The sequence below is a fragment of the Somniosus microcephalus genome, chromosome 6, assembly GCF_052327205.1.
Source record: "Somniosus microcephalus isolate GS21.2 chromosome 6, FLI_Smic_1.0, whole genome shotgun sequence".
Lineage (NCBI taxonomy): Eukaryota > Metazoa > Chordata > Chondrichthyes > Squaliformes > Somniosidae > Somniosus > Somniosus microcephalus.
In genome coordinates this window covers 22,279,611-22,344,320 of record NC_140992.1, presented here as the reverse complement: position 1 = coordinate 22,344,320, position 64,710 = coordinate 22,279,611, and the positions used below count along the sequence as shown (strand labels likewise).

General features: G+C 48.7%; 1 protein-coding gene across 1 annotated transcript; it reads right to left on the bottom strand.

Annotated features, from left to right (window-relative positions):
* Window positions 1-20,854: 20,854 nt before the first annotated feature.
* LOC147115536 (carboxypeptidase B-like) lies at window positions 20,855-54,175 on the bottom strand. The gene is made up of 11 exons (XM_085989845.1): window positions 54,068-54,175; window positions 53,897-53,972; window positions 53,688-53,812; window positions 53,488-53,590; window positions 38,860-38,961; window positions 38,589-38,693; window positions 38,362-38,472; window positions 35,278-35,368; window positions 32,540-32,742; window positions 27,937-28,021; window positions 20,855-21,113 (listed from the first exon to the last, which is right to left on the bottom strand). The coding sequence occupies exons 1-11, from the start codon at window positions 54,136-54,138 to the stop codon at window positions 20,926-20,928; spliced, it is 1,260 nt and encodes a 419-aa protein (XP_085845971.1). The 5' UTR covers window positions 54,139-54,175; the 3' UTR covers window positions 20,855-20,925.
* Window positions 54,176-64,710: the final 10,535 nt, after the last annotated feature.

Sequence of the window (64,710 nt, the reverse complement as noted above, 5' to 3'; positions counted from 1 at the left end):
TGTTCCCCTTGCTTCTCTGTCAGTCAACCAGCCTTCCATCCACGAAGCTGGGTGATGAGAGGCTGGATGCTTCCTAACCCACTGCCTGTTTCCATCCTCCCAACCTCCCTTCCAACCTCCCTTCCTATCCTTTTCCCTCAGAGGTTTGCCTCGCTTTCAAATTTCAACTTAAAAAAAACAGAAATCAAATTAGAAGGCAGAAAGACACTCTGTCTATCTTTCTCCCTTTCTATTTCTCTGGGGGGGGGGGGAAATTTAACTTCAGCAGGGGTGCAAAACGATGGTAGCATAGTTAATGAAAGAAAATGGGGTGGAGTGCATAACGGATGACCGATTCACTAGCACCCCCGCTTAAGTTGAATTTCACCCCCTCTGTCTGTCTCACAGATGTTAGCAATCCTGATATTTACTTTTCCATGTCAACAAAACACTGGTGTGCTTCAGATAGCTTCAAAAGCCAACTTGTTTTTGAAAATGGAATTCATATTAGCATATGGAAATACGTCTGCGTTATAAAATACAAAACAAAAGCGACAACAGGTTTGTTAGCAGTACACTGTCATCTTTTTCTCATAGATGTACACACACACACACACACACACACACACACACACACAGAGCCTCTCTGTAGAAAAAAGCACACTCAATAAAAACTTCACCTGGATAGTTATTCAAATTATTCCTGTAGGGTCAAATAATTTGAAATAGAACTGAGCAGGAACTGCTAGAAGCTAAAGAAAAACATTCCTCCCATAGCTGACTGAATGGTACTTAACGCAGTTAGGGTTGATGGAAGCAGATTGAATAGTAACTTTCGAAAGGGAATTAGATCTCTAATTGAAAATGAAAAAAAAATGTTCAGGGCCATGGGGAAAAAGCAGGGGAGTGAGATTAATTGGTAGCTCTTTCAGAGAGCTGGCACAGGCGCAATGGGTTGACTGGCCTCCTTCTGTGCACTATGTTGCTATATACTCAGATTGCACAAACCAAGTTCAGCACATAGGGTCATAGCTCTGGTCCAAAATATCAGCCCCGGATTTCTGCAGGACTTGCAGCGCTCTCTCACCGTAAGTTAGATAGTGGTGTTTAGGAAGGCCCAGGAATTAGAGTAGGACCTAGAGACGCTGGGTCCTGGCCTTCTCTGGCAGTTCCCTGGGGGCTTTGTTTTGGACAGAATTTTGTTCACCAGCGGCCAGAGGTAGGGGACTCCCAAGCCAAGTGTTCCCCTGTCCCTAGTTTGGGATCTGCTGGGGGTGCTATTATTCCAGGGGAAAGAAGGTATACCGGCAGAAGTGAAGGTTCCACCTTACAGTCCAAGCCTGGCACTTTGGAGGTGATTTTGTCAATGGGGGCACATTGGAGGCGGGACTGCTGCTTGTCAGGTTTTAGTCCCGCCTCCATCGACTTGTGGCCAACCCACACTATTTTCCCTTGATTGACCTTGTTAAGCCCACCCAGCGGGCTTAGCAGGCCAATGAAGGGGAAGCTGGTTACAGGGAACGTCAGCGTATGACGTTTCATCTGTCAAAAATTTTTGACAGATGAATTGTCATCGTTTGACAGCTCTGTGAAGCTGTCAAACACTGACATTCTCTGCAGTTTTATGAGTCCTTGTATTCAAGACTCATCAAACCTCTTTTGTGAGCAGAAATTAGATGGTTGTTGCATCGGAGAATGCAGCAGCCATTCTGTCATCTCTGCCGGTGAGATGCGAGAGTCTCCGCAACCCCAACGGTTGAAGCCTGCAGGAAGAAACAAAGGTAAGGAAACTTTTCCCATCACTTTTCACTCACCTCACATACTCACCTCTCACCTCCACAGCGCACTTTTGGACCCCTCCGACCCCCGCAGACCCACTGCTCGCCTCGGTGACCCTGGCAGGGTTTCCCAATGTCGGTTAGCCCGCACCTCTGCTGGAAAAATGGGGATAATCCTCTTAACTGCCTGTTAACTACCTGTTAACAAGCAGTTAAGTGGCTGTAATCCCCTTCCCGCCTGCAGCAGACGGGACCCAGCGCGGGTCGGCTATTCGCCTCCTGGGAAGATGGCATGGAAGCGGGATGGGCACCCACTCCCAGATTCTGCCATTTTCCCGGCAGTCCCGCCTCCAAACCCACCTCCCCAGGGCTGGCAAGATCGCGCCCTTGGCTTTACACTCCCAAAGACTTTTGATACAAATTTGTGTAATTTTCAGCCCCCTTACATATAACTAGTGCACAGACGCTCGGCACCATGAGTGCTATCCAGTCAGGTTACAACACACCTGTACACAGGCCTCCGAGCCACTCTCGGGTTTCAGGACCCCACAATGCAAGGAATTGGCACCCAATGCCACATCACACAGACACACACAGACACACAGAAACCCCACAGTGCAGATAGAGGCCATTTCGGCCCATCGAGCCTGCACCGACACATATCCCACCCGATCCCCGTAACCCCTACACCAACACATATCCCACCCTATCCCCATAACCCCACGTATTTAAACCCCCTAACACTAAGGGTCAATTTTTATCATAGCCAATCAACCTAACCCGCACATCTTTGGACTGTGGGAGGAAACCGGAGCACCCGGAGGAAACCCACGCAAACACGGGGAGAATGTGCAAACTCCACACAGACAGTCGCCCGAGGCCGGATTCGAACCCGGGTCCCTGGCGCTGTGAGGCAACAGTGCTAACCACTATGCCACCGTGCTGCATGTGCCAAAGATCATATTATCTGGCCCATTGTTCGCTTTCATTGTTGCAAAAAAATGTTTTAATTAAGAATGATTTTGTTACCTTGTACATTGTGAAAGGCTTTATAATGTAAGTGTTGTGCTAAAATAAAACAACTCAACAAGAGTGCCATTGTTTCACGTCTTTCACCCAGCTGACCCACATTTAATGTTGAACTGTTCCCCAGGCACTGTTGACCTGTATTGCTGTTTCCATTGTTTGTTTCATTATTTTTTTTGTTCATATAATTATATTTCATGAGGCATTTTGCAGCTGTAATTGAAGAAAATTCAAAAAGAATTTTAGACGTTTGACGAAGAAATCCCCCCAGTACAAAAAGACGAAAGCAACTTTGGGCCAACCTGAACTTGGTGTTCTCGCTGTACGAGTGTTGACCCAGAAATATTCATAGGCCCAGAAATTCGGGTCGGGGGCTTCCCGCGGGTGCAAGCCCCCGACCTGCACTTACCTTGCGTGCCGGCCGTTGTGCTGTGGGCCCCCGTGGAATTCCGATCCGGGGCCTGGCCCAGCTCCGGCGTGCAGTGCCTGCGTATCCCAGGGGCGCAGTTAGTTCGATGTGTCCCCTGGGATCATGTGGGCCATGGGGAGCCAATCGGAGCAGGGAATGCTCCATTCATAAGATTGACAGGAAGAGCTGTCAAAACTTATAAATACTACGGCCCCAAAATAGCACTAAATCTTCAAATAATTTTTTTTTTTAATCACATTTTTAAAATAAACTATAAATTACATGAAATAACTATTTTAAACAATAATTTAAATTTTTGAAAAAAATAATTTTATTTTCTAACGGGGCTAAAAATAAACTTACCTTGCTTTAAAGTATTTAAAAATAATAAACCTGCGGAAAAAATGTTTTAATTTTAATTAATTCACCACTTATCTTGTAAAAAGCAGGTCTTACGCCTGCTTTTTACATGTCTAACTTCTGCAGACTTACCCTCCCGGGAAAACCTGTTTAAAAAAAACTAAGTTTGATGCGCACGCGCTGCCTCTCCCGTGCACACGTTCGACCTCTGAACCCCTTCGTTCAGGGGAACGGAAGTGCCGGTTTCCCACGCATGCGCAGTGCATGCAGGAAACCGGCACTTCCATTGGGGTTACGGGTGAGTACCCCGTTCGTATTCACCCGTGGAGACCTGAATTTCTGGGCCATTCATAGAAACATTGAAACATAGAAGATAGGAGCAGGAGTAGGCCATTCGGCCCCTTGAGCCCGCTCCGCCATTTAATGAGATCATGGCTGATCATCCAAATTCAGTATCCTGTCCCTGCTTTCTCCCCATATCCCTTGATCCCTTTAGCCTCAAGAAATATATCCAACTCCTTCTTGAATATATTTAATGAATTGGCCTCAACTGCCCTGTGTGGCAGAGAATTCCATAGGTTCACCACTCTCTGGGTAAAGAAATTCCTCCTAATCTCAGTCCTAAATGGCTTACCCCTTATCCTTAGACTGTGACCCCTGGTTCTGGACTTCCCCGCCATCGGGAACATCCTTCCTGCATCTAGTCTGTCTAGTCCTGTTAGAATTTTATAAGTTTCAATGAGATCCCCTCTCATTCTTCTAAACTCTAGCGAATATAAGCCCAGTCGACCCAATCTCTCCTCATATGTCATTCCTGCCATACCAGGTATCAGTCTGGTGAATCTTCGCTGCACTCTCTCCATGGCAAGAACATCCTTCAGATCTGGGCTTACACATTGCAAATGGACCATTCCACTTAGCCCATGTAAGCCTAGAAATGACTGCTGGTGGACGAAGATTTAACGCACTCATCATATAGCTTTCCCCTGTCCACTATTTTATGGAGGGGGCAATATGATTAAAATAAATAGGCTAATTCTTCCAATGAAATATTGGCCAGGGCAATGTCATATGAGCACAGATGGCTTAATTTTGACTGGGGGAATAGTGTAAAATGGACGATATGGGATCAGACACCCATCATACACCTCTTCCGATTTTTATTTCCATTCACACAAAGTCAAAATCCTCCCCACTAAAGTGTTTCTAAGCTCTAGTTTGTTGGCAAAATTGATTCATGTGTCATAATGATGGTTTTCGAGACCCAAGGTGGGGGAGGGGGTAATTTTCAACTTTGCCACCTGAGGCAGTGGACCTGAGGCAGTGGACCTGAGGCAATGGACCTGAGGCAGTGGACCTGAGGCAGTGACCTGAGGCAGTGGACCTGAGGCTGTGGACCTGAGGCAGTGACCTGAGGCTGTGACCTGAGGCAGTGGACCTGAGGCAGTGACCTGAGGCAGTGGACCGCCTGCCCTTCATCGAACCCATTTGATTTGTGTTGCATTGATTCAATGGTACTAAAATCGGGCAAGTTCTACAACTGGCGAACAATCCATTCCCTCAGGTCACTGTCCAGGTGGCGAATTTGAAAATTATCCCTATGGTGTTATCCCTTCAAAAAGAAAGGACCCGGACAAATATCCAATTACTAATAGAATTGAGAGGGTGTTTTATTGGAATCTCCCACACAGGCCAAATAAAAGCACTTGTGTTGAACACTTGAAAGGTCTGGACCATGAAGAAAATATATTTTATATACCAAAAACTTAATCTGTATTTGGACTTTGCTGTCATTAAAGACAAAAAAGAACAACCTATCCCTGTTCTTCACAGTGTGGTCTCTAAGGACTATGCCCATGCTAAAGTTGCCAGTCATCAGGAGCCCAGGTACTGATATGAATCAAGAGGGTTGGGTGGTGCCTCTTATACCTTCCAATTAATACTTTTGAGATTTCCTTTTAATCAAAGTTATAATACTACACCTGGGGAATACTCACCACCATATCCCCCTGGTTAACCCATTGTTCAAGGGGATTAATCACATTCACGAAAGGGTTAAATTATGACGACAGGTTGCATAGACTCGTAGTCCTTCAGAAGATTAAGGGATGATGTAATTGAGGTGCTTAAAATGATTAAAGGATTTGATAGCATAGATAAAGAGAAAGGCCTAGAAATTCAGTAAGGCGCTGCAAGCTTTGCGCCCAGTTACCGCCTAAAGAGGGCTTCTGCGTCAGTAGAGGAGGTTGCGCTGATATTGAGCTCGGCGGTAATGGCGGCGGTAGCCGGTAGCGCTGTGCCGGCACCGATGACGTCATCGGTGTGCGCAGTGCCCCGTTTCCGCCCCGATGCCGGCCCGACGCCCATATTCAGTTGCCGCCGCCTCCTCCGTGGCGGCCGCTACTAACATCCGGAGACCAGGGCCTTACTGCAGCCTTAGTGGGGCACATAAAGGTGGAGGTGCGGCCGGCCGCTTTTTCGGCTGCCGCCTGCCCGCACCTCCTTCCCCGGCCTCCTCCACCACCCCCCCGCGGCATTGCCGGCTGCTTTCCGCAAGCCCGGCACTTCTCCGTGGTGCCGGGCTCATTTGCCGGCACAATCCAGCGGCGATCTCCCCGTTGCAGGCACCTCCACCTTAAGAGAAGGAGGAGGCCTGCAGTACCGCAGCCTGCCGCACCGCATCGGGTGGCGCAGCGGCACTTAGAGCGCTGAAATTCAGTTTCAGCGCCCCAAGCGGGGGCGGGCACACCCTGGAATAGCAGCCGGTTCCGACTTGGGGCGCAAAAAGTGAATATCGGACGGTCGCACATGGCTCCGCGCCCAGCGCTAACTTTTGGCCGTTAGCCAGCTGGCGGGGCCATAGTGAATTTCTAGGCCAAACTATTTCCTCTGGTGGGTGGAGTCCAGAACAAGGGGGCATAACCTTTAAATTAGAGCTAGGTCGTTCAGGGGTGATGTCAGGAAACAATTCTTTACTTAAAAGGTAGTGGAAATCTGGAACTCTCTCTCTTAAAAGCCTGTTGAGGCTGGGGGTCAGTTGAATATTTCAAAACTGAGATTGGTCGATTTTTGATAGGCAAGGGCATTAAGGGTTATGGAACCAAGGCGGGTAAATGGAGTTAAGATACAGATCTGCCATGATCTAATTGAATGGCGGAACAGGCTTGAGGAGCTGAATGGCCTCCTCCTGTTCCTATGTTACTAAGAGAGGGCGAGCGCTATTCGGTCATGGAGCGTGAAGAAATGATCATGCTTGACTGAAGAGCCTGGAGATCCAGATCTCAGGGGCCCAGTCTATAAGAGCAATGATTAGGGATCACCAATCTCATTTGGAGGCAGAAGAGATGGTTGCCATGCATATGGTTGAGCTGATGGAGGAATGGGAGGAGCCCACTCTCCGCATCTGCAACACATTACAAGGAGTTTCTCACGACCTGCGGAATAGCCTGGAGCCTGTGGCAGCCCGGAAAATTACTGCAGCGCCAAGATGCCAGGAACAGCTTCTAAGATAAACTAATAGCTTCCGGACTGGCAGCTAACAGTGCTGGCATAGATGATTTGAACAGAATGCTTTTACAGGGCTTCCAAGACCTGCTTGAGTCTATTTGGTGTGTACTGACACCAGCCAATAGCTCTTCTGAGCCTGTGCCCCGCATCACTGGACTGCAAGGAGTGGGCGCAGTTTTCACTGTCTCTCCGAACAGTGACATTAAAGCCTGCTGCCTTAAGGCCCCTTCCAATCCCCACACATGAGGGAGTTTCAGAAATGGGCCCAGCTACCCTTGCCACAGCAAGAGAAAGGCTGCCAGAAGCTAGTCATTCTGGGACTGAAACTTCCCTGAGAAGATTCACCTAAAGCCTATAAGAACATAAAAAGTAGGAGCAGGAGTCGGCCATTCAGCCCCTCGAGCCTGCTCCGCCATTCAATAAGATCATGGCTGATCGTCGACCTCAACTCCACTTTCCCGCCCGATCTCCATAACCCTTGATTCCCCTAGAGTCCAAAAATCTATCGATCTCAGCCTTGAATATACTCAACGACTCAGCATTCACAGCCCTCTGGGGCAGAGAATTCCAAAGATTCACAACCCTCTGTGTGAAGAAATTCTTCTTCACCTCAGTCTTAAATGGCCTACCCCTTATCCTGAGACTATGCCCCCTAGTTCTAGACACTCCAGCCAGGGGGAAACAACCTCTCAGCATCTATCCTGTCAATCCCCTTCAGAATCTTGTATGTTTCAATGAGATCACCTCTCATTCTTCGAAACTGCAGAGAGTATAGGCCCATTCTACACAATCTCATCATAGGACAGCCCTCTCATCCCAGGAATCAATCTAGTGAACCTTCGATGCACTGCCTCCAAGACAATTATATCCTTCCTTAGATAAGAAGACCATAACTGTGCACAGTACTCCAGGTGTGGTCTCACCAAGGCCCTGTACAATTGTAGCAAGACTTCCTGGGGTACAAATTGGGTAGCACCCCCTTTTTGCCGGGGTGCTAATTTTAGCCCCCCGAAAAATTTAGCGCTCCTGCAGCCGATTTTCCCTGGTAACACCCCGAGAGGGAGGAGGGGCGCGACTGGAAGCGCCCCGCGTCCCTCTTGACGTGCTGCGAGCCAATATCGCGGCGCTATGTGCCGCGATACTGCAGGCCTTCCTCCCCTTATTAAAGGGGAGGGGCATGCCGCGGCGCGTCCCGGCGCCCAGCTGGGCCACCAGGGATCGGGAGTGCTGGCAAACGAGCCCGGCACTCAAGAGGAGTGCCGGGCTCACGGAGAGCAGCCGGCACCCCGCGGGGGGGGGGGGGCGGCTTCACGGGGGCCGGGGACAGGAATGGGGGCAGGTGCTGGCAGGTGGCCGGCAACAAAAATGGCCGCCCGCCACCTCCCCTTTAACAAGCGCTGCCCCAGCCGCAGGCAGGCCCCCCTGACCCCGGCAGACATAGCGTCCATCGGTAAGTCGGGGGGCGCCACCCAATATTACAGCCGGGGGGCTGCGCATGGCAATGACGCTGAGTTTCACAGGAGGTGTTAGCGGCGCCGTGCCCAGGCAGTAGTTGATTTGCGCCCCCGTTAGGCGGGAAGCGCAAATCAACTGAATTTAGCCCCCCTTTACTCTTATACTCCAACCCCCCTGCAATAATGGCCAACATGCCATTTGCCTTCCTTATTGCTTGCTGTACCTGCATGCTAGCTTTCTGTGTTTCTTGCACGAGGACACCCAAATCTCTCTGAACACCAACATTTGAAAGTTTCTCACCATTTAAAAAACATTCTGTTTTTCTATTCTTCCGACCAAAGTGAATAACCTCACATTTCTCTACATTATACTCCATCTGCCACCTTAGTCTGTCTATATCCCTTTGCAGACTCTTGTGTTCTCCTCACAGCTTACTGTCCCACCTAGTTTTGTATCATAAGGCTCAAGGGGGACCACCCCAGCTGCCCAACTCTCGATCTCATCTCATTGAAGGAGCACCTGATATGAGTAATAGACTAGGAGCACAAGAAAGTAAGTTAGCAGGTACAAAGGGTAACCATGATCTTGAGAATTAGTTGTGGTTAGAGTGGTTAGAATTGTTGGCACGTTTGGAGAATTGGACAATATGTTGTTCTCGGCAGTAAACAGCTTGTGTACAAGGCTTGAGTTCACTTCTGTCTATGCTTTAAACCTTTGGAGGTTGGCAAGGGTGTAGGCTTCTGTCTTATGAAAGAACTTGGCAGAAATGTTAAACTGTGATGGACTTTGTGAAAGTGTGGGGCACGAATAGGCAGGTGGGAGATGACCCTTTTTTTTGTGAGTGAACCACTATTGCATCCTCCTTTCTCTGGCTGCTGGCTGTCCTGTCTCACATCCTTTTCTTCCTGTGCACCCTGCTCATGCTGTTTTGCCTCTCTGTCAGTAGAAGCCTTGCTGGAGTCATCAGCCATGACCACAGGGGATAGCCCCGATCACCAACCAACCATCCGGATACATGGCTACAAGTCATCAGGGCTGACATGCTGGATTGTCACATGACGAGAGTGCTGTGGCTGCTTCTGGGGTAGCTGACATCGACATGCAGGATAAGGTCATTGGCGTTGTACGTTAGCTGGACATTAATAGAATGAAAGCCTTTCCTATTCATAAAATCAAGCAGGTTGTCGTAGGGTGCTTTGAGTACTACATGCATTCTGACAATAGCTCCTTGCACCTGTGAGAACTCTGTAGAAGTGGCCAGCTCTCCAAAAAGCATTGGGAAGGGTACAAATTGGACAGCACTCCCAATAAAGCAACGCTTTGATGCAGTGATAAACAGCTGTCTAACTAATGTGGCAGAGGACATGTGCTGCTGCCTGGAAGGATCCAGACGCAAAGATATTGAATGCATTGTTGGGATTGACTGGTATAGACAAGGCTGTTCCCCTGATGGAAATGGGCAGCTGGTGTCCAGTCGATAGTCGGCATATTTCCAGACTAACCTCTAGGGGAAAGAGCAGCCTCCTGAGGCACTGACTGTCAGAAAAGCCTAAGTAATATCTTTCTGGTCTGTAGACCTTGGTGAGTGGGTATGAGAGCATAGGGATAAAATACCTTCCATGATGCCTGATTGTAAGAGCCTCTAATCTAGCTTCTTCCATGTCCTCATCCTCCTCCTCCTCCCCTTCATAGCATAAGAATTGAGGTACTCCCATTGAAAAATCCATGTTCCAGGACTTTGAGCAGAGCTGAGTAAAACTAACAGCAACACTCCTGATCGAAGCTCCAAAGTACTAAAGAGATCAATTTGCAGGCAAAGTATCATCAGCTTTCAGCAGCTGCACATCAAATGGCCTCCTCAATGTGGTATCCCCCCCACCCCCCCTCGGCCCACCCCCAGGGATACCTTCTGGCAGCCCCTACCTGCACTTATATAGAGGCGCTAATTATTTGTCAGAGGTTTGGGATGTAGGCTGGGGAAAATGAGTCCAAGAGATTAGATGTAAACACATTGGCCTAGAAATTCAGTTGTGTTCACCAGCCGTTAACGCCATAAGAGGGGTAGATTTCCAGCGCTAGGCACTTAGCGCCCGGGCGCAGGCCGATCTGCACCTACGCCCAACTTCAGTTGACATTTAGCGCCAGCGCCCGCTCAGCTGCGCGCGCAGCTTATGACGTCATTTCGTCGTGCAACGCTGTTTGTGCGCCCCAAACCGGAAATTCAGTGGCGCCCGCCCAATGTGGGCGTGGCGCTGTTAAGAACTGTGAAGTGGAACGCAGCAGAGGCCCTGTGGGCCTCGGGGAGCGCTAATTAAAGGGCACTTACACTGAACTATAAAGGCCAGCCATTTTGCTGCAATGACTTTAGTGCTTTGGATTTCTGGACAGAGACCAAGGAACAGACCTTACTGATTTGGGACAACATAGGAGAGGTATTTTTGGCTTCTGGCCAGAGCTTTGAAATTTGACTCATTGTGATTTCACTGTTTGCAAGTTTATTATGGGGGCTGCATGGGGTTCCAACCCTCAGTTCCAGCATTATGTGCGAAGGGCTCACAGACGCTGTGTGAGAGGGCCAGCCATGCCTAGACGCAGAGGGGCCATCAGGCGTCGGCAACGTAGGCCTTACCCACTCAGGGAATACCGGCAGCAGGTGTCCTATCTCACCATGACTGCCGCGCATTGTGTTAAGAGGCTGCGCTTCAGAAGGGAGGTGGTTGCAGAGATCTGCCAGCTGCTTCACAGAGATCTGCGTCCACAGCTGATGTGCAGGACGTCTCTGTCGGTGGAAGTGAAGGTCACGGTGGCTCTGAATTTTTATGCAAGCGGCTCCTTCCAAGCCGCTGCTGGGGACATAGCGAACATCTCCCAGTTCGCCGCGCATCGCTGCATCCGGCAGGTCACCGATGCCCTTTTCGCAAGGAGACACCAATTCATCTCCTTCCCCATGACCCTAGAGAGGCAGGAGCAGCGTGCAGTCGGATTTGCCAGGATCGCCGACTTCCCCATGGTGCAGGGCGCCATTGACTGCACGCATGTGGCTATGCAGGCACCTATCGACAATGCCGAGGATTACCGCAACCGGAAGGGCTACCATTCCCTCAATGTACAGCTGGTGTGTGACCACAGGCAGCGCATCCTAGCTGTCAATGCCCGCTTTCCAGGAAGCAGCCACGATGCATTTATCCTGCGCCAGACTACTGTGGCTGACATGTTCGAGGCACAGCGTCCACCAAGGGGATGGCTTATTGGGGACAAGGGCTACCCTTTGTGTACATGGCTCATGACCCCGCTCCGCGCGCCCAGGACCCCTGCGGAGGAGGCATACAACGAAAGCCATCAAGCCACAAGGAACATCATAGAGCAAACGATTGGCGTCCTCAAGCAACGGTTCCACTGCCTGGATCGTTCCGGCGGATCTCTACAGTATTCGCCGGATAGAGTCTCCCAGTTCGTCGTCGTTTGCTGCATGCTGCACAATCTGGCTATCCGCAGGACTCAGGCACTGCCACCTCGCGTTGGACCACCACCTCAGGAGGACGAGCAGGAGGACCATGAGGAGGAGGAGGAGGAGGAGGAGGAGTACCAGCCCAGGAGGGAGCCACAAGGTCCAAGGGCCGTCCGCCGGCGGCTTATTGAACGACACTTCTAGGCCCCCTGTCAGGGAATGGCTTGTGGCAATGAACGCACCTGAATGCAGCCACTCCACAAGCCCTCAGCCGGTTAACGCAACAACCACTTGAAACATGACACCTGGACAAGCTGAATAAATAAAAAGCTTTATTTAACAAACTCAGGGCCCTTCCCACATGAAACAGAAAAACAGACAAGACCCCCAAAAGACAGTCAAAAACATATCTCACTCCCACAACCTGGGGAGGAATAACAAAAATCGTCCATCCAATTGGCCTTCATCCTCGGCCTTACCAAAATAAGCCCCCCCACTCCAGAACACAAACACCCCCATATAAAAAAACATTTGCCTTCATCTTCGGCCTTACCAAAATAAGCCCCCCCCCCTCCAGAACACAAACACCCCCATATAAAAAAACATTTGCCTTCATCTTCGGCCTTACCAAAATAAGCCCCCCCCTCCAGAACACAAACACCCCCATATAAAAAAACAGTTGGCAACACACTCTACTTGGTGTGCCGAGAGGGCGAGACCTTGTGCAGGCTTCTCCGGCCCCTGCCCGACCAGTTGCTCCGCCTCAACCCGGGCCCTGTGGGTGTTGCAAGGCTGGGGGAAGGCTCCTGAGGGGCACAATGCGTGACGGCAGATGCCCTTGGGGGTCGGCCTAGACGAGGTCCGGCCCTGGAGGGGCCGGCTGCTGACTGCTGCAGCTGTGGCTGTCCAGCATCAGTCTCTCCAGCAGCTCGTCGCACCTTGGCTGGGGGAGTGGCAGTGGCGGCTGCAGCAATGGGGGCAAGCTGGCTGATGCCAGGCGCTCGCTGGTCGCCAGAGACACTGGCACTCGGCCGGGCTGGCACTGCAGCAAGCGCAGCAATCTGGTGAAGGCCAGACCGCTGTGCTGCAGCAGGGCGGCGGGTGCCCTGGCGATGCTTCCGTGACACAGCGAGTGTGGCAGAAGTGAGTGCGCGAACTGCCCTGGTCTGTGCCCGCATCAGATCAGCCAGTGTCTGGACGGCACCACTCATGAACTCGCGACTCGCGTCCTGTGCTGCCGCGAGTTGGTCGACACCCCTGGCCTGTGCTGCCGCGAGTTGCTCGACACCCCTGGCCTGTGAGTCCCCGAAATTGGCCACACTATGAGCCAGGGACTCAATGGCCTGAGGCAACTGTCCCACAACCCCCATGAACTCGTTGTGGCGCCGCTCCGAGTCCGCGGACATTTCATCAAGGAGGCGCACCTCCTGTGCGAGGACCGTCTCCGGACTGGAGGGCAGACTCTCCCTCTGGGGAGAAGGCCGCCGAGCTGCCCGACCCTTCCCGCGTGCCTGGACGCCACTGGGCCCAGCAACTGCCCTTCCCTGCAACACTTCCCCCCTCTGGGGAGAAGGCAGCCGTGCTGCCCGACCCTTCCCGCGTGCCTGGACGCCACTGGGCCCAGGAGCTACACCCCCCTGCAACACTTCCCCCTGGCTCTCCTCCAGGCAAGACGTGTCCCCTCCATTGCCATCCACTGGCGCGGATGAGGGTTCCCCCGATGTGCCGCCTTCCTCTTGGTCCTCGTCGTCCTCCTCTTCCGAGGGACTTGCACTCTCAGCTTCAGGGACCTCCTCCTCACCAGCTGAAAGCAGGAAGGCACAAGAGTAGCTTTAGAGTGAGGACAGGGCGTCAGCGAGGGAGGCATGAGTGGTGCCATTATGCGCATTGGTGGGACAGTGGCAAAGGATGTAGATCTGAAGCGCAAGGGGAACCAGAGAGGTCCAAACGGTCATGTCCTTACCATTGGGTCCCAGCACAGGGTCGGCATCTCCAATGGCAACGGGGCCAGTCACCCGGCCACGCATGAGTCGAGCCACGCTCTCCTCCAGCTGACTGAGCTCCTGGAACTGGGCACGGCCTCCCCCGGTGACAGTCTGGCTCTTCAAATTCCGCGCCAGCTTGGCCTGCAAGAGAAAGGATGGCCTCTAAGTATAGTGTGGTGCCCTGTTGTTGTGTGCACTGCCTCCCATGGTCGAATAGCTTGGCCAGTGTGTTAAGTGCAGAGATTGCTATTGATGATCATGCCAGTGCCATAGCTGCGGGAGGAGGGCTGGCCATTAGGCCTTTGAGGTCCCTTTGCCCATAATGTGAGGTGCACATGCAAGGATGAGGAGGGCACTGGAAAGGGTACTCACCCTGACCAACCGACTGAGGTCGTTGTACTTCTTGCGGCATTGGTCACCAGTCCTGGGGACATCGCTGTTGGCTGACACCCTCTGGGCGATTTCCCTCCAGGCTCTCCTGTACTGCCTCCTGGGAGCCTTCTTGCCACTGTCCGGGCACAAGATCTCTCTGTTCTTTTCCAACCCCCTAAGCAGCACCCTCAAAGCATGCTCTGAGAAGCGCTGCGCTCGTTCACGGGCCTTCTGCATGGCTTCAGGCGCTATTTGGGTCCACCAGCAGTGTTCAGGCCTAGCTGCAGGGCTCCACTATCCAGGGCGTGGCTGCAGACAAAGTCGACCCTTCCCCCTTTAAGAGCTGGCCGGCGTCAGGGTGTCTGCTGTCAATCAAAACATGACCGCACCTGCGCTGCGCCCGGCCTCGGCGTTATCAGTCTGCACCGCCGGCTTAGCGCCTAAAGATAGGAGTGCAACGCCAGTTTCAGCGCTCGCCCAAACTCCTTGGCCAAAGCTACTGAATTTCTAGGCCATTGGCTGCAAAATGTATCGGGGGTTTAGCCCTATTTACATAAGAGAGTTCAGGCCTACACCAGACCTTAAAGGGTACTGGCACTCTTTTTGACAGGATGATTAGATGCAGATTTTTTGTAGTGGAATGAGGACATAGTAATTAAGAATACCTTTTACCCTGTTTAACGCCTCAAATACTCCCCAAACTGGGTGGTAATTCAAAGGGAAATCCAGGCTATAACCTCTGGATTGTTAATCCAGTACCACATCCTCTAACAGCACCTCATCTTCCAATTAGGCACTTTACAGCCTTCCGGACTCAATATCAAGTTCAACAATTTCAGATCATAACCTCGGCCCCATTCCATTTTTATATATTTTTTATCCACACCTTTGTTTTGGCCCTTCCCCCTTTTTTTTTCTCTCCCACATGGCAGCTGTCTCCCATTCTGCCAGCGCATTTCACACCTAATCTAAAGCTGGCTTTTGTCTCTTTACTAGTCCTATCACCATCTCGTCTGGTTTTGAATACCTCTTAATGTCTCTTCACTTCTCTTTTGTTCTCTCATCCCCATTTCCCAGCCCCCAAACTGGCCTTTTAATCTGTTTCATTTCCTGTGCTTTTTCAGTCTTGATGAAGGGTTTCAACCTGAAATGTTGACTCTATTTCTCTCTCCACGGACGTTGCCTGGCCTGCTGAGTTTTTCCAGAGTTTTCTGTTGTTATACCACATCCTCTAATATGCAGTAGTGCAAAAGATGAAAACCTAACACAATATGTTTTAAAATAACAATTTTCTTCTTGCAATAAACATACATATACACTTCCTAACAAACTGTGATACTTTTTTTAAAAATGGACAATAGCCATCCCTGAAAAATAATGTGCACTTGGAGAGTGAAATTTAGATAAATATAATCCAGCTGATGAGTTATATTTCTTAAGTTCTTATTTCTTATGTTCTTATAAAGGCCATAATTAAAACTATGGCTTCCAGCTTTTTTTCGGATCTGGCTGACGGTCTACCAGTTCCTCGTGTCTTCAGTGAACCTTGCTTGACACTGCAGTCCTGGCTTTAAGCAATTGAATGCTGGTGTGATCCTGGGATTTGATGTACTCTACCTGTGTTGTATTTCGGGGCTGACGTGGCTGAGGTGCATTAAACAATTTGCCCTCTTTCGAGCTGTCCATGTTATGCTCCCCTTGAACACGCGGATGGGTGGGTAGAAAATCACCTTGGGCGCTATCACAAATAGGGTAACATAGTTATCGTTATAGGCCCCGCTTGATATTCAGTTCCACTGATGTCAATAAACGGGTCTTTTTCCGAGTGACAGGCAGTGACTAGTGGGGTACCGCAGTGATCGGTCCTTGGACCCCAGCTATTCACAATACAGTATATATTAATGATCTAGACAAGGGAATTAGATGTAATATCTCCAAGTTTGCAGACGACACAAAGCTGGGTGGGCATGTGTGCTGTGAGGAGGATGCCGAGAAACTCCAGGATGATTTGGACAGGTTGGTTGATTGGGCAGAAACATGGCAGATGCAATATAACGTGGATAAATGCGAGGTTATCCACTTTGGTGTCAAAAACAGGAAGGCAGATTATTATCTGAATGGCAATAGATTGGGAGAAGGGGAAGTGCAACGAGACCTGGGTGTCCTTGTGCACCAGTCGCTGAAGGTAAGCATGCAGGTGCAGCAAGCGGTTAAGAAGGCAAATGGTATGAGTACAGGAACAAGGATGTCTTGCTGCAGTTGTACAGGGCCTTGGTGAGACCACACCTTGAGTATTGTGTGCAGTTTTGGTCGCCTTATCTGAGGAAGGATGTTCTTGCCATGGAGGAAGTTCAGCGAAGATTCACCAGGCTGATACCTGGGAATGCAGGAATGATGTATGAGGAGAGATTGGGTCGATTGGGCTTATACTCGCTGAAGTTTAGAAGAATGAGAGGGGATCTCATTGAAACTTATAAAATTCTGACAGGACTAGACAGACTAGATGCACGAAGGATGTTCCCGATGGTCGGGGAGTCCAGAACCAGGGGTCACAGTCTAAGGATAAGGGGTAAGCCATTTAGGATGGCAGTGGATTGGCAGTTAGGATCAGATCAGCCATGATCTTATTGAATGGCGGAGCAGGCTCGAGGGGCCGATTGGCCTACTCCTGCTCCTATTTCTTATGTTCTTATGTTCTTATGTTAGGACAGAAATGAGGAGGAATTTCTTCACCCAGAGAGTGGTGAACCTGTGGAATTCTCTACCACAGAAGGCAGTACAGGCAGTAAGGCTAAAGGGATCAAGGGATATGGGGGGAAAGCAGGGACAGGGTACTGAATTTGGATGATCAGCCATGATCGCATTGAATGGCGGAGCAGGCTCGAGGGGCTGAATGGCCTACTCCTGCTCCTATCTTCTATGTTTCTATGATAATCGGACATGGAGTATAACGGGTGGCCAATGCGATACCATCTGTTTTCCACTATGGCCCAAAACAAATTTCTACACCTGCCACTCTAGTTTGGTCTAAAATATAATGTGGCACTGCGACAACACTGCATCAAGTATTGCATATACTTTAGCACATATGCCCTGTGTTTTGGAGGACAAGAGAACGTACAGCATGTGCAATCTGTTTTACCCATTGTTTAATCTGCTTATCAATCAAGGGCACACTACTAACAATAAAGAGCAGTTTCAAAATGTGTCACAATATTTTGGTGTCATAACATGCACTGTATTCTGGGATATTGTATTAGTCCCAGTCAATGTCATGGAGCCAAGGCTACTCCAGTGATCAGCCATGAGTCTCTTGGAGTCACAGCAGCCAGATAGCAGCACAATTTTGTTACTGTCTGCTATTATTTGTATAACAAGCCTACTACACGGAGTGCAGCTCGGAACAGAGTGTAAAGCTGCGAGTTTGGTGAGTGAGGGAGTTCGGGGAGGGAGGTGTTCCTTTCTTTTTCTATCTTTGTCAGCTTCCAGGAGAGCAGGACTTAAAAAACTGCACAAGAGGGGACAGAGTACCATCGGGAGTTCGGCTCTGTGACACCCCCCAACTGCATTTGGAGAAAAAAAAAAGGTGACATCACAGGGAAAAGAGTAAGTGATTGGTTAATAAGTATTTTTCTCACTTCCCTTATCTTTTAAAGCCCAGGAAATTTATTAGTAATTGTAAGGTTTCATTAGTACTAATTTACTAGCAGTAATAAATCTTATTAGGTGTAGTAGGGTTTGTTAATTATTAGTTATTAAAAATAAATTAATTAAGACTCAATAAAGATGGCAGGGCAGGTGATGTGTTGCGACTGCGGGATATGGGAGCTCCAGGATGCCAGTGTGATCCAGGATGAACACGTCTGTGGTAAATGTCTATGGCTCGAGGAGCTTCGGCTCAGCGTTGATGAGCTGGAGGCCGAGCTGCGGACTCTGCGATACATCAGGGAGGGGGAAAGTTACCTGGACACTTTATTCCAGGAGGCAGTCACACCCCTTAGGATAGGGTCTTCTGATTTGGTCAGTGGTCATGGACAGGAGGGTGTGACTGCGAGTGAGGCAGGTATGGGGACCCAGGAGGTGGAAGAGCCTCAGCCTTTGCAATTGTCCAACAGGTTTGAGATTCTTGCGGCCTGTATGGATGAAAGCGGTGGCTGCAGGGTGGATGAGCAAACTGACCACGGCACTGAGGTACAGGAAGCCATTCAAGTGGGGGGGAGTTAATAGGAATGTAGTGGTAATTGGGGACAGCATTGTCAGGGGGATAGATACATTTCTCTGCGGCCAAGAGCGAGAGTCCAGACGGCTGTATTGCCTGCCCGGTGCCAGTTTTTGGGACATCTGCTCTGGGCTGGAGAGGAACTTGCAGTGGGAGGGGGAGGAGCCAGTGGTCGTGGTCCATGTAGGTACCAACGACATAGGTAGAACTAGGAAAGAGGTTCTGCTGAGAGAGTAAGAGCAGCTAGGGGCTAAGTTAAAAAGCAGAACCTCAAGGGTAATACCTGAGCCACGATCAAATTGGCATAGGGTAAATAAAATTAGAGAGATTAATGCGTGGCTCAAAGACTGGTGTGGGAGAAATGGGTTTCAATTCCTGGGGCACTGGCACCAGTACTGGGGAAAGTGGGATCTGTATCGTTGGGATGGACCTCACCTGAACCGTGCTGGGACCAGTGTTCTGGCGAGCCGTATAACTAGGGCGGTAGGGAGGGCTTTAAACTAAATAGTGGGGGCATGGGATCAAATTTGGGGAGATGTGGTAATTCAAAGATTAGAGACAAGGCAATAGAGAAAGGTATTAATATAGGAAATGATAAACAGACAGTGACAGGAAGGGATAGAGAGTACAAATCTAAGAGTAAATCAACAGATAAGGCTAGAGGTTACAAAAATAATAAAAGGACAAAACTAAAGGCTCTGCATCTGAATGCACATAGCATTTGAAACAAAACAGATGAACTGATAGCACAAATAGAAATAAATAAATATGATCTGATAGCCATTACAGAAACATGGCTGCAGGATGACATAGGTTGGGACCTGAATATTGAAGGGTACATGACATGTAGGAAGGACAGGAAGGTGGGAAAAGGGGGGGGGGCTCTGTTAATTAATGATGGCATTAGCACAATAGAGAGGGATGACCTAAGTTCAGGAAACGAAGATGTAGAAGCGGTTTGGGTAGAGATGAGAAATAATAAAGGCAAGAAGTCACTTGTGGGAGTGGTGTACAGGCCCCCTAACAGTAACCACACGGTAGGATGGCGTATAAAGGAAGAAATAATGGGAGCTTGTCAGAAGGGTTCGGCAATAATCATGGGGGATTTTAATCTGCACATAGACTGGAAAAATCAGATGGGCAAAGGTAGCATAGATGAGGAGCTCATGGAATGTTTTCAGGATAGTTTCTTACAACAGCACATTCTGGAGCCAACCAGAGAGCAGGCTATGCTAGACCTGGCATTGTGCAACGAGATAGGATTAATTAATGACCTCAGTGAAGGCACCCCTAGGTAGCAGCGATCATAATATGATTGAATTTTACATTCAGTTTGAGAGAGAGAAGAGTGGGTCCAAGACTAGTATTTTAAACTTAAATAAGGGCAATTATGAGGGCATGAAAGCAGAGCTAGCTAAAGTGAACTGGCAAATTAGGTTAAGGGATAGGTCAATAGAGTTGCAGTGGCAGACAATTAAGGGGATATTTCAAAATACACAGAATATATACATTCCAACAAGAAAGAAAAATTCCAAGGGGAGGACCCACCATCCGTGGTTAACTAAAAAAGTTAAAGATAGTATTAAACTTAAAGAAAAAGCATATCATTGCGCAAAGATGGGTGGCAGGTCAGAAGACTGGACAGAATATAAAAAACAGCAAAGAATGACTAAAAGATTAATAAGGAGAGAAAAGTGAGATTACGAGAGAAAGCTAGCTAGAAATATAAAAACAGATAGTAAGAGTTTCTATAGATATTGAAAAAGGAAGAGTTAACAAAGTGAGCGTCGGTCCTATAAAGTCTGTGGAATTAATAATGGAAAATAAGGAGATGGCAGTTGAATTGAACAGGTATTTTGCATCGGTCTTCACGATAGAGTATACAAGTAACATCCCAGAAATAGCTGTAAATCAGGAAATGGAAGGGAGGGAGGAACTCAAGAAAATTATAATCACCAGGGAAGTGGTACTGAGCAAATTGTTGGAGCTGCGGGCTGACAAGTCCCCGGGTCCTGATGGACTTCATCCTAGGGTCTTAAAAGAAGTGGCTAGTGAGATAGTTGATGCGTTGGCTTTAATTTTCCAAAATTCCCTTCCAAGGAACCGTCGCAGACACAATGGGCCGAATGGCTTCCTTCTGTGCTGTATGATTCTATGAGTATAACAAGGGCTTTGTCAATTCAACCAGTCATTGTTGATGTGTATTCCAAGACAAATATTATCCTATTTAGGGTATTCCTGCTGTACATTTATTGTGCTGGTGCATTATACTTTTTAAAAAACGTTAAACCCTTCCATCTGAAAAACCAAAGAAAATTTCAAATCTAAACCTTAAACTTTAATGTCAGGCAACAGACATCTATAATATTGTCCCTTCACCCAGTGGGTTAATATGGATGGTTGAGAACGTAAGTGGCGATATAGTTGATCGCCAACATGGTTTCTTCGCACGTTGGCCTGATCTGGGACTCAGGCAACAGGAAGCCGTATCTGCCAGTGTCACGGAGTTCAAAGGTAAATGAATACTTGATGCCAAGATCATAGGCCCAGTCATCTGAACCACCAGCAGCAGGATCTAATGGGAAAAAAAGGTAAACATCACTGAGGCCATTTTATAGAATGTATCGTATGAGTCTGGGCTTTCCGCTCTCTCCCACCAAGATTGAGATGCTTCCCCTGTTGGGCAGGATTTCTGCCCGGCCCAGAGCTGACCTCTGAACCTGGTCGTATTTCAGGCCCCCAAGGCTATTTATGTCTGGGAGGTGGGCTCCTGGCAGAGGCCGAAGAGTCACACCAGTCTAGGGATAGTGACTTGCTGTGGCAGGTCTCGGGAGGCCTTCAGGCCTGGGAGGAGCAGGTACTCAGTGAGCTGCCTGTAAAGAAAAAAATGTTTTCAACAAAATGATGTAGCCATGTTTTTTTTTTTACACAGAATTAAATAGAACTTAAAGCAGAGAAACAGGCCATTCAGTCCAACTGGTCTGTGCTGATGTTTATGCTCCACACAAGCCTCTTCCCACCCTACTTCATCTCACCCTATCTACTTATCCTTCTATTCCTTTCACCCTCGTGCTTATCTACCTTCCCCTTAAAGGCATCTCTGCTATTTGCCTCAACTACTCCCTGTGGTAGCAAGTCTCACATTCTAACCACGCCCTGAGTAAAGAGGCTTCCCTTGAAATATCTTGTACAGGCTGTTAAGTCTGTGTGTTCTAGTTGTAATTACTAACACAGACTACAAGATTAAAGTTCAACAGGTCATTACTGGTTGGAGGTCAGGACTATACTAAAATACAATATTACTACACAGTGCTTATATACCGGTGGTCACCACCGGTATTACGTATACAGCAGCCAGAGAAAGTAGTACATCTCTTAAGGTGGAACAGGCTTAAGTTCTCTTAAGGTGGAACAGGTTACATACACCACAATCCTCCCTTTTTAGCTTAACAGTCATATCCCCATTTAACATAACATAATAACATATATAACTTCAGGTATAAACAGTTCAAAGGTTCAGTCTCTCAGGAGGCCTTCTGATTCGGTTCGGATATCGCCTTTCAGTGGTCTCTGATTCCTGTTGCTGAGGTGACTCCTCTAGTTGGTCTCCCATGCATTGGGTGTTATCATCCTCAGGTACATTCCCTGCCGAGGTAGATGCTTCAGGTTCATTAACGTCTTCCACTGTTGTCTCTGTCGCAACCATGGGTTCGACCCTTGCTCTCGATTCTACCAGTTGATCCGCATGACGCCTTATCACATTGTTACCAATATCTACTGTGTACATTAGAGGTCCTTGTCTGGCCCGAATTGTTCCGGACTGCCATTTTTCGTTTCCATAGCCCCTTGCCAACACTGGTTGTCCTACGTCGAAACTTCGAGTGGTCTTGTTATTAATATGCCGGAACTGTTTGTTTTCCACTTCCCTCCGCACATTTGGTTTTAACAAGTCCAACCTGGACCGCAACCTCCTGTTATAAAACATCATGGCAGGACTTTGGTTAGTCACTGCATGAGCGGCGTTTCGATATGCCATTAGGAAATTGTCCACCTTGTGCTGTAGTGGAATCTGATCATCGTTCATGGCCTTTATTGCCTTTTTGAATGTTTGGACAAATCTCTCGGCCAACCCGTTTGTCGCCGGATGATATGGGGCAGAGGTATAATGTTTCACCCCATTCTTCTTTAAGAATTTTTGGAATTCTTCCGACACGAACTGTGGTCCGTTGTCCGAACAGATCTGTTCTGGCAATCCGTTCCTTGCGAATATTGTTCTTAACACCGCAATTGTCTTTTCTGAAGTAGTGGTATTCATCTTGATCACTTCTGGCCATTTGGAATGTGCGTCCACCGCAATTAGGAACATGGAGTCCATGAATGGACCAGCAAAGTCAATATGTACGCGTTGCCATGGGGCTGAAGGCCATTCCCATGGGTGTAGTGGTGCGATCGGAGGTGCATTTTGCACTTTTTGGCACCCAGCGCAGCTTTTCGGCAACTCCTCTATCTGTTGGTCAATACCCGGCCACCATACATAAGCCCTAGCAAGACTTTTCATCTTAACTCCCCCCAGATGACCTTCATGCAGTTCTTTTAGAACTCTTTCCCTTAACTTGGGAGGAATAATCACTCTTGTCCCATACATCAAAGTACCATGGCAGACGGACAGCTGGTCTCGCCTTGCCGAGAATGCCGGTAACAGAGGATCACCACGTGTTGGCCATCCTTTCACTGTCACCTCGTAGACTCTGGACAGTGTCGGGTCATTCCTGGTTTCTCTTTCAATACTTGCATTGGTGACTGGTAAACACTCGATGATGGTCGAATGAAATAACTCAACAGGGTCAACTTTCGTCGTTTCTTCTTCTTCAGGTAGTGGCAGGCGCGACAGCCCATCAGCATTGCCATGCTGCTTCGTACCTTTGAATTCTATTTGATATTGATGTGCCCCTAGGAAAAGGGACCATCTCTGGAGACGCTGTGCTGTCATCACTGAAACACCCTTCTTCGGGTTAAAAATGGATACCAACAGCTGATGGTCTGTCAGAAGTGTGAATTTTTGGCCCTGCAGGTAATGATTAAACTTCTTCACTCCCCATACAAGGCTGAGAGCCTCCCTATCGATCTGCGCATAGTTGCGCTCAGCGGAGGTCAATGATCTGGATGCAAACGCGACTGGCCTTTCCGTGCCATTTGGCAACTTGTGTGAGAGTACTGCCCCAATACCATATGGAGAAGCATCACAAGCCAACCGAATAGGCAGTGTCGGGTTGAAGTGAGCCAACACTTCCTCTGAGGTGATCAATTCTTTGCTTTTGCGAAATGCCTTCTTACAGTTTTCGCTCCATTCCCATGGTACCCCCTTCTGTAAAAGAGCGTTTAGCGGGTGCAGTACCGTGGATAGATTTGGTAGAAATTTATGGTAATAGTTAATCAATCCTAGAAACAACCTCAACTGAGAGACATTATCCGGAGCGGGAGCCTTTACAACTGCCTCTATCTTGTCAGGAGACTTATGAAGCCCCTCCCGGTCAATGACATGACCACAGTACGAGATCCGCTTCTGGAAGAACTCACATTTCTGCCGATTAACTCTAAGTCCATAATCTTTCAGTCTGTTGAGCACCAGTTCCAAGTTTGCGAGGTGTTCTTCATCACCATCACCTGTAATCAGAATATCGTCCAGGTAACATTGTGTGCCTGGAATTCCCTGTAATACCTGCTCCATGGCCCTCTGCCAAATTGCTGGAGCCGATGCCACTCCAAAAACCAGCCTATTGTACCGGTACAAACCTCGATGCGTGTTGATCGTGAGGTATTGGCGTGACTCTTCTTCAACCTCCATCTGCAAGTACGCCTGCGCCAGGTCTATCTTGGTGAAGTGTTTCCCGCCAGACAACGAAGCAAAAATATCCTCAATCCGCGGAAGCGGATACTGTACCGTGTGAAGCACCGGATTAACGGTGATTTTGAAATCTCCACAGATGCGAACCTTCCCTGGTTCTCCTGGCTTGTTGCTCGAAGGACGTTTCATAACGGGAACAATGGGCGTAGCCCACTCACTCCAATCTACCTTAGACAGTACACCTGAACGTTCTAGCGCTTCCAGTTCCGCTTCTACAGTAGGTCGTACTGCATAGGGTACCGGTCTGGCTTTAAAAAATTTTGGGTGTGCATGTTCATCAATCTTGATGTTTGCCGTACTTCCTCTCAGTGTTCCCAGTCCCTGCTGGAACACCTCTTTAGCATCATCCAATATTTTGGACAATCGTTTAGGTTTGACATCTGTTTCCCCGGAATCTACCGTTAGTGCCTTCAAGGAGTGCCAGTCCATATTCATTTTCCTAATCCACTCCCGTCCCAGTAGTGGTGGACCTCCTTCAGGTAGCACATATAAGTCCATTACTTGGCTTTCTTCGCCCTTGTGGACCACTTTTACCTCTAGCTTTCCGATGGGGTACACTCTTTGCCCCGTGTATGTTTTCAATATAATCTCTGTATCCCGTAAGGGAATATGTTGGAATAACCTTTTGTAATCTTTCTTATTCATGACCGTCAATGCCGATCCAGTGTCCAATTCCATCTTTACTTGGACTCCTGCTATCTGAAGGGTGACCCAAATTGTCTGGAGATCTGCATCCTTACCAACGTTGTGTACTCTTAAGCTACCCAGTTCATTACTGCTAGCGTCTGAATCTGACTTCTGTTCGGTCGAACTGTTCTTTGTCACCTTGTGTACCTTTATGTATTTTCCTTGCGGTGACTTTTTGTTGCTGGTCTTCTTTCCTGACCGGCATACTTTAGCTATGTGGCCAAGCCTGCCACACGTTCTGCATTCTTGGTTTTTAAACCAACACTGGTTCTGATCGTGCGTTGTCTTTCCACAACGATAACATTTTACAGTACTCAAACCCAATTTATTTGTACTGAGTTCCGGTGACCGTAGCTGCATTACTGCCGTGCCTCTCGCTGCGGCTTCGTGTGCTGCTGCCATAGTGACCGCTTTCTCAAGCGTCAGCTCATTCTCCTCGAGCAGTCGCTTTTGTGTATCTTCTTTTAATAAACCACACACAAATTTATCTCGTAGCGCCTCTGTCAGTCTCGTTCCAAACTGACAGTACTTTGCTAGCTTACGCAATTCCATTAAATATTCAGCATTGCTTTCATCCTTCAGCTGCCTTCTGCTGTAAAATTTAAATCGTTCCGCTAGCATCAGCGGCGTGGGGTTTAGATGATTTTTCAGGACAGTAACAATCTCCTCGAACGTCTTATCCGCCGGTTCATCTGGTGATAAAAGGTGTTTCAATTGCCCGTATGTCTTCGCACCCATTAAGTTTAATAATGTTAGTGCTTTCTCTTCATCTGGAATTTTATTTGCTTTACAATAATTTTGTATGCGTTCTACATACATGGCCCAATCTTCGATGTCACTATCAAAGGTATTAATGTTCCCATGTTTAGGCATCGTTGCAATTTAATTTATTTTTATTTTTATCCAAGATGGCGGCTTCCCGTTCTTGTCTTCGTCCTCCGCCTACAAAATGGCGGTTTTCCCGCGCTTGGCGGTCTTCACCCGTCCCCCGACGCTGTCTCTGCCTCACCGCGGCTCTCGCGCCTTCAGTTGCCCCAGACGCTGCGCCTTTTTAGCCCGAATGCGGCCCGGCCCTTATCACCAGCCGCGATCGATGTCCCCGCGCTGCGCCTTTCGGCCCGAATGCGGCCCGGCCCTTATCTCCGGTCGCGATCGATCTCACCGCCCTTATTCCTCCGTCTTCCCTCCCCGTCTGTACAGCCAACGCGGCCGACTTTCTGGTCGCGTCGCTGCCCGGCTTACCCACCACCGAGGAAGAAAGAAGATAGCTGACAGCCGCTGATGGAGGCTTCGAGTTCAGGATGTCTTCTGCACTCTGGTTTCTCGATGTCCGCCGCGCGCCGTGTCTTCCAGCAGGGTGATGAGGGTGGAAGCCTCTCTTCGACGTCCGTTCTGTGGACGAAGCCGCCGTGGATATAAACTGCCGCAGGGTAAGAATCGGACTCGTCGCCACTGTTAAGTCTGTGTGTTCTAGTTGTAATTACTAACACAGACTACAAGATTAAAGTTCAACAGGTCTTTACTGGTTGGAGGTCAGGACTATACTAAAATACAATATTACTACACAGTGCTTATATACCGGTGGTCACCACCGGTATTACGTATACAGCAGCCAGAGAAAGTAGTACATCTCTTAAGGTGGAACAGGCTTAAGTTCTCTTAAGGTGGAACAGGTTACATACACCACACAGGCCCCTCTTCTCTTTACGCCCCAAGGCCACATCTGTCGACCTCTGAATGCCCATGCGTCCAGTGTTTGCGGGGGATTTGAACATGAGGATGAGAATTCTAAAATGAAGGCATTCAGGGACAGGGAGCCAATGTAGGTCAGCGAGCACAGGGGTGGTGAATGAACAGGACTTGGAATGAGTTAGGATACAGGCCCGGAGAGTTTCAGATGAGCTTAGATTTATGGAGAGTGGAAGATGGGAAGCTGGCCAGCAGAGCATTGGAATAGTTGAGACTAGAAAAGCTCACAGTTGGCATGTATAGGTGTCGTCAGTGAGTTGCAGGCTTTCCTCAAGACTGTGAGCAATTGTAGCTGGCACTCCGGTATGCTTTCGGATCCAGTTGGTGCTTTCGTGAATCACTGAAATGAATCAGATTGCAGCCTCCATGTTCAGCCATGGGTTTCAAGGGGGCTATAGCATTCCAAGTTTCAGCGCTGAGCTGCTCAAGTCATGCCAGCTTACGCTTGGAAGATGTAATCCTCCATCCTGTTTCATCCAGCTGTGGTCACCTAGATCTTACTCTGGCTTCCCTACCAGCCCACAGTCCCCGGCTGAGAAGGCGTGCCTCACCTCCACCACAGGGCATCTCTTTTGGTGACACAAATCTGAGATCAGGAGCTCAGCATGCAGAGAACCACAATGGCGAGCACCTGTCCTACCAACCTGTGGCACAGCAAGCTCGAGCTCCCATGCGATAAGGCTCAGCACCGCCCCTTTTCGTTTAAAGGCAGGCTGCGTTTGGTGACACCACCCGGTGTAATTGACAAGATTTGCAATTGCACCACCAGGAGCTGGGAGGACAATAATGATCCCAACACTTGGCTGTATTTAGTTACACCGGCAGTACAATTAATGAAGAAGTGTAATATGTCATTTGATGCGGTGTTCTCTACGTGGCTAAGTGCAGAACTCAACAATGTAAAACGCTTCAATAACACAGCGCTAACACTCGGACCGGGCCTGAGCGACTGAGCAACATCACGCGCATGCGCGCCATCGGCCTGGCGGAGGTGCCAATATTCATTCCGTTAAAGATAACGCGGGCTTGGCCTAGAACCATTAAGCAGGATACTTACACAATGTGCTTCCTCCGGGGCCGTAGGCATAGCGAGTTCCATGAAGACTTGTCAAGGCCCTAACCGCATTCCGAGCTAAGCCATTCTGAAATAAAATCACCGAATAACAAACCCGATTACTAAATATAATGGCCCAGAAATTCAGGTCGGGGGCTTCTCGCGGGTGCAAGCCCCCGACCTGCACTTACCTTGCGCGCCGGCAGTTGAGCTGTAGGGCCCCGTGGAATTCCGCTCCGGGGCCTGGCCCAGCTGCCGGCGCGCAGTGCTTGCGTGTCCCAGGGGCGTAGTTAGTGCGATGCGTCCCCTGGGATCACGTGAGCCAAGGGCAGCCAATCGGAGGAGGGAAAAGCCTGTTCATAAGACTGACAGGAAGACCTGTCAAAACTTATGAATACTACGGCCCCAAAATAGCAGTAAACCTTCAAATAATTTTTTTAAAAATTCACACTTTTTAAATAAACTATAAATTACATTAAATAACTATTTTAAACAATAATTTAAATTTTTGAAAAAAGTAATTTTACATTCTAACGGGGCTAAAAATAAACTTACCTTGCTTTACAGTATTTAAAAATAATAAACCTGTGGAAAAATGTTCTAATTTTAATGAATTGACCACTTACCTTGTAAAAAGCAGGCCTTACGCCTGCTTTTTACATTTCTAAATACTGCAGGCTTACGATCCCGGGAAAACCTGCAAAAAAAAACTAAGTTCAAAGCGCACGCGCAGCCTCTCCTGCGCACGCGTTCGACCTCTGAACCTCTTCGTTCAGAGGATCGGAAGTGCCGGTTTCCCGCGCATGCGCAGTGCATGCAGAAAACCGGCACTTCCATTCGGCCTACGGGTGAGTACCCCGAATTTCTGGGCCATTAAAAAGCAAAACGCAAGACATTGAGGAAGAAGCCCCTGTTTCTATGTTCCAAACAAGCTGGGCTTTCCTCCACCACACTACTCAAAATCGGGCAGTATAGTGGTAGGCTTCAGGAGGAGAGGCCTACAGCTGCATCCCCGCCCCTTGCCAGTGCTGCGGTAAATTGGGTCAAAGACCTCAACTCTGGGGCAAATAGATTTTGAATAGCAGTCATATATATTGCTCTGTTTCTCCACAATCACAATAAAGTGAAATACATTCATTGAATAACTCATTTACTGCTGATTTGCAGACGGCCTAGAAATTCGGTGGGCTGCGCCACCAGTTAGCGCCTAAAGAGGGCACTTAGTGGCTTTTGCGCCACTGGCCGCGCCTTCCGCGATATTTAGCGGGGCGCTAATGGTGGCGTTAGCCTGTTGCGCTGTGCCACCACCGATGACATCATCGGTGGGCGCAGCGCCCCGCTACCGCCCTGATCATGATATTAGGTCGTGCCCGCCTCTGTAACGCCGATCGCAAATCGCGCCCGGTTCACGGGCCCTACCTGTGGCGGTAGTGGCGCAAATTAAGGTGGAGGTGCGGGGTGGCCATTTTTTCGGTGGCCGCCTGCCAGCACCTCCGTCCCCGGCCTTGATGATCCCCCCGGGCAGTGCCAGCTGTGTCCCGAGAGCCCGGCACTTCTCCTCGGTGCCGGGCTCTTTTGCCGGCACTCGCGATCGGTCATCGCGCTGGTGCAGGCCCCTCCCCCTTAAGAAGGGGAGGAGGGCCTGCAGTACCGCAGTGCACCTTGCCGCAGTGTGTGGCGTTGCGGCACGTAGCGCTGCGCTATTCAGTTTGAGCGCACCAAGCGGGACGTGGGGAGCCTCGAGCAGCGCCCCGAGTCCCTCTTGGGGCGCTCCAACTGAATATCGGGAAGGCGCAAGCGGCTCCGCCCGGAGCGCAAATTCCAGCGCCCAGGCGAGCTTGGCGCCCCAAACGCGGCGCCACTGAATTTTTAGCCCATGGTAGATTAAATTTAGTCCAGAGAAGCGTGAAGTGATGCATTTTAGAAGGAAAAATGAGAAGAGGCAATATAAATGAAATGGTATAAGGGCTGCAGGAATAGAGAGACCTGGGGATTCAAGTACACAAGTCTTTGAAGATGGCAGGACAAGTTGATAAAGCTTTTTAAAAAAATACGGGATCCTTCGCTTTATAAATAGGGGCATAGAGTACAAAAGCAAGGAAGTTATGGTAAACCTTTATAAATCACTGGTTAGACCTCAACTAGAGTATTGTGTCCAATTCTGGGCACCACACTTTAGGAAGGATGTCAAGGCCTTGGAGAGGCTGCAGAGGAGATTTACTAGAATGGTACCAGGGATGAGGGACTGGAGAAGCTGGGATTGTTCTCCTTAGAGCAGAGAAGGTTAATGAGAGATTTAATAGAAATGTTCAAAATTATGAGGGGTTTTGATAAAGTAGATAGGAAGAAACTGTTACCACTGGCAGGAGGATTGGTAACCAGAGGACACAGATTTAAGAAAATTGGCAAAAAAGCCAGGGGGGAGATGAGGAGAATTTTTTTTACGCAGCGAGTTGTTACGATCTGGAAAACGCTACCTGAAAGGGCGGTGGAAGCAGATTCAGTAGTAACTTTCAAAAGGGAATTGGATAAATACTTTAAAAGGAAAAATTTGCAGGGCTATGGGAGTGGGACTAATTGGTAGCTCTGTCAGAAAGCAGGCACAAGCACGATGTGCTGAATGGCCCCCTTCTGTGCAGTATGATTCTATGCCATGTATGAAAATAGCATTTTCCAGATATGTCAGATAACAACAACTTGTATTTATATAGCGCCTTTAACGTAGTAAAACGACCCAAGGCGTTTCACAGGAGCGTTATAAGACAAATATTTGACACCGAGCCACATGAGGAGAAATTAGGGCAGGTGACCAAAAGCTTGGTCAAAGAGGAGGTCTTAAGGAGTGTCTTAAAGGAGGAAAGAGAGGTAGCAAGGCGGAGAGGTTTAGGCAGGGAATTCCATAGAAACATAGAAGATAGGAGCAGGAGTAGGCCATTCGGCCCCTCGAGCCTGCTCCGCCATTTAATGAGATCATGGCTGATCATCCAAATTCAGTACCCTGTCCCTGCTTTCTCCCCATATCCCTTGATCCCTTTAGCCTTAAGAAATATATCTAACTCCTTCTTGAATATATTTAATTAATTGGCCTCAACTGCCTTCTGTGGTAGAGAATTCCACAGGTTCACCACTCTCTGGGTGAAGAAATTCCTCCTCATCTCTGTCCTAAATGGCTTACCCCTTATCTTTAGACTGTGACCCCTGGTTCTGGACTCCCCGACCATCGGGAACATCCTTCCTGCATCTAGTCTGTCTAGTCCTGTTAGAATTTTATAAGTTTCAATGAGATCCCCTCTCATTCTTCTAAACTCCAGCGAGTATAAGCCCAATCGACCCAATCTCTCCTCATATGTCATTCCTGCCATCCCAGGTATCAGTCTGGTGAATCTTCGCTGCACTCCCTCCATGGCAAGAACATCCTTCCTCAGATAAGGCGACCAAAACTGCACACAATACTCAAGGTGTGGTCTCACCAAGGCCCTGTACAACTGCAGCAAGACATCCTTGTTCCTGTATTCAAATCCTCTCACTACGAAGGCCAACATACCATTTGCCTTCTTAACCGCCTGATGCACCTGCATGCTTACCTTCAGCGACTGGTGCACAAGGACACCCAGGTCTCATTGCACTTCCCCTTCTCCCAATCTATTGCCATTCAGATAATAATCTGCCTTCCTGTTTTTGCCACCAAAGTGGATAACCTCGCATTTATCCCCATTATACTGCATCTGCCATGCATCTGCCCAATCACCCAACCTGTCCAAATCATACTGGAGTTTCTCGGCTTCCTCCTCACAGCACACACGCCCACCCAGCTTTGTGTCGTCTGCAAACTTGGAGATATTACAGCTAGTCCCCTCATCTAGATCATTAATATATATTGCGAATAGCTGGGGTCCTAGCACCGACCCCTGCGGTATCCCACTAGTCACTGCCTGCCACTCGGAAAAAGACCCGTTTATTCCAAATCTTTGCTTCCTGTCTGCCAACCAGTTCTCTATCCAAGTCAGTACCTTGCCCCCAATCCCATGTGCTTTAACTTTACACGCTAATCTCTTATGCAGGACCTTATCGAAAGCCTTCTGAAAGTCCAAATACACCACATCCACTGGTTCTCCCTTATCTATTCTACCAGTTACATCCTCAAAAAATTCCAGTCGATTAGTCAAGCACGATTTACCTTTTGTAAATCCATGTTGAATTTGTCCGATCCTGTCACTGTTTTCCAAGAGCTTAGGGCCTAGGCAGCTGAAGGCACGGCCACCAAAGTTTGAGTAGTTATACTCAGGGATGCTCAAGAGGGCCGAATTAGAGGAGCGCAGATATCTTGGGGAGTTGTGGGGCTGGAGGAGATTACAGAGGTAGGGAGGAGCGAGGGCCATTGAGGGATTTGAAAACAAGGGTGAGAATTTTGAAATCGATAATGGATCATAAATGAAGCAATGGCTACGACATAGTAATAGGATGCTCCAAATTATATCCACCTTGTATCCTGTACACGGTTGCATCATCAGCAGCAAGGAACCAGGTCCCTTTCTATAAGAAACAAGTGATTTATATAAATACCTTTAATTCATTGCTAATTAATTTCTGCAACGCAGTCACCTACCAGCTCTACATGGTTAACTGCCCATGAATAGGTGTAGGAGTATGGGAACAAACATAGCTGAGAGTATGAATGCATCGTGAGATAAGCCTTGATGATTGAACTGTGGTTACGGATGAAATCTGCAACAGCCTTGACTTCCATCTCAGATTCTACATGTGGTCCACAGTAAATCTCAGCACACGGGTTCCTTGAGGCACCAATGGCTGCAGGTTAGACAGGTGTTAAACAGTTACAATTGACTCCTACTTGTTAACATTATCTACTTCTTCAATAAGCTGTGGGTCACAGATAAAGGGCTGGATCTTCTTCCCTTATCACGCTACCCCCCCATTCCCCCGTCCCCCTTCCACCCCCCCTTCACCTTCCCCACCCTTCCCCCCTTCCCCTTCCCTCCTTCCCCCTGCCCCCCTTCCCCCTTCCCCACCCTTCCCCCTTCCACCCTTCCTTCTTCCCCCTTCCACCCCCTCCCCCTTCCCCACTTCCCTCTTCCCCTTCCCCCTTCCCTGCCTTCCCCTTCCCCTTTTCCCCTTCCCCCCTTTCCCCTTCCCCTCTTCCCCCCCTTCCCCCTTTCTCCCCCACCCTTTCCCCCGAACGTTGGGACTGTCGCAGGCTGCTCCCTCCTCACCTGACGGATGCAAATGCCAGCTGTGGGGTGGGGTGAGGGGGTGGGGGTGTGTACGTTCTGGGTACCCGGCCCATTGCCCTCCTGTCTACCCCTGTTCCCACAGCTCCCAGGGACCGTCACATGAACCATGGCAGTGGGTCCAGAGCAGTGCCGGGAGTGGCTCCAAATATACCAGATGGAGGGAGAGGGCCTTGTAGCAGCCTCCTCTCCCTCTGCCACACTACTGCCAATGGAGAGAGAATTACGGAAATTTGAAGCCAGTTGGGATAAGTCTGAATGTACTTTATAAAACACTTTTAATTTGGACATTTTTGAAGTTGTACATTTATTTTCAAGTTGTTTTAAAACACACTGCATGAAGGGTTAGACAACAGATTTGGGTTCAACTCCAGCCCAGACTGATCCACTAAAAGTTTCCTGTAAAGGCTGTAAATGTCCTAAGTAAAATAATTTTGGACAGTCTTAATCGATCTCCTCGTGGAGATGGACCTATAGCATTGAACTGCCCATAATGCAGCACCGATTGGCAATGTCACAGACAAGACCAAGGATGGTTGGTGTGGGAAATGGAAAAATGCATTCCTGGTGCTGGAGGGAAAGCTCTTCTGAGTTTAGGGCTGAAACAAATTGATGGAGCAGAGTAGAGAGAGAGTATCAACTTGCACCTAGCTGTGTTATACCACATCTGTGAGTCTTTGGGGATGATTTGAACTTTATTCATCTGGTGGGTAAGCAGTTAAAATGCCCCAAATTACTTATCCGCCCTGGGGCCATCAGGATCTCGCCCTCTATCATTTTATCTGGCTCTCCTGAGCAGGTGGCAAGGTCACCTGCCCAAAGCCAGCGGGGCCCTTCTCTACATGTGCATGTCGCATCCCGATGACATCATTGAGACTCGACTGCAATTTTAACTCAGGCCTGAGCGGGGGAAGCTGCTGCGGTTTTCCCAACAGGCCAATTTAGAAGTGGATCAGCCCTAGAAGAGACTGAAAAAGGTAAGCGTTTTTCATTCCTTTGTGGGGCCCGGAGGAGCCTTAGAACTCGTACGATAGCAAAATACTGCAGATGCTGGAAATCCAAAATAACAACAGGAAATGCTGGAAAAACTCAGCAGGCCAGGCAACATCCGTGGAGAGAGAAATAGAGTCAACGTTTCATTGAAAACCCTTTGTCAAGACTGAAGAAGCACAGGAAATGAAACAGATTAAAAGGCCAGTTTGGGGCCTGGGAGAGAAGTGAAGAGACATTAAGAGGTATTCAAAACCAGACGAGATGGTGATAGGACTAGTGGAGACAAGAGACGGCTCTAGATTAGGTGTGAAATGTGCTGGCAGAATGGGAGACAGCTGCCATGTGGGAGAGAAAAAAAAGGAGTGGTGGGGAAAGGGCCAAAACAAAGATATGGATAAAAAACATAAGTAAAAATGTAATGGGGGCCGAGGTTATGATCTGAAATTGTTGAACTCGATATTGAGTCCGGAAGGCTGTAAAGTGCCTAATCGGAAGATGAGGTGCTGTTCCTCGAGTTTACGGCGAGCTTCCGTGGAACAATGCAAGAGGCCGAGTACAGTGAGGTCGGAGTGGGAATGGGGCGGTGAATTAAAGTGACAGGCGACCGGAAGCTCAGGGTCATCCTTACAGACTGAACGGAGGTGTTCCGCAAAGCGATCACCCAATCTGCGTTTGGTCTGCCTTAGAACTCCCCTGCCCCGGACTCCTCCCCGTCCTCCCGACTGTGAGACCCATACCAGACGGCTCCAGAACTTGATCCCGCAACCTACCGCTCACTGGCGGGCGGCCGTGCAACATCCAATTTCCCATAGGCCGACAGTTACTTCCTGCCGACGTCCTACACATTCCAGGAGAAGTGAGGCTCTCGGGAGTTAATATAGCCCGGGCCTGAGCTCCAACGTTTTCAACTCGCCCACCCAAAACCCACCTGGAGTTAAAATTGAGGCCTTTGGTACCAACACTGGGGGAAGTGAAAAGAAATGTGTTCTAATTCCTCAATGCCAGACGACGTTCATTTTGATGGGCGCAAAAATATTTTATTTATTTAAATAACACACTGCCTCACATGCAGAAGATCGTCTGTCAAAGTGTGGAAACTTACAGCACCACTTGGCATCGAAGTTTCGGTTTGGATCAGTGCCCACACAGTCAGAGCCAGGATTCCTGGAGCGTGTCTTCCTCCAAAGTCGATTCTGTAGATAGACACAGTGAACAGGCACGTAGACGCATAAAACCCTCACAGTACATTGTGTTGTATGAGCACGTCTTTATATATTTAAATCCAGTCTGACATTTTACTCCACAGCAGTAATTATGATTGGACGCGCTGCAAATATCACCTTGTTTTCTTGGCCTGTTACTTGGCACCATCATTTGCCATCCCATCCCTGGAGAAATGTGCACTGAACTCTGGAATTCCCTCCCTAAACCTCTCCGCCTCTCTGCCTCTCGCTCCTCCTTTAAGACGCTCCTTAAAACCTATCTCTTTGACCAAGCCTTTGGTCACCTGCCCAAATAGCTCCTTTATGTGGCTCGGTGTCAAATTTTGTCTGATAACGCTCCTGTGAAGCACCTTGGGACGTTTTTACCATGTTAAAAATGCTATATAAATGCATATTACAGGGCTTGATAGGATGGATGCTGGGAGAATGTTTCCCTTGACTGGGGAGTCTAGAACCAGGGGCCACAGCCTCAGGATAAATGGCAGGCCATTCAGGACTGAGATGAGAAGAAATTTCTTCACACAAGGGGTGGTGAATCTTTGGAATTCTCTACCCCAGAGGGCTGTGGAGGCTCAGTCATTGGGTATATTCAAAACAGAAGTCGATAGATTTCTGACTAGTAAGGGCATCAAGGGATATGGCAATAGGGCCGGTGAATGGAGTTCAGGCAGAAGATCAGCCATGATCTCATTGAATGGCGGAGCAGGCTTGAAGGGCCGAATGGCCTACTCCTGCTCCTATTTCTTATGTTCTTATGTTCTTATGTCGCTGTTGTTGTATCAGGGAAAAAATTACAGGGCTATGTGAATAATTGGATAGTTCTACGAGCGAGCTGGCATAAGCACGAGTAGCCGCACAGCCTATTTCTCTGCTGTATCATACTATGATTCTATGATAAGAAGGCTTTTGAAAAAAGGAGTTGAAGGTATTAGTAACTACCTGTTGTAGTTTTGTAGTATAAGTAATCAGCTAACAAGAAGGGAACAATGATTATGAAAGTATCCAAGCTGTGTCTTTATGCATCTCTCCACTTCACCTGACGAAGGAGCAGCGCTCCGAAAGCTTGTGATTTCAAATAAAACTGTTGGACTATAACCTGGTGTTGTGTGACTTCTTACATAAGGATAAGGGGTAAGCCATTTAGGACAGAGATGAGGAGGAATTTCTTCACCCAGAGAGTGGTGAACCTGTGGAATTCTCTACCACAGAAGGCAGTTGAGGCCAACTTATTAAATATATTCAAGAAGGAGTTAGATATATTTCTTAAGGTTAAAGGGATCAAGGGATATGGGGAGAAAGCAGGGACAGGGTACTGAATTTGGATGATCAGCCATGATCTCATTAAATGGTGGAAAAGGCTCGAGGGGCCGAATGGCCCACTCCTGCTCCTATCTTCTATGTTTCTATGTGATCCCAGGGATGCTTGCGAACTGCCCGCGCCCCTGGGGATACGTGGGCCCTGCGCATTTCGACTCTGGAGAGGCCCAGGAGCGGAAGTATCTGGACCTCAGGAGCACTTGGGTCAGTTCGTAGATTTTTTTCCAATAGGAGACATCCGTACGCAGGAAGCCTCCTATCGAAAATTACGAGCCAATGTTAGATCAGTTGGAAAATAGTAATATATATTTGGATAGATGCATTTCAGGTGAAGCTAGATAAACACATGAGAGAGAGAAAGGAATAGAAGGATATGCTAGAAGTTTAGATGAAGTAGGGTGGGAGAAGCCTCATGCGGAGCAAAAACAAATAATTTTAACAACAACTTGCATTTATATAGTGCCTTTAATGTAGTAAAATGGTCTAAGGAACCTAAGCAGACAAAAATTGACACCGAGCTAAAGAAGGAGCTATTCGGAGGGGTGACTAAAAGCTTGGTCAAAGAGGTAGGTTTTTCCCATGAAACATATGTGTCACCAGAGAATGTGACTTTCTAAGAAGTTACTAAGAAAAGCTGTAAGAACTATAGATTCATTTATTTAAAAAAAGTCAACCCAGCTGGATGTAGTATAGGTTTAGTTTCTGTGCTGTTTGGTAACTCACCTTTCATTTTGCTTCTGTGTATCATTTTAACTGTAAAGAATTCTGTACAACACTGTTGGATGTTGGTAACAAGCCAAACTGCAGCAAATGACTGATTTTTCCACAGTTTTATTGCTGAAACGTCAGCTAAAAGTTACAAAACTAGCTGGGCCAGTTTAGGGAGGGCGGAAGGTATGAATGAGGGTTTCAGCAGCAAATCAGCTGAGACGGGGCAGAGACGGGCGATGTTACGGAGGGGGAAGTAGGCAGTCTGGGTGATAGAGAGGATATGGGGTCGGAAGTTCAGCTCAGGGTCAAATAGGACGCTAAGTTTACGAACAGTCCAGTTCAGCCTCAGACAGTGGCCAGGGAGGGGGGACGGCGTCAGTGGCTAGGGAACAGAGTTTGTGGTGGGGACCAAAGACAATGGTTTTGGTATTCCCAATATTTAATTGGAGGAACAGCTTCTGCTCATCCAATACTGGATGTTGGACAAGCAGCGTGACAAATCAGAGGCAGTGGAGGATTCAAGAGAGGTGGTGGGGAGGTAGAACTGGGTGTCATCAGCATATATGTGTAATCTGATGTTGTGTTTTCAGATGATGTGCCGAGGGGTAGATGAGAAATAGGAGGAGGCCAAGGGTAGATCATTGGGAGGCTCCATAGGTAATGGTGTGGCAGTGGGAAGAGAAGCCATTGCAGGAGATTATCTGGCTATGATTGGATAGTGGAAAGGTCATTGACCTGAAACGTTAACTCTGTTTCTCTCTCCACAGGTGCTCCCTGACCTGCTGAGTATTTCCAGTATTTCCTGTTTTTATTTCAGATTTCCCGTATGTGCAGTATTTTGCTTTTGTGGATAGGAATGGAATTAGGCAAAGGCAGTCCAACCCAGCTGAGACATTTATCTACAAAATACGTTACACAAAGAATCTGCTGCTTACCTTGGTCCAACTGTAGACATAACCATCTACATTTATAACAGGAACAAGCAGAAAATCCAGCTCATTGACAAGAGTGTTCAGGGTAGAACTCGTTCCATAAGTTCTAATAGCCTGTGGAATGTATAAGCCATTTTATTAAATGTTACCTGGGTATGTTTCTCGATCTCTATAAGAAAGTATCTGTAAGTAAATCCCACAACTGAAATAGGTGAGGTTTCACTACTAACCTCTTTCATGAACCACTGGCAAAATGCTGGAGAAATCCATTCCCTGGCATGGATTCCACAGTCCATGAAGATGGCAGGTTTCACAGAACCTGTTCTCTTGCCGACCTTTAACAAGAGATTGGCGGACACCATCATACTGTTAGGCTACATTATCAGTGTAAATGCTAAACCTTATCAAGCTTTCGTAAAACAGGAGTCTCCTGGCACAGGGTGGGACGGAGAGATCAGAAACTAGCACAACGATAATGAAATATAGCACAAGTGATCTTACGCGGAGGAGATAGATGCCACGTCCCTCGTAGCTCCTTCCAATTTCGAACCGAGAAATGAGGCTTGGGTTTTCATTAGCGATGGTAGCAGTCCAGGATTCAATCTACAATTGATTATCAAACCTTAACAGTCACTGGATTTATTTTTATTATTTTGGATGTATCACCATTGCTAGTAAAAAGAAAACTTGTGAACACATTCTATCCATTAAGCCCTTACTCCTGTACTGATTGCTGTACATTATCTTCCCATCAACCAACACATTAAATTTAGAATCTTCATCCTTCTTGTTGAATCCCTCCATGGCCCACCCCACCCTATCTCTGCAATCTCCTCCAGACCCACATCCACCGCCGGAAACTCCCTTCCTTGGACTCTGGCCGTTTGTGTGTTCCCCCCTGAAGAGATCGCAAAGTCTCTGAAGAATGGACTCAGTCGAGAGTATTTTTGTGGACTTTATGGGCTGAGGGTGTTTTCCCTGAGGTGGGATCGTCCTGTGCAAATGCGTGGGGGACTGGTTTGTTAAAACTCCAGAGGATGCATGGCAGTTGGCTGTGACAAAAGAACTCAGTCATCCAGAATGTATGGGTTCGCCCAACAGTCCTGGAAAAAGGAAGGGGGCCATTGAACTTGATTAAAAGGCCACTCTAATATGCAAAACCACTTCTCACCTCCATCTCAGAAGAGAAGCAGAACAATGAACCCACTGGCCTCAGCCAGCCGAAAGGGAGCCAGTTTTTTTTCCCAACACAAAGACCGAAAGATATGTCCCAGACTTAGGGCCATTAATCCAATACTCATGGGTCTGAGGAAGACCCATCACTGGTTAAGCACTGGAGTGCTAAAACAATTGGATTTTAAAGATTGGTGGGAAAAGATAGGGGCAGCCAGACTCCTACAAAGATAGACTCTTTTCCACCATTCTCTCTCTCTCCCTCTCGCTCCCTGCTCCAACAAGATCGAACTAACAAGAAGTACCAGAGAAGCCGACAAGCAGAGCGATCGAAACCAACCACGTGTGGGGGTAAGCATAGTCTCTCAGAAGTGAAGCTTTTGGGCTATTCCGAGGGTGGGAGTTTCATTTGGTTCAGCCAGGCGAAGGGGTTTATGTGACTGGGTAATTCGTTGATGGGGTGGAATTAGAGTCACCATAGCAACAAGGGAATTACTGCTTGTTATAGTCCCCAGTTGTTCCCGTAGTCGACTTCCTGGGGAAGACAAACATTCGGGCATGGGGGGTGGTGTTAATGGCAGTGCAAAGTAGTGACCGGATGGAGTGCAGCGCAATCGGGAGGACCTCTTGCCAGCGGGAGGTTGGGAGGCCCTTAGACTTTAAGGCTAAGAGGGTGGCCTTCCATACCGTCGCGTTCTCTCTTTCCACCTGGCCGTTCCCTCGGGGGTTGTAGCTGGTGGTCCTGCTTGCTGCAATACCCCTCTCCAATAGGAACTGACGGAGTTCCTCGCTCATGAAGGAGGCGCCCCGGTCACTATGTATATAGTTCGGGAACCCGAACAAGGCGAAGAGTTTGTTCATTATCAGACATCTTTAAAATTTAGCCAATAAAATTGATATGCCTATCAATTAGTCCAATAAAAGGCGACGAGTTAAGAACGTAACTGAAGGTTTTTATTGGCTAAATAACAGAGCCCACCCTCGTGGGTGATCCGATCCAACAGGGAGGAATACTAGCCAGTCAGCTACCTTTATACCTGGGCAGGTAATGGGCGGAGTCGGAGGTGGTCAGCCCAGGTATAACAGTGCGACAAGAGGCGACCTCGTGTAGTGATGTGACAGTGAGAACAGTGAGAACAATATACAGTGATAACTATAACAGTGGTTTACCACATGTATGTTGTCTGTAATCTGGATTTTATTCTCCACAGGGACTGTGATTTCGTTTAGTAGTGCATGTTTTAGCCAGTGTATGTTAGACCAAATAAATATAAGTTTGATTTTTCACCGAAGCATTCCTGTCCGTGACTTATTTCATTTACACTCTGAATAATAATTCCCGGGTATAGAACTTTCGTAAGGCGGGGGCGATTTGAACCGTCTGTCTAGCAATTGAGCTAGGATCAAAAAACGCTTACATCTCTTGGCGACCAGTGGCAGAACCTGGGTTGAAGAAGTGTAAATCAGTCATGGACAGTGCTTCTGGCGAAAGATCCCAAATGGAGGAAAGGATTTCTTCATATGTGTTTAAAAAGGTTAGCGTCACTAAGAAGTGGGTGCTAGGCTTGTTGCCTGTGGATGCAGCGGCAGAATGGACGGAGGGCAAGGAGCATAGGCACAGCATTGAAAAGGCGATATGGCTTGTCTGTCTACAAAGACAATTGCAACTGCTAGATAAGCAGGTTGCTAAGTTAGAGGCAGAACTCAGGGAGTCTGCGGCACAGTCAGACGCAAGGGCTGTAGTAGGGAGCAGGTTATGCATGGAGCTAAGGGATGAGAAGCAGGGAAGAATAAGCCAGGAGGAAACCTACCGTAACCATAAGGAGTTCTTGCAATGCCAGGTAACTGAGGCAAAGGGGAACGAGAGGGTGGTTAGGGAGCAGAACGCTTGCTTGTTGAGTGAGGTAAAGGTGCTGGGAGAGCAGCTGAAGGATATTCAGGTGGCATACAGAGTCGCCAGCACTGGAGGGTTTGATATGGGTAATCATGGTCCTTGCCAGGAGCAGATCCGGAATTTGACCGATGCTCTATCTAAAGCCAAAGGGATGGTCTGCTTGGTAGCTCCGGGAGTGGCCCGGGTAGATGAGGACGAGCAGGAGGGAGATAAGGAGGACTGTGAGGCAGAGGAGGACGCTCGACCACCGCCCGAAGTGCCGGGACCAGGACCCATGTGCCCTGTCCGGCAGCGGAAATACGGTGCGCCCATAGACGGTCAAGAGCAAGGAGCACTGCAGAGTGACTTCGTGGTACCGTATACAACCCCCCAGCTGCAGGCAATGGTCTCTAACCTGACCAAACTGACCAGCACAGGGGACCCATCTGTCCATTTTACGAATGTGGAGCAGGTGGGGGGGGATTAATAATTGTAACGAAGCTGAGACAGCCAAATTACTTTTATTTTCCCTGGATAGTAGGTTGTACCAGTCGCTCTCAGTGGGTAGCAAGAGGGGGCAGGGTACATTAGAGGGGGTAAAGGATGACATCCTAGAGGCTATGGGCCTCAATGATGGAAGTCCCTTCTCCCGACTGGAAAGGACACTGCAGTCAGCTGGGGAGGCACCGCAGGCTTTCGCAGACAGGCTTTGGCCTGTTTACCAGAGTGCCTGTGCGGGGGTGCCCCACTGGGCACAGCTGCAGGGGGAGCTGAGGGCTCATTGGCTGAGGACCCTGGTGGCGAACAGCCTGCCCAGGATCAACGCCAAAGCAGAGGGGTGGTTCGATTCCAGGGATCCCCAGATCACAGAAGAGAGTGTGATCCGGCAGTTAACTCTCTCTTTTAAGAATGGTAGGGGTGAGGATGACAAACCAAAGGGCAGAGTACACGAGTTAAAGCCTAGTGGGGGCAACGTTAGAAGAGAGTGGCGCCAGGAAGGGGGTGTATTGATTTCTTTGTGGGTTCAATGACGAGACATTTATGAAAGAGAATGTCTTTTAATCTAATGTCTGTTCAACTCTTTTAAACAGCTTTTACAGGAGACACGATGCTTGTGATGCATCTAGAACAAAACTGAAACTAAACCCAAACTGCTTGTCTCTCGGTCACATGACCTCTGCTGGTCAGGCACATGCAAACATGCTGATAAGGCATCATAATCAAACAGGCAAATACCATCTCTATTTGCTGATATCATTACATTTCCTTTTCTTAAAACAAAAGTATTTTACTTTTAACTAACAACATGTTTTCTTTTTATTAATCTGCATTTTAACTGTAACACTTAATGAACTTACATTATCATTATCATGATCAAAGTTTTTTAACCTTGCTTTGTGTGTTCACATGAAATATGTCAATACACTAGAACTTGAAGAAAGAATAAGATAACATTACTTCCTTCTATAACAATAGTCCTTAAATTTGCTCAATGAGTCTCTCAGGAGGCTTCACGTGTCTTGAGGATTTTCTGATTGATTGTCCTTGAATCTGAGTTGTTGCCTCAGATGATGTGTTCTCAGCTGTGTGATCAGGTTGTTCAACAATGTCAGTCTCTTGACCTGCTGTGGCTGGTCCCATGAGAAGATCTCAACGATTTCTTCTCAGAACAGCACCCTCATCTGTCTGAATGGTGTATGATCTTGGTTGAACTTCACTCAGGACAGTTCCCTTCTGAGTCCATGTGTTTGTTTTGTCTTTGAACCTTACTTGGTCACCAGTGTGGAGTTCAGGTAGGTTTTGTGTTCCTCTGTCATAGTAGTACTTTTGCTTTTCTTTCTGTTGCTCTTTGAACTTCCTCACTTTCTCCCCCTCTTTTGTTTTCAGGAGGTTCTCCGGGATTGGTAGGTTTGTACTTAGCCAATGTCCCATCAGGAGTTGGGCTGGTGACTTACCACACTCGAGCGACGTTGTGCGGTATACAAGCATGCTCTGGTAGAAGTCAGTTCCACTGTCTTTTGCCTTGTACTTCAGTCTTTTCACTGTGTTTGCGGGCTCTCCTGGGTCAACAGCTCTGGACAACGTGTCTGCTGTATACATCAGCTTACCCGGTGTGTACGCAACATTCAGTTCATCATAGACTGTCTCTCCTTCGCTTTCCACAACGAGGACTCTCTTTACCAGGTTCAGTCTCTCACAGGCTTTTAAACCTAGTATGGCTTGCACCTCCTTTGGCACCACGATTAATGCTAACGTGTGCTCTCTGTCCTTGTGTGTCACTTTGACAATGCATCTTCCTTTCACTGGTATTTCAGTACCTGAGTATCCTGTCACTTTCACATTGATTCCATGTATCTTTGGTCTGGGTCTAATTTTCTTAAAATCAGTCTCTGATATCACGTTAACTTGTGCTCCAGTATCCAATTTAAATGGAATATGTATGTCATTCACTTTTAGTGTCAACATCCAGTCTCTTTCTTCTTTTTTGTTTTCAGACACAACATCTACATAGAACTCCTCTATGTCGCTTTCATCTACTGCATGAACCCTGCTTTGTTGCATTTGGTTCTTACAGCAACGGGCATAATGGTTGTTCTTGTTGCAACTATTGCATGTTTTACCATATGTTGGACACTTTCTTGGTGGATGCTGTGTACCGCATCGACGACATGACTTTCGATTGTCCCTTTCATTTTCGTTCGCTGGCCACGCCTCTTTTTTCACATTGGCGCTCTTTTTGTTAAACGGTTTGTGTCCGTTCTTACTCACTGCATCCACGTTGCAGCTACTGTCACTGAACAGCTCCTTTGCCTGCGACTTCACAGTCTCTGTAGCCTTACACAGTGCTATGGCTTTTCCCAGGTCTAGATCTTGCTCTCTTAGCAGTCTTTCCCTTAGACCATTATCTGGAATACCACACACCAGTCTGTCTTTTATCAGCGAGTCTGTCAGTCCCCCAAATTCACACGATTTGCTTCTGTTTCTCAGTTCAGTCACATACTGATCAATAGTCTCACCCGTTTTCTGAACACATGTGAAAAATCTGTGCCTCTCAAACGTCACGTTACGTTTAGGTATGCAGTAGGCCTCAAACTGTTCCATTATTTTATCTAGCTTCATTTTGTCTCCATCAGCAGCGAATGTGAAGTTATTATACACCTCCAGCGCTTCATCACCCACGACATGTAAGAACAGTGACGATTTCCTTTTATTACTTTTCTCGTCAGCTCCGATTGCTGATAAATACAACTCTACACGTTGTTTGAATCTCCTCCAATTTTCAGCCACATTACCTGTCAACTGAAGCGTCGCCGGTGGGTGTAAACCTTCCATTTTTTCACTTCATTAGCTATTCTCCAATGGTAAGCAACGATGTTCTCTTTTGGCTTGCTAATTTGTGGAGAGCTGATTTAACTTCAGATTTTTTCTCTTCATCTCTTTCAGTCACTTCTGACACCATGTATTGATTTCTTTGTGGGTTCAATGACGAGGCATTTATGAAAGAGAATGTCTTTTAATCTAATGTCTGTTCAACTCTTTTAAACAGCTTTTACAGGAGACACGATGCTTGTGATGCATCTAGAACGAAACTGAAACTAAACCCAAACTGCTTGTCTCTCGGTCACATGACCTCTGCTGGTCAGGCATAAGCAATCAATACATGCAAACATGCTGATAAGGCATCATAATCAAACAGGCAAATACCATCTCTATTTGCTGATATCATTACAGGGGGTAGCTCAGAGAAGAAGCAGGGTTGTTATGGGTGCGGGAGTAAAGGGCACTGGAGGAAAAACTGCCCAGTCTCTGACAAAAGGAGCGGGAAAGGGGATCCTCCAGCGCCAGTGCAGAAAGCCGCAGCTGTGGCAGGAAGCAGCACTGATCCGTTCACGTTATTAGTAGCTGCTCTCCGCGCAGTCTTTCCGGCAGGGCAGGGTAGGGTGGACGCAGCAGCGGGCAGCGTACTCCCATCCGCCCCGAACAATCCCGACCCATGACTAGAGGCTTCTCAGCCCGTTTACCTGTGCCTACTAAGTTATGATGCTTGGAAGAGACCGTGCGTGAAGATGGGGGTGGAGAAAGTGCAAGGGACTTATCTGCTGGACACTGGAGCTTCAAGCACCATTGTCTATGCGGATAACCCGACCACATCACCTCTATCGAGCGGGGTCCCATATAAATTAGTAGGGTTCACCGGGAACGAACAGGCTGGGTCTTTCTCCATCCCGCTAGCGGTCAATCTGGGTACACTCCATAAGGAGTGGAAATGTGTCCTGATGCGGTGGGAGCGTGAGGGAATAGGCATTTTGGGGGCAGACTTCATACTGGCCCACAATTATTGGTGGATTTCCGGAATCACTGTCTTTGGGGGGCAGTATGCATGGGAAAGGAGGAGGAGGTGGTAGTTGTACCAGAGAAGCAAGGCAAGGGAACCGTGTGTACGATGAAACCCAAGGGTAGTTATGACCTTGAACTTTTGGTCACTTCTACCCTGGCGGAGTACATAGCGGATGTGCGAGCCAACCTCGCGGCATTCGCTACACACAAGCACGACTGTGGGAGAGTAATAGGGGTGGAGGTCAGAGTAGAAGGGGACCCCATGGTCCGACCACAGAAACAGTACAACTTCCCCAGAGAGGCAGAGACGGATTTAGAGACAGCAGTGGGATCACTGTTTGAGCAGGGTGCATTGAGACCCATAGCGACCCATGTGAACTCTCCGATTTGGCTGGTTAGGAAACCGGACAATTCGTGCAGAGCCACTGTGGACTATCGGGTTCTTAACAAGAACATCCCAGCCTGTGCCCCCACCGTCGCAGCCGTAGCTGACCTGATCGGGAGTATCCCAGCATCCGCGAAAACATTCACATTTCGAACAGATTCTGGTCTATCCCTCTCAAAAGGGAGGACCAGTATAAGTTCTCATTCACTTTCAAGGGTCAGCAGTACACATGGACCTGCCTTTCCCAAGGGTTTCACAACAGTCCTTCTATTTTCCACCAATGTATGGCCAACTGTTTAAAAGGGTTCAGCAGGCCACAGCAGCTTGTGCAGTACGTGGACGACCTGCTTTTGTTCTCCAATGAGGAGGAGGAGCATGGCCCCCTGCTGGCTGAACTGCTGAGTCTGTTAAAGGGAGCTGGGTTCAAGGTCAATCCCAAGAAAGCACAGGTCAGCCAGCAGGAAGTAAAATTCCTCGGGTTGACTGTGCGTGCTGGGGAGAAGGCCATCGATGAGGCGAGGAGGGAGATGGTACAGGAGCTACCTGCCCCGACCACGGTAACGGGGGTAAGATCCTTCCTGCGACTCACAGGGTACTGCGGGGATTTCATAGAGGACTATGCCGCTACGGCAGCTCCTCTACTCCGGCTCCTCCACAAAGGAGTGGGCTGGGAGTGGGATGAGGGTTGCATGGCAGCTTTTAGTCGTCTGAAGGGAGATCTGCGGACCGCACTGGTTTTAGGAGCGATTAATGGGGGAAAGGAGTTCTTTTTGGAGGTAGCTGCCACAGGAGACAGTTTGACCGCAGTGCTGCTCCAGGAGCAGCATGGCAAGCTGAGGCCTGTGGTACACTCATCAAGAATCCTCACAGATGTAGAGAGGGTTACTCCAATTGTGAGAGGCACCTGCTTGCCACACATTGGGCCGTGAGGAGATCACAAATCTTCACGGGGGCGTCCCCGATAACTCCCTTAACCCATCATACGCCCACTCAGATGCTTCTGGATGGGAGGATAAAGGACGGCACGGTGAGCAGTGCACGCATTGCTCGCTGGACTTTATTGCTCTCTCAGATGAATTTGAGTGTGAAAGGCCTCTGTGAGCCCAAGCTCGCCGCAAATTTGATCTACCCAGGGGTGGCCCACAAATGTTCTGTTGAAGGGGTGTGGGACGTAGACATAGGGTTTCGGGCTGGGATCCATCCGACGGGCCGCGAGATCTATGTAGACGGGTCCAGTGCAGTGGTGGCCGGGGAGCGACTCACTGGATGCAGGATTTTTGACCCAAAGGCCATTAAACTCCCAAGTGCCCAGCACGCTGAACTGTCGGCGGTGGTGTATCTGGTTACCCACCCCGAAGAGTTCCCTACACCCTACATGATTTGCTCGGGCAGCATGTTCATTTGCAATTCGTGTGCAGAATATTTAGCCATTTGGTCTCGTCGCGGGTTCACATCTGCAGACGGGAAACCCCTAGCAACCAAGCCATTGTTGCGACAGATCTTAACATCGATAGGAACCCAGAGGGATTTCTATATCCACAAAGTCAAGGCCCATTCTAAGACAGAACCCCGTGCGGAGGGCAATCAGCAGGCCGACATGCTGGCCAAAGAGGGTGCTCGAACGGGCACGTTTTGGGATCCATATAGGTCGAGTCTGGTAGCAGCGATCAGAGACAGAGGTGGGACCCAAGGGAGTGCAGGGGTAGCATTGGCACCAGACCTAAAGATGGTCCAGGCACGGGATCCCGCCCTAAAGACTGTTCTGGAGACGCTGGTTAAGGGAGATAAGGTAGAGGGTCCATACAGAGTGGCAGGTATTACGGTAAAGGAAGAAGCCTTCCCATGCCGAATAGCCACAGCTTTGGGGACCGCAAGGATTCTAATGAGAGAAGTGTTCTCTAGGTGAGGGCTACCACAGTATGTGGAGTCCGATCAGGGGAGTCACTTCACAGGGGCAGTCATGCAGGCGACTTTGAAGATGCTAGGTGAGGAAGGTAAATGGCACGTTGCACACAACCCGCAGTCATCGGGGATTGTGGAGCGGATGAATAGGACCATCAAGGAAAGGTTACGGAAGGAGACGGGAGACTTGCCTAGAAAATGGGCGGAGGTCTTGCCGTTAGTTCTGATGGGGGTCCGAGCCAGCCCATCTAGAAGCACAGGGTATTCCCTGCATGAGCTCGTGACTGGCAGGGTCATGAGAACGCCCAGCCATGTACTGGCCCCGGTTCTCACGGAAGGTCAGTTGAGAGAGGTGAACCAGGACAGGTTTGTTAAGAATTTGCTTGAGCATCTCAGACAGATCCATTGGCAGGCTGCCAGTAACATGGGGAAGCAACATTGCAGAAATCGTTTATTGCTTGAGCCTCAGAGGCACCACGAGTGGGAGGTCGGAGATCAAGTAATGGTTAGAAACTTCGCCAGGGTAGGGACTTTTGAACCGCTATACATGGGACCGTACAGTATCGTGAATAGGGCGAGTCCAATGGTATATGCGGTCAAAATGCCCCGACACACTAAGTGGTTCCATATCAATCAGTGCAAGCTTTTTAACCCTGGGGAAAGAGCTGATAAGAGGAGGAAACAGCAGGGAGTGGTGAGCTGCGCTACAGGTGTGGGTCTCCAGCCCCTAATCTGGGACTGTGAGGAGCCCACAGAGGGACCAGTCGTTCTGCCTGTGGGGGCAGGAGTGAGAAGGAGTGCCAGGATCCCACGGCCAAGGGTGCCGTGGACGCCTCCTTACACACCGGTGAATGAAGGAAGCCGGAGTCGTAAGAGGCCCAGGGTCGAGGAGACCTAGTGTGGCCACCCGGAGACGTGTGGCGCTGTACATAACTTCTTTCTCTCCTGTCTGTTGCCTTAGCTTGTCAGTATAGTTTGGATTTTAATCATGTGTAGCTGCGTCTGGAAAGGTGAGGCATCACCCAAGGACAACGCTGCATTCTGTGTGTTTTCAGGGAACGCCTAAGCCAGCACGAGTCACGGGGCGACACCAAGGAATCGGTTGCCTTCGGCTGCACTGGCGGAGACGGACCGACCGTGACCACTGGAGGTGGCTCGAAGGATGGGGCGGCATCTATCTCCATGAGGGAAGATGGCCTGGATGGCTGGGGTCGAATTCCACCCGGTATTCCAGCCATGACGAGTTCACCTATGGTGAAGCGTCTGTCCCATGCCCAAGAATAGGGGTTACCGCCTCCCAGGTTAGGGTAACAGAGGGAAAGTGGGAAGGTGGTGGTGGCTCAGGAAATTGAGCACGGATACAGGGGACCAGACAGCTGACTGGGAAAGACTAAGTAATGACACGTACCAGACGATCACGGGTTCTCAGGGAGGAGTGAATGTGTGTTGGGATAAGTGGTGGGAATCGAGGAAGGGATTTACGTGTGTATGTGGGGGTCGGAAAAGATCTGACCAGCGGGTGTGTCGATCGTGATTAGCAGGCGATGGCAGGACGCCGGGGGTGGGATCGGTTGGGATTGGAGTGTGTACTCCTGTGTAATCCCAAAACCCCCGAACACCATCAACGCCACAGAGCTCATCTCATACACCAGGAAGCCCCCGCCCAGAGCCCCGACTGTAGATGGGTGTCCCACCACCACCAGGGGTCCAGGGAATGGGTTGCTGTTAATCCCTACTGACAAAGTGTTGTTTCAGAACATGCACTACGCCATGGCATCCGTGATCCTGAACATGACTGAAGTCCATCTGCCTGTGTGGTGGCCAACGAAGACGGAGAAGCTTTATGAAGCTCTGTTAAAAGCGATGTTTCAGGAATTTTATGAACTGGACTATGGAAATGTAGAGAAAGAACAGCTTTATAATCTGAATGTTGGGGATAGTGTGGGGTCCGGGAGGCAGAGAAGAGGGACCTGGAACAATGTAGCCACAGCGTTCAGTACAGAAACGGGTATTATTAATAATATGGATGATGCACAACTCCAGATGCAGCTCACTGGGTTAAAGAACCAACGGCGTAAGATTCTAGAGGAAGAGAATACAGTGGTGGGTTCAGAGCTTCATGAGGACCAGGCAATGATCGTTCATTTAAAGGAGGTCATTGCGGAGCTGGAGAGGCACGCAAAAACTCCAGAGAACGCATGGCAGTTGGCTGTGACAAAAGAACTCAGTCATCCAGAATGTATGGGTTCGCCCAACAGTCCTGGAAAAAGGAAGGGGGCCATTGAACTTGATTAAAAGGCCACTCTAATATGCAAAACCACTTCTCACCTCCATCTCAGAAGAGAAGCAGAACAATGAACCCACTGGCCTCAGCCAGCCGAAAGGGAGCCAGTTTTTTTTCCCAACACAAAGACCGAAAGCTATGTCCCAGACTTAGGGCCATTAATCCAATACTCATGGGTCCGAGGAAGACCCATCACTGATTAAGCACCGGAGTGCTAAAACAAATGGATTTTAAAGATTGGTGGGAAAAGATAGGGGCAGCCAGACTCCTATAAAGATAGATTCTTTTCCACCATTCTCTCTCTATCCCTTGCTCCCTGCTCCAACAAGATCGCACTAACAAGAAGTACCAGAGAAGCCGACGAGCAGAGCGATCGAAACCGACCGCGTGTGGGGGTAAGCATAGTCTCTCAGAAGTGAAGCTTTTGGGCTATTCTGAGGGTGGGAGTTACGTTTGGTTCAGCCAGGTGAAGGGGTTTATGCGACTGGGTAATTCATTGGTAGGGCTGGAATTAGAGTCCACCATAGCAACAAGGGAATTACTGCTTGTTATAGTCCCCAGTTTTGTACTGTATGTATGTTGTTTGTAACCTGGATTTTATTCTCCACAGGGACAGTGATTTCATTTAGTAGTGCATGTTTTAGCCAGTGTATGTTAGACCAAATAAATATAAGTTTGATTTTTCACCGATGCATTCCTGTCCGTGATTTATTCCATTTACACTCTGAATAATAATTCCCGGGTATAGAACGTTCGTAAGGCGGGGGCGATTCGAACCGTCCGTCTAGCAATTGGGCTAGGATCAAAAACCACTTACGCCTTCTCCCCACCATTGGTGGCAGAACCTTCAGTCAGCAGGGTCCTAGTCTGCAAGTCCCTCGCTAAACCTCGCCACCTCTCTCATTTCATGTAAAATCCTTCTCAACATTATCTCTTCGACCAAGCTTTCGCTTTCATCCACTACTTCTAATCTCTCCCTTCCCGGTTTAGATCAGTTTATCTTATCCGTGATGTGCCACGGGCAGTTCTTCAGAAGTTGGTAGCATCCTTGCCTCTGCGTCAGGAGGTTGTGGGTTCAAGTCCGACACCAGCGACTCGAGCACATAATCCAGGCTGACACACCCGTGCAGAACTGAGGGAGTGCTGCACTGTGGGAGATGTCTTTTGGATGAGACGTTAAACTGAAGTCCCCATCTGCCCTCTCGGGTGGACATAAAAGATCCCGTGTTACTATTCGAAGATGAGCAGAGGAGTTCTCCTGGTGTCCTGGTTAACATTTATCCATCAACCAACACCTAAAACTGATGATCTGCTCATTTATTTCATTGCTGTTTTTGGGAGCTTGCTGTGTGCAAATTGGCTGCTGCATTTCCTACATTACAAAGACTACACTTCAAAAGTGCTTAATACACAAAGTGCTTTGTGACATCCTGAGGCCATGTTATAAATGCTAGTCTTTCTTTTTTATTAAAGTCATCGGGGGAAAAATTCAGTATCGCCCCGTTTGGGGCGCCATTATCGGCCGTGCGCAAAGTTTTGCGCCTGGCGCTAATTATCGGCTCCGACGGCAAACTTGGCTTTTATCGCCCCTGGAGGTGATTGGAGCACTAAATCAGGCGCTTCACACCTGTCTTAAGGCGCAAAGTCCGAGGAGCGAGGCGCTACCTCAGAGCGCTGGCGAAGCAAGGAAGGGCAAATCAAAATAAACCTGCAAATTGCTGCTCAGTACTCAAAACTCCTTCACACAGCGTTGAATCTCTCCAGAAGTCTCTCTCTCTCTCTCTCTCTCTCAGAATGCGTGGTGCACAAATGTCACCGACAAAAAAAGGCAGGAAGCGGTCACCTTTAAATAGCGCTCCCCCAGTCCCTTTCTGACTGCAAAACGCTCCCCTCAACCTGTCGTTGTTAGCAGCAGGCGGTAAGGCAGGGGGCGCCACTCAATATCCGGTCCGGGGCACTAACGGGGCGTTGCGCACTCGACTGACGTCACGATCTGCCGACGCAGGAGATTGTGGCGGTAGTGTTTAGCGCTGTCGCAAAATGTCTAGTTAATTTCGCGAGCGGCGCAAACATCGCTGTGCCCGGGCGCTAGTTGCTTTGCACCCCATTAGCGCCCTCTTAAGGCGCTAACGGGACACGCAAACAACTGAATTTTTCCCCCATCATTATTAGGTCTGTGGGAAAGAGCTCAGAGCACTTCATATACAAGTAAGTGCAGTGACTTATGCAAGGCATAGTTCATGTATACATTCAGTCAGGGCGGATTGATATGGCTGGATAGATTTTCTTGGCTTATTCCTAGAGCAAACTTATTATTGTGATTATCAACATGAGCTGAAACAGCCGCGAATGAAAACTATATTACAGGTAGACTATCCTTTATCCGAAAACCTCGGGACCAGCCGTGTTTCGGTTTTCGGAAAATTTCGGATTACGGAAGGTATTTTATAAGACTGGGAAATTTGTCGGGGGTGGGTCGGCGGGTGGGGGTCGGCGGGGTCGGCGGCGGGGGTCGGGGTCGGCGGGGGTCCGCGGGGGGGTCGGCGGGGGGTCGGCGGGGGGGTCGGCGGGAGTCGGGGTCGGCGGGGGGGTCGGCGGGGGTCCGCGGGGGGGTCACCGGGGGGGGTCGGCGGGAGTCGGGGTTGATGGGGGGTCGGCGGGGGGTCCGCGGGGGGTTTGGCGGGGGTTGGGGTCGGCGGGGGTCCGTGGGGGGGTCCGCGGGGGGTTGTCGGCGGGGGTCGGGGTCGTGCGCACGACTTATGCTGACCCTCTGCTCAGCGTAAGTCGTGCGCCACTCTGGTCATGTCGTACGCACGACTTACGCTGAACGAAAAAACCTTCGGTTTTTAGAGGGTTTCGGTTTTCGGAAGTTCGGATAAAAGTTAGTCTACCTGTAACAGATTACGGTCGTACCTAACGTCCATTTCATTCCTGGTAGTTCATTTCTGCTGTCGGGCAGCTGGAGAAGGTGAATGAGAACAGCCTGGGCAGGTTTACACTAAGACTGGAACCAAGGCGGGTCGATGGAGTTATGGTACAGATCTAATCGAATGGCGGAACAGGCTTAAGGGGCTGAATGGCCTACTCCTGCTCCTATGTTCCTATGACTGGCAGAGTTCTAACACCCGACTGTGCACGGTTTAAAAATAAAAGTTACAACCACGTTAATTTTACCTGATCCCAGTTATGATAACTTTCATAATCGTAGCTGACAGATCGTGGCTCCTTTCGGTCAAACTGGTTCTCGATTAAGATCTGCAGGTTCTCAGTTAATACCCTGCACAAAATAAAACATTATTTTCTTCTTTTATAAAAAGGTACAAATGATATGATTATAAAGTTTGGTGAATGCTAACGCAGGCTCTGAAACTAACTCATATTTCAATCCAATCTCCTCCAGCCCAGTCTGAACATCCGAAGCCCAATCAGCACCGACCCTGAAATCCACACTCCTGTTTGTGGTCACCAGCTCGACAGAATGTGGCTGCCAAAAATCAATCTGCATGCACATCAATAACACAATTAATAGTTTCATTTAATCGAACTCAAATCAGTTGCGTTAACTAGCAACATGAAATCCTACCTCCACAGTTCGGGCCACGTTCCTGATAAACTGCAGGTGCTGTTCATTTTCAGGTCTCAGACGCAAAACTTTATCCCTTACAACAAAAAAGGTATAAACGTCAGATTTAGTACATGCGGTAGAATTTCCCGCCTCCGTCGCTTTCACGGCGCATCCAGGGACATTTCTCACCCGGGGTATCGCCCAACAGGACCTGCGACCGCAACAGCGGCAACAAAACCCAGAAGCAGAAGTCCTTCCATCGTTTATTTGGGATTGTAAGAGTCACCCGGTCGGGTCAGGCACATTTATACCCGATACAGTATCCGGACCAAACTATCGGCTGGTGTCTGCAGCATAACACGCCTCATTTAAAATTAAAATTTGCATACTCATGTATTGGGCAACACTCACAGGCTTTCTGATATTGCCACAGGTGCCAACAAGCTTTCAGTTATCATGTCGTAAACTATCTGTTCACCGCCTACAGCTCCTTCCTTAATTAGATGTGGCCAAGACATACCTGTCCTTGCTGGACTATCATTTTTCTATTTCGATTCACTTCACAACAATAACAACAGCAACTTGTATTTATACAGCACCTCTAACACAGTTAAACGTCCCAAGGTGCTTCATGGGAGCGTTATAAAACAATAAGCCACATAAGGAGATACAGGGCAGATGACCAAAAGCTTGGTCAAAGAGGTAGGTTTTAAGGAGCGTCTTAAAGGAGGAAAGAGAGGTAGAGAGGCGGAGAGGTTTAGGGAGGGAATTCCAGAGCTTAAGACCTAGGCAGCTGAAGGCACGGCCGCCAATGGTGGAGTGATTAAAATTGGGGATGCACAAGAGGCCAGAATTAGAGGAGAACAGAAAAGGGGTACGACAACATAGTGGATCTGTTACTAGATTAGTAATCCAGTAGGCCTGGACTAATGATCCAGAGCCTTGAGTTCAGATCCCACCATGGCAGCTGGAGAATTTAAATTCAAATAATTAAATAAATCTGGAATAAAAAGCTAGTGTCAGTAATGGTGACCATGAAACTATCAGATTGTCGTAAAAACCCATCTGGTTCTCTACTGTCCTTTAGGGAAGGAAATCTGCTGTCCTTACCTGGTCTGACCGATATGTGACTTCAGACCCACAGCAATGTGATTGACTCTTAACTGCCCTCTGAAATGGCAGCTTACCACCACCTTCTCAAGGGCAATTAGAGACGGGCAATAAATGCTGGCCTTGCCGGTGATGTCCACATCCCGGGAATCACAGATCACAGAAACCCCACAGTGCAGATAGAGGCCATTTCGGCCCATCGAGCCTGCACCGACACATATCCCACCCGATCCCCGTAACCCCTACACCAACACATATCCCACCCTATCCCCGTAACCCCACGTATTTAATCCCCCTAACACTAAGGGTCAATTTTTATCATAGCCAATCAACCTAACCCGCACATCTTTGGACTGTGGGAGGAAACCGGAGCACCCGGAGAAAACCCACGCAAACACGGGGAGAATGTGCAAACTCCACACAGACAGGGAATGAATTTTAAAAAACCTTGGCAGGTTATCGGGCTGGAAGAGATTACAGAGATAGGGAGGGGTGAGGCCATGGAGGGATTTGAAAACAAGGATGAGAATTTTAAGATCAAGGCTTTGCTTAACCGGTTTCTATTTCTAAAGAAATTCAGAAAGCACTGGCCACTATGGAAGCCGCTGGCCCCTCTCTGCAGCAGGCACTGGGCACTGGTAACTGAGTGAGGTAATCCGGTAGCACTGAGTTATACTACCGGCTCCGCAGACATAGTTAAGGTGCATTTACGTTGTGCTTTAATGCTGTGTCGGTAACGCTGCCTCCCGACATGGTGGTCTCCCGCAGGCATCAGCCAGGAAGACTATTGACCAACATGGCATGTTCGCTTTGATGTTAGCCATGGCTCAGTTAGTAGCACTCACGCCTTTGTGTCCCAAGGTCGTGGGTTCCAGTTGCACTCCAGAGACCTGAGGGAGTGCTGCACTGTCAGAGGTCAAGGTCAAGGCCGAGGCCTCGTCTGCCCTCTCAGGTGGATGTAAAAGATCCCATGGCACTATTTCGAAGAAGAGCAGGGGAGTTAGCCCCGGTGTCCTGGCCAATACTTATCCCTCAACCGACATCATTAACATAGAAGATAGGAGCAGGAGTAGGCCATTCGGCCCTTCGAGCCTGCTCCGCCATTCAACGAGATCATGGCTGATCATCCAAACCCTAGCACCCGGTCCCTACACCGACAGCCATCCCACCCAAGCCCTATCCCCGTAACCCCGTAACCCCACGTATTTAATCCCCCCTAACACTAAGGGTCAATTTTTATCATGGCCAATCAACCTAACCCGCACATCTTTGGACTGTGGGAGGAAACCGGAGCACCCGGAGGAAACCCACGCAAACACGGGGAGAATGTGCAAACTCCACACAGACAGTCACCCGAGGCCGGATTTGAACCCGGGTCCCTGGCGCTGTGAGGCAACAGTGCTAACCACTATGCCACCGTGCTGCCCAGATTATCTGGTCATTATCATATTCCTATTTGTGGGACCTTGCTGTATGCAAATTGACTGCTGCGATTCCAACATTACAACCGTGACTACGGTTCTAAAGTCATTAATTGGCTGTGAAGCGCTTTGGGACGTCCCGCGGTTGAGAAAGGCGCTATATAAATGCAAGTTCTTTCATCTTTCTCTAGAGAACACAGATGTCTGCCCGGGGTATTTAAATTAAGAGGCCTCCCACTGACTCCACAAACATTGGCAGGGTCAGTGTCAAAGGTCATGGACGGGCGCATCACTGCACTGATGCCAGGATGTAGGCTAATAGCGTGAGACTCACCGCCAAGAGCCAGTGGCACCAGCACAGCACTATTAAAGCAGTTTAAAACACTCACTAGTGTCAGGACGTTGGTATAACAGCCTACAGGATGGTCCGCTCTCAAGTAACCTTAAAAAGGTGGAGTTAATCTGCAGGCTGTCTGTGATCTTTTGAACTTGATATTTTCATGTGTAACACTTCACCTTGTAACTGAGGGGCTGGAATTCCACTGCTCTTGTCCGGCAGCACAAGGACTGGGTACAGCAGGCCAGGAAAACCCAAGGCCAGAGGCCTGGTGACCAATTTGCGTTTTAAACACACTACCTTGGGGTTTCCATCAGGGTAGCACTGTGGGGTGCAGGAGGCTTGCACTGCTCCGTGGCTCCAGCCTCAATAATACCTTTAGGTCCATGGGTGGTGGCACGAGTTGGGGAGGGAGTGTCTTGGCAACTGCTGGAATTCCGATGTGTTGCGCCTTTGGTACAATGGCAGCACTGTACGCCTTTAAGAACTGGAACAAGATAAAATCCTTCAGGCACACAGCCAGCACCGATCTGTTTGAGCTGTCCTGGCTGGCCTTTGCTGTGATTCATGAGTGCTTGCTTTTAGGGCTTTTTTTGCCTACTTTGACATTACACTTTGGGTGTCTCCGATTCTGTTTGGATTGGATCTTGTTGATTTCCCCTACCATTCAAGATAATCTGCCTAAAATAAGGACCAGCACCCTATGGCTAGCATAGGCCTGACCTTGGGAATTCTCTTGGCCTTAGGGAGATAGAGGGTGAGAGGGGATTGTAGGAATATTGATATGTTTTTACATTACTTTTATTTCCAACAAATACAAAACAGTACCGTAGACAGAATTGGTTTAAAGCGTTTTCTCAAAAAATGTGTCTTTCCCCTCAGTGATGCTGATAACACATAGGGGGAAAAATTCAGTTGGTTTGTGCCTCCCGTTAGCGCCTTAAGAGGGCGCGAATGGGGCGCAAAGCAACTAGCGCCCGGGCGAGGCGATATCTGCGCCTCTTGTGGAATTGACCGGACATTTTGCGGCGGCGCTAAACAATACCGCCCCATCTTCTGCGCACGCAGATCTTGACGTCATTCGAGAGTGCAACGCCCTTGTGACGCCCCGGAATGGAAATTGAGTGGCGCCCCCCTCCTTTCCGCCTGGCGCTACCAACGACAGGTAGACTGGAACGCTTCCCAGTCGCTGTGGGGCTGGGGGGTTGCTATTTAAAGGGGACCTCTTCCTGGCTTTTGTGTGGTAGCCATTTTTGCACCACTCGTTCTGAGAGAGAGAGAGAGATTTTGAGAGAGACAAAGTGTGGTGTATGTAACCTGTTCCACCTTAAGAGAACTACCTTAAGAGATGTACTACTTTCTCTTGGCTGCTGTATACTGTAATACCGGTGGTGGCCACACCGGTATATAAGTGTTGTGTAGGGATTTGCTGGGCAGTTCAGCCCTGACCTCCGAATAGTAAAGACCTGTTAAATGTTATTCTTGTGGTCTGTGTCCAGTGATTTATAATAAGCATAACTGGGACACACAGACTTAACAGTGGCGACGAGTCCGATCTTACCCTGCGGCAGTTTTACATCCAAGGCAGCTTCGTCCTCAGAACGGGCGTCGAGAAGAGGCATCCACCCTCATCATCTTGCTGAGCACCATCGCACGGGAGGCATCGAGAACCCGGGTTAAAAAGAAAAATTCTGACCACGAAGCCCTCCATCAGCGACAGGCAGTGATCATCCCTTCTACCACGGTGGTGGGTAAGCCGATCAGCGACACGAGCAGAAAGTTGGCCGCGTTGACTGTGGAGTGGGGGAGGGAAAACGGAGGAAAAAGGGCGGAGAACTCGACCACGACCGGTGAAAAGGGCCGGGCTGCAATCGAGGCCGAGAGGCACAGCGACTGGGGCAGCTTAAGGCACGAGAGCCGCGGAGAACTCAAACGCAGCCAGGGTAAAGGGCCGGGCTGCAAGCGGGGCTGAGAGGCGCAACAGCAGGGTAAGCGTGAATGCCCACGGGAACCGCGGGGGAGTAAAAGCAGCGTCGGGGAATTGAGAACCGCTGGGGAGTCGAGAACGGCAGCAGCACGGCAATTGCCATTGCAGCCAGCGGGGGAAGAAGGCAAACGCGGGAATCCGCCATTGTAGTCGGCGGGGGAAGAAGACGAGCGCGGGAAAGACCGCCAAGCGCGGGAAGCCGCCATTTTAGTAGGCGGGGGAAGAAGACAAGCGCGGGAAGCCGCCATTTTGAGAAAAAGAAAAATTTAAAAACTTGCAAGGATGCCTAAACATGGGAACATTAATACCTTTGATAGCGATATCGAAGATTGGACCACGTATGTAGAACGCATGGAAGTTTATTGTAAAGCAAATAAGGTATCAGATGATGAGAAAGCACTAACCTTATTAAGCTCAATGGGTGCGAAGACATACAGGCTATTGAAGCACCTTCTGTCACCAGATAAACCGGCGGATCAGACTTTCGCGAATATTGTTACTGTCCTGAAAAATCATTTAAACCCCACGCCGCTGATAATAGCGGAACGATTTAAATTTTACAGAAGAGCGCAGCTGAAAGACGAAAGCAACGCTGAATTTTTAATTGAACTGCGTAAGCTATCAAAGTACTGTCAGTTTGGAACAGGACTAGCAGATGCGCGGAGAGATAAATTTGTGTGTGGATTGTTAAAAGAAGGAACACAAAAGCGACTGCTTGAGGAGAATGATCTTACGCTTGATAAAGCTGTCACTATTGCAGCATCGCACGAAGCCGCAGCGAGAGGCACTGCGGAAATGCAGCTACGGTCACCGGAACTCAGCACCAATCAAATGGTCTTGGGTACAGTAAAATGTTATCGTTGTGGAAAGACAACGCACGATCAGAACCAGTGCTGGTTCAAAAATCAGGAATGCAGAAAATGTGGCAGGCTTGGTCACATAGCTAAAGTATGCCGGTCAGGAAAGAAGACCAGCAACAAAAAGTCACCGCAGGAAAAGTACAGAAAGGTACACAAGGTGACAGAGAACAGTTCGAACGAACAGAAGTCAAATTCAGACTCCAGCAGTAATGAACTGGGTAGTCTAAGAGTACACAATGTTGGTAATGAAGCAGACCTCCAAACAATCTGGGTCACACTTCAGATAGCAGGAGTCCAAGTGAAGATGGAATTGGACACTGGATCGGCATTGACGGTCATGAATAAGCAAGATTACAAAAGGTTATTCCCACATATTCCCCTACGGGATACGGAGATTGTATTGAAAACATACACGGGGCAAAGAGTATACCCCATCGGGAAGATAGAGGTAAAGGTGGTCCACAAGGGCAAAGAAAGCCGAGGAATGGACTTATATGTGCTACCTGAGGGAGGTCCACCACTACTGGGACGGGAGTGGATTAGGAAAATAAATATGGACTGGCATTCCTTAAAAGCACTAACGGTAGATTCCGGTAAAAAAGATGTCAAACCTAAACGATTGTCCAGAATATTGGACGATGCTAAAGAGGTGTTCCAACAGGGACTGGGAACACTGAGAGGAATTACGGCAAACATCAAGGTTGAAGAACATGCAAACCCGAAATTTTTCAAAGCCAGACCGGTACCTTATGCAATACGACCTGCTGTGGAAGCTGAGCTGGAAGGGCTAGAACGTTCAGGAGTACTGTCTAAGGTAGACTGGAGTGAGTGGGCCACGCCCATTGTCCCCGTCATGAAGCGTTCATCGAGCAACAAGCCGGGGGAACCGGGGAAGGTTCGCATCTGTGGAGATTTCAAGATCACTGTTAATCCGGTGCTTCACACGGTGCAGTATCCGCTTCCGCGGATTGAGGATATCTTCGCTTCGTTGTCTGGCGGGAAACACTTCACCAAGATAGACCTGGCGCAGGTGTACTTACAGATGGAAGTTGAGGAAGAGTCACGCCAGTATCTCACGATCAACACGCATAGAGGCTTGTACCGGTATAATAGACTGGTTTTTGGAGTGGCATTGGCTCCAGCAATTTGGCAGAGGGCCATGGAGCAGGTATTACAGGGAATTCCAGGCACACAATGTTACCTGGACGATATTCTGATTACAGGAGATGATGACGAGGAACACCTTGCAAATTTGGAACTGGTGCTCACCAGATTGAAAGAATATGGACTTCGAGTTAATCGCCAGAAATGTGAGTTCTTTCAGAAGCGGGTCTCGTACTGTGGTCATGTCATTGACCAGGAGGGGCTTCATAAGTCTCCTGACAAGATCGAAGCTGTTGTGAAGGCTCCCGCTCCGGATAATGTATCCCAGTTGAGGTCGTTCCTAGGGTTGATTAACTATTACCATAAGTTTCTGCCAAATTTATCCACGGTGCTGCACCCGCTGAACGCTCTTTTGCAGAAGGGAGTACCATGGAAGTGGAGCGAGGACTGTAAGAGGGCCTTTCGCAAAAGCAAGGCATTGATCACCTCAGAGGAAGTGTTGGCTCACTTCAACCCAACGCTGCCTATTCGTTTGGCTTGTGATGCTTCTCCATATGGTATTGGGGCAGTACTCTCACACAAGTTGCCAAATGGCTTGGAGAGGCCAGTCGTGTTCGCATCCAGATCATTGACCTCCGCTGAGCGCAACTATGCTCAGATAGATAGGGAGGCTCTCAGCCTTGTGTGGGGAGTAAAGAAGTTTAATCATTACCTGCAGGGCCAAAAGTTTACGCTACTGACAGACCACCAGCCGTTGGTATCCATTTTTAACCCTAAGAAGGGTGTTTCGGTGATGACAGCACAGAGACTCCAGAGATGGTCCCTTTTCCTAGGGGCACATCAATATCAGATTGAATTCAAAGGTACAAAGCAGCATGGTAATGCTGATGGGCTGTCGCGCCTGCCACTACCTACAGAGGAGGAGGCACCGACGGTTGACCCTGTTGAGTTATTTCACTCGACCATCATCGAATGTTTACCAGTCACCAATGCAAGTATTGAAAGAGAAACCAGGAACGACCCGACACTGTCCCGGGTCTACGAAGTGACAGTGAAGGGATGGCCAGCACATGGTGATCCACTGTTACCGGCATTCTCAGCAAGACGAGAACAGCTGTCCGTCTGTCAAGGAACATTGATGTATGGAACAAGGGTGATTATTCCTCCTAAGTTAAGAGAGAAAGTTCTAAAGGAACTGCATGAAGGTCATCTGGGGGTAGTCAAGATGAAAAGCCTTGCTAGGACTTGTGTGGTGGCCGGGTATCGACCAACAGATAGCGGATCTGACGAAAAGCTGCTCAGGGTGCCAAAAAGTGCAAAATGCACCTCCGATTGCACCGCTGCATCCATGGGAATGGCCTTCAACCCCATGGCAACGTGTACACATTGACTTTGCTGGTCCATTCATGGACTCCATGTTTTTAATTGCGGTGGACGCACATTCTAAATGGCCAGAAGTGATTAAGATGACTACCACTACCTCGGAAAAGACGATCGCGGTGCTAAGAACGATATTTGCAAGAAATGGATTGCCAGAACAAATATGTTCAGACAACGGACCGCAGTTCGTGTCAGAAGAATTCCAGAAATTCATGAAGAAGAAGGGGGTGAAACATTATACCTCTGCCCCATATCATCCGGCTACAAATGGGTTGGCCGAGAGATTTGTACAAACGTTCAAAAAAGCAATAAAGGCCATGAGAGAAGGTTAGATTCCACTACAACACAAGGTGGACAAATTCCTACTGGCATATCGAAATGCCACTCATGCAGTGACAAACCAAAGTCCTGCCATGATGTTCTATAACAGGAGGTTGCGGTCCAGGTTGGACTTGTTAAAACCAAATGTGCGGAGGGAAGTTGAAAACAAACAGTTCCAGCATATAAATAACAAGACCACTCGGAGCTTCGAAATAGGACAACCAGTGTTAGCCCGGGACTATAAAAACGAGAAATGGCAATCTGGAACAATTCGGGCCAGACAAGGACCCCTGATGTACACGGTAGATATTGGTGAAAATGTAATACGGCGTCATGCTGACCAACTGGTAGAATCGAGAACAAGGGTCGAACCCATGGTTACGGCAGAGACAACCGTGGAAGAAGTTAGTGAACCTGAAGCATCTACCTCAGAAGTGAATGTACCTGATGATGATGTCCAATCCATAAGAGACCAACTAGATGAGTCACCCCAGCAACGAGAATCAGAGACCCCTGAAAGGCGTTATCCAACTCGAATCAGGAGGCCTCCTCAGAGACTGAATCTTTGAACTGTTTTGCATGAAGTTGTATATATATATGTTATTATGTTATGTTAAATGGGGATATAACTGTTAAGCTAAAAAGGGAGGATTGTGGTGTATGTAACCTGTTCCACCTTAAGAGAACTACCTTAAGAGATGTACTACTTTCTCTTGGCTGTTGTATACTGTAATACCGGTGGTGACCACACCTGTAGTGTATGTACCCGTTTACCTTTAAGGGAACTATAGAATGTAACCGTTCACCTTTAAGAGCACTACTTTAGGTGTGGCACTATTTGTTGGCTCATGTATACTGTAATACCGATAGTGACCACACCAGTATATAAGGGTTGTGATACGTTAACTAGGGCAGAATCGCCTGAACCTCTGAATAGTAAAGACCTGTTTTGTTTGTTAATCTTGGAGTCTGTGTATTATTTACAATACAAACCACAGACTTTACAATGGCGACGAGGCCAATCGTACCCTGCGGCAACAGTAGTTCCTAAGCAACTAAGGAGCGTCGAAGTGAGGCACCCGCCCTCGTCGTTCTGCTGGGTGAAAACTCGAGGCTGCAGCGATAGCAAAGAGGAAGATTTTGGCATTGAAAACTTCCATCTGCAACAGGCACTGACGGTCCCTTCTGCCACAGTGAGGAGCGAGCCGATCGACAAGAGAGGCAAGGCTGCCACGGACTGTGAGTAAGGGAACAGTAAAAGAAAATAAGGAAGGAGTAAAACCAGAGGATAAGGGCGGTACACTCGACCACGGTCGAGGGGGAAAGGAGCCAGACAAAGTCGGGTCCAGAGGCGCTGAGGCCGGGAGCAGGCCGGGTGAGACAGAGCCGAGAAATCGGGAATTGGCCGAGAGCCAGTTCAGAGGCTGTAACTGTCCGCCGTCATCGGGGGTACCCGGAGCCGGTTGCCTGCCGCGGGAAGGAGAGCGCTGAAGCCGACGCGCGGGCTGGGGATCTGAAAACCAGCGGAGAGCGCTGAAGCCGACGCGCGGGCTGGGGGTCTGAAAGCCAGCGGAGAGCGCTGAAGCCGACGCACAGGCTGGGGACCGGTAGCCAGCGGCCGTTGCCCGCGGGGGAAAGTGTACCCCTCCCGCCAGGGGAAGAAGCGGGAAACCGCCATTGCCGTGGGCGGGGAGAACAGACGAGCGCGGGGAAAACCGCCATTAAAGTGGGCGGGGAGAGCCGAGAAGCGCGGGAAAGCCGCCGGGGAAGAAGACAGAAGCGGGAAACCGCCATCTTAGGAAAACAATAATAAGTAAAGAAATACTTGTGTTGTTCTCGAGAAGAGAAGAAGATGCCTAAGCGAGGAAATATTAATGATTTTGATGTTGAGATAGAGGACTGGGCCACGTATGTGGAACGCATAGAAATATATTGCAAAGCCAACGAAATTGAGGATGACGACAAGGCAATAACTTTGTTAAATTCGATGGGAGCAAAAACATACGGGCTCTTGAAACATCTAATAGCACCAGTTAAACCAGTGGACCAGACCTTCGAAGAGATCGTAGCAGTGCTGAAGGATCACTTGAACCCCACACCGTTGATGCTGGCTGAACGATTTAAATTTTACGCAAGAACCCAGAGGAAAGATGAAAGCAATGCGGAATACTTAGTCGAACTGCGTAAGCTAGCGAAATACTGCCAGTTTGGAGGGAATTTGACAGAGGCGCTGCGGGACAAGTTCGTATGCGGCTTGGCCAAAGAAGGAACGCAGAAGCGACTTCTGGAAGAAAACGACCTCACACTGGACA

What these genes read in the sequence shown, in the direction of transcription:
- LOC147115536 (XM_085989845.1), bottom strand. Translation starts at nt 54,138, where the DNA reads ATGGAAGGACTTCTGCTTCTGGGTTTTGTTGCCGCTGTTGCGGTCGCA. An exon ending in ACGTGGCCCGAACTGTGGAG is followed by an intron (nt 53,813 to 53,896) that starts GTAGGATTTCAT and finishes ATGTGCATGCAG; the next exon opens with ATTGATTTTTGGCAGCCACA. An exon ending in GCCAGTGGTTCATGAAAGAG is followed by an intron (nt 38,473 to 38,588) that starts GTTAGTAGTGAA and finishes TACATTCCACAG; the next exon opens with GCTATTAGAACTTATGGAAC.